Source organism: Scyliorhinus torazame, chromosome 23, assembly GCF_047496885.1.
Source record: "Scyliorhinus torazame isolate Kashiwa2021f chromosome 23, sScyTor2.1, whole genome shotgun sequence".
Classification (NCBI taxonomy): domain Eukaryota; kingdom Metazoa; phylum Chordata; class Chondrichthyes; order Carcharhiniformes; family Scyliorhinidae; genus Scyliorhinus; species Scyliorhinus torazame.
The window spans coordinates 63,716,669-63,788,757 of NC_092729.1; positions in this window are offsets into that span (position 1 = coordinate 63,716,669).

Here is a 72,089-nt window from a genome sequence, read left to right on the forward strand (position 1 = left end):
AGGCTGTATAAGGCTCTGGTCAGATCCCATTTGGAGTATTGTGAGCAGTTTTGGGCCCCGTATCTGAAGAAGGGCATGCTTCCCTTGGAAAGGGTCCACAGGAGGTTCAGTGGAACGATGCCTGGAATGAAGAGCTTGTCGTATGAGGAATGGTTGAGGACTCTGGGTCTGTACTCGTGGAGTTTCGAAGGATGAGGGGGGATCTTACTGAAACTTCCAGGATACTGCGAGTCCTGGACAGAGTGGACGTGGAGAGGATGTTTCCACTTGTAGGAAAAACTATAATCAGAGGACACAATCTCAGACTAAAGGCACGATGCTTTAAAGCAGAGCTGAGGAGGAATTTATTCAGCCAGAGGGTGGTGAATCTGTGGAACTCTTTGCCGCAGAAGGCTGTGGAGGCCAAATCACTGAGCGTCTTTAAGACAGAGATAGATAGGTTCTTGGTTAATAAGGAGGTCAGGGGTTCTGGGGAGAAGGTGAGAAGGTAGGAGAATGAGGATGAGAAACATATCAGCCATGATTGAATGAGCAGGCTCGATGGGCCTAGTGACCAAGTTCAGCTCCTTTGTCTTATGGTCTTATGGCCGTAAATGTCCAACTCGGTTTGAAATGTTGCTTTGGGTGTCAGCCTCCATTATTCTTACAGAACATAGAACATAGAACGATACAGCGCAGTACAGGCCCTTTGGCCCACGATGTTGCACCGAAACAAAAGCCATCTAACCTACACTATACCATTATCATCCATATGTTTATCCAATAAACTTTTAAATGCCCTCAATGTTGCCGAGTTCACTACTGTAGCAGGTAGGGCATTCCACGGCCTCACTACTCTTTGCGTAAAGAACCTACCTCTGACCTCTGTCCTATATCTATTACCCCTCAGTTTAAGGCTATGTCCCCTCGTGCTAGCCATTTCCATCCGCAGGAGAAGGCTCTCACTGTCCACCCTATCTAACCCACTGATCATTTTGTATGCCTCTATTAAGTCTCCTCTTAACCTTCTTCTCTCTAAGGAAAACAACCTCAAGTCCATCAGACTTTCCTCGTAAGATTTTCCCTCCATACCAGGCAACATCCTGGTAAATCTCCTCTGCACCCGTTCCAAAGCCTCCACGTCCTTCCTATAATGCGGTGACCAGAACTGTACGCAATACTCCAAATGCGGCTGTACCAGAGTTCTGTACAGCTGCAACATGACCTCCTGACTCCGGAACTCAATCCCTCTACCAATAAAGGCCAACACTCCATAGGCCTTCTTCACCACCCTATCAACCTGGGTGGCAACTTTCAGGGATCTATGTACATGGACACCTAGATCCCTCTGCTCATCCACACTTTCAAGAACTTTTCCATTAGCCAAATATTCCACATTCCTGTTATTCCTTCCAAAGTGAATCACCTCACACTTCTCTACATTAAACTCCATTTGCCACCTCTCAGCCCAGCACTGCAGCTTATCTATATCCCTCTGTAACCTGCTACTTCCTTCCACACTATCGACAACACCACCGACTTTAGTATCGTCTGCAAATTTACTCACCCACCCTTCTGCGCCTTCCTCTAGGTCGTTGATAAAAATGACAAACAGCAACGGCCCCAGAACAGGTCCTTGTGGTACTCCACTTGTGACAGAACTCCATTCTGAACATTTCCCATCAACCACCACCCTCTGTCTTCTTTCAGCTAGCCAATTTCTGATCCACATCTCTAAATCACCCTCAATCCCCAGCCTCCGTATTTTCTGCAATAGCCTACCGTGGGGAACCGTATCAAACGCTTTGCTGAAATCCATATACACCACATCAACTGCTCTACCCTCGTCTACCTGTTCAGTCACCTTCTCAAAGAACTCGATAAGGTTTGTGAGGCATGACCTACCCTTCACAAAGCCATGCTGACTATCCCTGACCATATTATTCCTATCTAGATGATTATAAATCTTGTCTCTTATAATCCCCTCCAAGACTTTACCCACTACAGACGTGAGGCTCACCGGTCTATAGTTGCCGGGGTTGTCTCTGCTCCCCATTTTGAAAAAAGGGACCACATTTGCTATCCTCCAGTCCTCTGGCACTATTCCTGTAGCCAATGATGACATAAAAATCAAAGCCAATGGTCCAGCAATCTCTTCCCTGGCCTCCCAGAGAATCCTAGGATAAATCCCATCAGGTCCCGGGGACTTATCTATTTTCAGCCTGTCCAGAATTGCCAACACCTCTTCCCTACGTACCTCAATGACATCTAATCTATTTACCTGGAGCTCAGCATTCTCCTCCACAACATTATCTTTTTCTTGAGTGAATACTGACGAAAAATATTCATTTAGTATCTCGCCTATCTCTTCAGACTCTACACACAACTTCCCATCCCTGTCCTTGACTGGTCCTACTCTTTCCCTAGTCATTCGCTTATTCCTGACATACCTATAGAAAGCTTTTGGGTTTTCCTTGATCCTCCCTGCCAAATACTTCTCATGTCCCCTCCTTGCTCGTCTTAGCTCTCTCTTTAGATCCTTCCTCGCTACCTTGTAACTATCCATCGCCCCAACTGAAACTTCACACCTCATCTTCACATAGGCCTCCTTCTTCCTCTTAACAAGAGATTCCACTTCTTTGGTAAACCACGGTTCCCTCGCTCTGCACCTTTCTCCCTGCCTGACCGGTACATACTTATCAAGAACACGCAGTAGCTGATCCTTGAACAAGCCCCACTTATCCAGTGTGCCCAACACTTGCAGTCTACTTCTCCACCTTATCCCCCCCCCAAGTCACGTCTAATGGCATCATAATTGCCCTTCCCCAGCTATAACTCTTGCCCTGCGGTGTATACTTATCCCTTTCCATCCTTAATGTAAACGTCACCGAATTGTGGTCACTGTCCCCAAAGTGCTCACCTACCTCCAAATCCAACACCTGGCCTGGTTCATTACCCAAAACCAAATCCAATGTGGCCTCGCCTCTTGTTGGCCTGTCAACAAACTGTGTCAGGAAACCCTCCTGCACGCACTGTACAAAAAACGACCCATCTAATGTACTCGAACTATATCTTTTCCAGTCAATATTTGGAAAGTTAAAGTCTCCCATAATAACTACCCTGTTACTTTCGCTCTTATCCAGGATCATCCTCGCCATTCTTTCCTCTACATCCCTAGAACTATTTGGAGGCCTATAGAAAACTCCCAACAGTGTGACCTCTCCTTTCATGTTTCTAACCTCAGCCCATACTACCTCGGAAGATGCGTCCCCATCTAGCATCCTCTCCGCCACCGTAATACTGCTCTTGACTAGCAGCGCCACACCTCCCCCTCTTTTGCCTCCTTCTCTGAGCTTACTAAAACACCTAAACCCCGGAACCTGCAACATCCATTCCTGTCCCTGCTCTATCCATGTCTCCGAAATGGCCACAACATCGAAGTCCCAGGTACCAACCCATGCTGCCAGTTCCCCTACCTTATTTCGTATACTCCTGGCATTGAAGTAGACACACTTCAAACCACCTACCTGAACACCGGCCCCCTCCTGCGACGTCAAATCTGAGCTCCTGACCTCTATACTCTCATTCTCCCTTACCCTAAAACTACAATCCAGGTTCCCATGCCCCTGCTGCATTAGTTTAAACCCCCCCAAAGAGCACTAACAAATTTCCCCCCCCAGGATATTTGCGCCCCGCAGGTTCAGATGTAGACCATCCTGTCTGTAGAGGTCCCACCTTCCCCAGAAAGAGCCCCAGTTATCCAGAAATCTGAATCCCTCCCGCCTGCACCATCCCTGTAGCCACGTGTTTAATTGCTCTCTCTCCCTATTCCTCATCTCACTATCACGTGGCACGGGCAACAACCCAGAGAAAACAACTCTGTTTGTTCTAGTTCTGAGCTTCCATCCTAGCTCCCTGAAAGCCTGCCTGACATCCTTATCCCCTTTCCTACCTATCGTTAGTGCCAATGTGGACCACGACTTGGGGCTGCTCCCCTTCCCGCTTAAGGACCCGGAAAACACGATCCGAGGCATCACGTACCCTTGCACCTGGGAGGCAACATACAAAACGTGAGTCTCTCACGCTCCCACAAAATCTCCTATCTGTGCCCCTGACTATAGAGTCCCCAATTACTAATGCTCTGCTCCTCTCCCCCCTTCCATTTTGAGCAACAGGGACAGAATCCGTGCCAGAGGCCCGTACCCCATGGCTTACCCCTGGTAAGTCGTCCCCCCCACAAGTATCCAAAGCGGTATACTTGTTTCTCAGGGGAACGACCGCAGGGGATCCCTGCACTGACTGTTTTGCACCATTTAAGTTGTGAATAACTGACAGAGTGTGATAGAGCTGGAATAGAACTTGTCTTTCCCCACAGAGAAGGCGAGGGACACAGAGAGTGATGGACACAGAGAGAAAGGGACACAGAGAGAGAGTGAGGGACACAGAGAGTGAGGGACACAGAGAGCGAGGGAAACAGAGAGAGCGAGGGGCACAGAGAGAGCGAGGGACACAGAGAGAGCGAGGGACATAGAGAGTGTGGGACACAGAGAGAGTGAGGGACACAGAGAGTGAGGAACACAGAGAGCGAGGGTCACACAGAGAGAGTGAGGGACACAGAGAGTGAGGAACACAGAGAGCGAGGGAAACAGAGAGAGCGAGGGGCACAGAGAGCGTGAGGGACACTGAGCGAGGGACACAGACAGAGCGAGGGACACAGAGAGAGCGAGGGACACACAGAAAGGGAGGGACACAGAGAGAGTGAGGGACACAGAGAACGCGAGTGACACAGAGAGAGCGAGGACACAGAGAGCGAGGGACACAGAGAGCGAGGGACACACAGAGATAGTGAGGGACACAGAGAGTGAGGGACACACAGAGAGAGTGTGGGACACAGAGAGAGTGAGTGACAGAGAGAGAGAGTGTGGGACACAGAGAGTGAGGGACACACAGACAGAGCCAGGGACAAAGAGAGAGCGAGGGACACAGAGAGCGAGGGACACACACAGAGAGCGAGGGACACACAGAGAGAGCGAGGGACACAGAGGGCGAGGGACACAGAGAGAGATTGTGGGACACAGAGAGAGTGAGGGACACAGAGAGAGTGAGTGACACACAGAGAGCGAGGAACACAGAGAGAGCGAATGACACAGAGAGCGAGGGACACAGAGAGCGAGGGACTCAGAGAGTGAGGGACACAGAGAGTGAGGGACACAGAGAGAGTGAGGGACCCAGAGGGAGCAAGGGACCCAGAGAGAGCGAGGGACGCAGAGAGCGCGAGGGACACAGTGAGTGAGGGACACATAGAGAGTGAGGGGCACAGAGAGTGAGGGACACAGAGAGCGAGGGACACACAGAGAGAGCGAGAGACACAGAGAGTGAGGGACACAGAGATTGAGGGACGCAGAGAGCGAGGGACACACAGAGAGAGCGTGTGACACAGATAAAGCCAGGGACACAGAGAACGAGGGACACGCAGAAAGGGAGGGACACAGAGAGAGTGAGGGACACAGAGAGAGCGAGGGACACACAGAAAGGGAGGGACACAGAGAGAGTGAGGGACACAGAGAGAGCGAGGGGCACACAGAAAGGGAGGGACACAGAGAGCGAGGGACACAGAGAGAGCGAATGACACAGACAAAGCCAGGGACACAGAGAGAGCGAGGGACACACAGAAAGAGAGGGACACAGAGAGAGTGAGGGACACAGAGAGAGCGAGGGACACAGAGAGAGCGAGGGGCACAGAGAGCGAGGGGCACAGAGAGCGAGGGACACACAGAGGGAGCGAGTGACACAGGCAAAGCCAGGGACACAGAGAGAGCGAGGGACACAGAGAGAGTGAGGGACACAGAGAGAGCGAGGGACACACAGAAAGGGAGGGACACAGAGAGCGAGGGACACAGAGAGAGCGAGGGACACAGACAAAGCCAGGGACACAGAGAGAGCGAGGGACACACAGAAAGAGAGAGACACGGAGAGAGTGAGGGACACAGAGAGAGCGAGGGACACAGAGAGAGCGAGGGGCACAGAGAGCGAGGGACACAGAGAGCGAGGGGCACAGAGAGCGAGGGACACAAAGAGAGAGCGAGTGACACAGAGAAAGCGAGGGGCACAGAGAGTGAGGGACACAGAGAGAGTGAGGGACACAGAGAGAGCGAGGGACACAGACCGAGGGACACAGAGAGAGCGAGGGACACAGAGAGAGTGAGGGACACACAGAAAGGGAGGGACACAGAGAGAGTGAGGGACACAGAGAGCGAGGGGCACAGAGAGCGAGGGACACAGAGAGCGAGGGACAAAGAGAGCGAGGGGCACAGAGAGAGCGAGGGGCACAGAGAGCGAGGGGCACAGAGAGCGAGGGACACACAGAGGGAGCGAGTGACACAGACAAAGCCAGGGGCACAGAGAGAGCGAGGGACACAGAGAGAGCGAGGGGCACAGAGAGCGAGGGGCACAGAGAGCGATGGACACACAGAGAGAGCGAGGGGCACAGAGAGTGAGGGAGACACAGAGAGCGTGGGACACACAGAGAGCGAGGAACACAGAGAGCCCGAGCGACAAAGAGAGCGCGATGGTCACAGAGAGCGCGAGGGACACACAGAAAGGTAGGGACACAGACAGAGCGAGGGTCACAGACCGAGGGACTCAGACAGAGCGAGGGACACAGAGAGAGCGAGGGACACAGAGTGAGCGAGGGCCACACAGAAAGGGCGGGACACAGAGAGAGTGAGGAACACAGAGAGAGCGAGGCACACAGAGAGAGCGAGGGACACAGAGAGCGAGGGACACATAGAGCGAGGGACACAGAGAGCGAGGGACACAGAGAGCGAGGGACACAGAGAGAGAGCGAGGGACACAGACAGAGCGAGGGACACAGAGAGCGATGGTACCACACAGAGAGAGCGAGGGACACAGAGAATGAGGGACACAGAGAATGCGGGACACAGAGAGAGAGAGCGAGGGACACAGAGTGGCGAGGGACACAGAGAGAGCAAGGGACACAGAGAGCGAGGGACACAGAGAGCGAGGGACACAGAGAGCGAGGTACATAGAGAGTGAGGGACACAGAGAGCGAGGGACACAGAGAGCGAGGGACACAGAGAGCGAGGGACACAGAGAGTGAGGGACACAGAGAGAGCCAGGGACACAGAGAGCGCGAGGGGCAGAGAAAGAGCGAGGGAAACAGAGAGCGAGGGACACAGAGAGCGAGGGACACAGAGAGAGCCAGGGACACAGAGAGCGCGAGGAGCAGAGAAAGAGCGAGGGAAACAGAGAGCGAGGGACACAGAGAGCACGAGTGACACAGAGAGCGTGAGGGACACAGAGAGCGCGAGCGGCACAGACACGGGAGGGACACAGAGACCGCGAGGGACAGAGAGAGAGTGGGGTCACAGAGAGAGCGAGGGTCACAGAGAGCAAGGGACACAGAGAGCGAGGGACACTTAGAGAGTGAAGGATACAGAGAGTGAGGGACACAGAGAGCGCGAGGGACACATAGAGCGCGAGGGACACAGAGAGCGAGGGACACAGAGAGTGTGGGACACAGAGAGAGCGAGGGACACAGAGAGCGAGGGACACAGAGAGCGAGGGACACAGAGAATGAGGGACACAGAGAGCGAGGGTCACACAGAGAGAGTGAGGGACACAGAGAGTGAGGAACACAGAGAGCGAGGGAAACAGAGAGAGCGAGGGGCACAGAGAGCGTGAGGGACACTGAGCGAGGGACACAGACAGAGCGAGGGACACAGAGAGAGCGAGGGACACACAGAAAGGGAGGGACACAGAGAGAGTGAGGGACACAGAGAGCGCGAGTGACACAGAGAGAGCGAGGACACAGAGAGCGAGGGACACACAGAGATAGTGAGGGACACAGAGAGTGAGGGACACACAGAGAGAGTGTGGGACACAGAGAGAGTGAGTGACAGAGAGAGAGAGTGTGGGACACAGAGAGTGAGGGACACACAGACAGAGCCAGGGACACACAGAGAGCGTGGGACACAGAGAGCGAGTGACACACACAGAGAGCGAGGAACACAGAGAGAGCGAATGACACAGAGAGCGAGGGACACACAGAAAGGGAGGGACACAGAGAGAGTGAGGGACACAGAGAGAGCGAGGGACACACAGAAAGGGAGGGACACAGAGAGTGAGGGACACAGAGAGAGCGAGGGACACACAGAAAGGGAGGGACACAGAGAGAGTGAGGGACACAGAGAGAGCGAGGGACACACAGAAAGGGAGGGACACAGAGAGAGTGAGGGACACAGAGAGAGCGAGGGGCACACAGAAAGGGAGGGACACAGAGAGCGAGGGACACAGAGAGAGCGAGGGACACAGACAAAGCCAGGGACACAGAGAGCGCGAGCGACACAGACAACGGGAGGGACACAGAGACTGCGAGGGACAGAGAGAGAGTGGGGGACACAGAGAGAGCGAGGGTCACAGAGAGAACGGGACACAGAGAGCGAGGGACACTTAGAGAGTGAAGGATACAGAGAGTGAGGGACACACTGAGAGAGTGTGGGACACAGAGAGCGAGGGTCACAGAGAGAGCATGAGGGACACAGAGAGTGAGGAACACAGAGAGCGAGGGAAACAGAGAGAGCGAGGGGCACAGAGAGCGTGAGGGACACTGAGCGAGGGACACAGACAGAGCGAGGGACATAGAGAGAGCGAGGGACACACAGAAAGGGAGGGACACAGAGAGATTGAGGGACACAGAGAGCGCGAGTGACACAGAGAGAGCGAGGACACAGAGAGCGAGGGACACACAGAGATAGTGAGGGACACAGAGAGTGAGGGACACACAGAGAGAGTGTGGGACACAGAGAGAGTGAGTGACAGAGAGAGAGAGTGTGGGACACAGAGAGTGAGGGACACACAGACAGAGCCAGGGACACACAGAGAGCGTGGGACACAGAGAGCGAGGGACACACAGAAAGGGAGGGACACAGAGAGTGAGGGACACAGAGAGAGCGAGGGACACACAGAAAGGGAGGGACACAGAGAGTGAGGGACACAGAGAGAGCGAGGGACACACAGAAAGGGAGGGACACAGAGAGAGTGAGGGACACAGAGAGTGAGGGAAACAGAGAGAGCGAGGGGCACAGAGAGAGCGAGGGACACAGAGAGAGCTGGGGACATAGAGAGTGTGGGACACAGAGAGAGCGAGGGACACAGAGAGTGTGGGACACAGAGAGAGCGAGGGACACAGAGAGTGTGGGACACAGAGAGAGCGAGGGACACAGAGAGCGAGGGACACAGAGAGTGAGGGACACAGAGAGCGAGGGTCACACAGAGAGAGTGAGGGACACAGAGAGTGAGGAACACAGAGAGCGAGGGAAACAGAGAGAGCGAGGGGCACAGAGAGCGTGAGGGACACTGAGCGAGGGACACAGACAGAGCGAGGGACACAGAGAGAGCGAGGGACACACAGAAAGGGAGGGACACAGAGAGAGTGAGGGACACAGAGAACGCGAGTGACACAGAGAGAGCGAGGACACAGAGAGCGAGGGACACAGAGAGCGAGGGACACACAGAGATAGTGAGGGACACAGAGAGTGAGGGACACACAGAGAGAGTGTGGGACACAGAGAGAGTGAGTGACAGAGAGAGAGAGTGTGGGACACAGAGAGTGAGGGACACACAGACAGAGCCAGGGACAAAGAGAGAGCGAGGGACACAGAGAGCGAGGGACACACACAGAGAGCGAGGGACACACAGAGAGAGCGAGGGACACAGAGGGCGAGGGACACACAGAGAGATTATGGGACACAGAGAGAGTGAGGGACACAGAGAGAGTGAGTGACACACAGAGAGCGAGGAACACAGAGAGAGCGAATGACACAGAGAGCGAGGGACACAGAGAGCGAGGGACACAGAGAGTGGGGGACACAGAGAGTGAGGGACACAGAGAGAGTGAGGGACCCAAAGGGAGCGAGGGACCCAGAGAGAGCGAGGGACTCAGAGAGCGCGAGGGACACAGTGAGTGAGGGACACATAGAGAGTGAGGGGCACAGAGAGTGAGGGACACAGAGAGCGAGGGACACACAGAGAGAGCGAGAGACACAGAGAGTGAGGGACACAGAGATTGAGGGACGCAGAGAGCGAGGGACACACAGAAAGGGAGGGACACAGAGAGAGTGAGGGACACAGAGAGAGCGAGGGGCACACAGAAAGGGAGGGACACAGAGAGCGAGGGACACAGAGAGAGCGAATGACACAGACAAAGCCAGGGACACAGAGAGAGCGAGGGACACACAGAAAGAGAGGGACCCAGAGAGAGCGAGGGACTCAGAGAGAGCGAGGGACACAGAGAGAGTGAGGGGCACAGAGAGTGAGGGACACAGAGAGCGAGGGACACACAGAGAGAGCGAGAGACACAGAGAGTGAGGGACACAGAGATTGAGGGACGCAGAGAGCGAGGGACACACAGAGAGAGCGTGTGACACAGACAAAGCCAGGGACACAGAGAACGAGGGACACGCAGAAAGGGAGGGACACAGAGAGAGTGAGGGACACAGAGAGAGCGAGGGACACACAGAAAAGGAGGGACACAGAGAGAGTGAGGGACACAGAGAGAGCGAGGGACACACAGAAAGGGAGGGACACAGAGAGAGTGAGGGACACAGAGAGAGCGAGGGACACACAGAAAGGGAGGGACACAGAGAGAGTGAGGGACACAGAGAGAGCGAGGGGCACACAGAAAGGGAGGGACACAGAGAGCGAGGGACACAGAGAGAGCGAGGGACACAGACAAAGCCAGGGACACAGAGAGAGCGAGGGACACACAGAAAGAGAGGGACACAGAGAGAGTGAGGGACACAGAGAGAGCGAGGGACACAGAGAGAGCGAGGGGCACAGAGAGCGAGGGGCACAGAGAGCGAGGGACACACAGAGGGAGCGAGTGACACAGACAAAGACAGGGACACAGAGAGAGCGAGTGACACAGAGAGAGTGAGGGACACAGAGAGAGCGAGGGACACACAGAAAGGGTGGGACACAGAGAGTGAGGGACACAGAGAGAGCGAGGGACACATACAAAGCCAGGGACACAGAGAGAGCGAGGGACACACAGAAAGAGAGGGACACAGAGAGAGTGAGGGACACAGAGAGAGCGAGGGACACAGAGAGAGCGAGGGGCACAGAGAGCGAGGGACACAGAGAGCGTGGGGCACAGAGAGCGAGGGACACAAAGAGAGAGCGAGTGACACAGACAAAGCCAGGGACACAGAGAGAGCGAGGGACAAAGAGAGAGCGAGGGGCACAGAGGGTGAGGGACACAGAGAGAGCGAGGGACACAGAGAGAGCGAGGGACACAGACCGAGGGACACAGAGAGAGCGAGGGACACAGAGAGAGTGAGGGACACAGAGATAGGGAGGGACACAGAGAGAGTGAGGGACACAGAGAGCGAGGGGCACAGAGAGCGTGAGGGACACTGAGCGAGGGACACAGACAGAGCGAGGGACACAGAGAGAGCGAGGGACACACAGAAAGGGAGGGACACAGAGAGAGTGAGGGACACAGAGAGCGCGAGGGACACAGAGAGAGCGAGGACACAGAGAGCGAGGGACACACAGAGATAGTGAGGGACACAGAGAGTGAGGGACACACAGAGTGAGCGTGGGACACAGAGAGAGTGAGTGACAGAGAGAGAGAGTGTGGGACACAGAGAGTGAGGGACACACAGACAGAGCCAGGGACACACAGAGAGCGTGGGACACAGAGAGCGAGGGACACACACAGAGAGCGAGGAACACAGAGAGAGCGAATGACACAGAGAGCGAGGGACACACAGAAAGGGAGGGACACAGAGAGAGTGAGGGACACAGAGAGAGCGAGGGACACACAGAAAGGGAGGGACACAGAGAGTGAGGGACACAGAGAGAGCGAGGGACACACAGAAAGGGAGGGACACAGAGAGAGTGAGGGACACAGAGAGCGCGAGGGACACACAGAAAGGGAGGGACACAGAGAGAGTGAGGGACACAGAGATAGCGAGGGGCACACAGAAAGGGAGGGACACAGAGAGCGAGGGACACAGAGAGAGCGAGGGACACAGACAAAGCCAGGGACACAGAGAGCGTGAGCGACACAGACACCGGGAGGGACACGGAGACTGCGAGGGACAGAGAGAGAGTGGGGGACACAGAGAGAGTGAGGGTCACAGAGAGCAAGGGACACACAGAGCGAGGGACACTTAGAGAGTGAAGGATACAGAGAGTGAGGGACACACTGAGAGAGTGTGGGACACAGAGAGCGAGGGTCACAGAGAGAGAGTGAGGGACACAGAGAGTGAGGAACACAGACAGAGCGAGGGACACAGAGAGAGCGAGGGACACACAGAAAGGGAGGGACACAGAGAGAGTGAGTGACACAGAGAGCGCGAGTGACACAGAGAGAGCGAGGACACAGAGAGCGAGGGACACACAGAGACAGTGAGGGACACAGAGAGTGAGGGACAGAGAGAGAGAGTGTGGGACACAGGCAGAGTGAGTGACAGAGAGAGAGAGTGTGGGACACAGAGAGTGAGGGACACACAGACAGAGCCAGGGACACACAGAGAGCGTGGGACACAGAGAGCGAGGGACACACACAGAGAGCGAGGGACACACAGAGAGAGCGAGGGACACAGAGGGCGAGGGACACACAGAGAGAGTGTGGGACACAGAGAGAGCGAGGAACACAGAGTGAGCGAATGACACAGAGAGCGAGGGACACACAGAAAGGGAGGGACACAGAGAGAGTGAGGGACACAGAGAGAGCGAGGGACACACAGAAAGGGAGGGACACAGAGAGTGAGGGACACAGAGAGAGCGAGGGACACACAGAAAGGGAGAGACACAGAGAGAGTGAGGGACACAGAGAGAGCGAGGGACACACAGAAAGGGAGGGATACAGAGAGAGTGAGGGACACAGAGAGAGCGAGGGGCACACAGAAAGGGAGGGACACAGAGAGCGAGGGACACAGAGAGAGCGAGGGACACAGACAAAGCCAGGGACACAGAGAGCGCGAGCGACACAGACACCGGTAGGGACACAGAGACCTCGAGGGACAGAGAGAGAGTGGGGGACACAGAGAGAGCGAGCGTCACAGAGAGCAAGGGACACAGAGAGCGAGGGACACTTAGAGAGTGAAGGATACAGAGAGTGAGGGACACACTGAGAGAGTGTGGGACACAGAGAGCGAGTTACACAGAGAGCGCGAGGGACACAGAGAGCGCGAGGGACACAGAGAGCGAGGGACACAGAGAGTGAGGGACACAGAGAGCGAGGGTCAAACAGAGAGAGTGAGGGACACAGAGAGCGAGGAACACAGAGAGCGAGGGAAACAGAGAGAGCGAGGGGCACAGAGAGCGTGAGGGACACTGAGCGAGGGACACAGACAGAGCAAGGGACACAGAGAGAGCGAGGGACACACAGAAAGGGAGGGACACAGAGAGACCGAGGACACAGAGAGCGAGGGACACAGAGAGCGAGGGACACACAGAGATAGTGAGGGACACAGAGAGTGAGGGACACACAGAGAGAGTGTGGGACACAGAGAGAGTGAGTGACAGAGAGAGAGAGTGTGGGACACAGAGAGCGAGGGACACAGAGAGAGCGAGGGACACACAGAGAGCGTGGGACACACAGAGAGCGAGGAACACAGAGAGCCCGAGCGACAAAGAGAGCGCGATGGTCACAGAGAGCGCGAGGGACACACAGAAAGGTAGGGACACAGACAGAGCGAGGGTCACAGACCGAGGGACTCAGACAGAGCGAGGGACACAGAGAGAGCGAGGGACACAGAGTGAGCGAGGGACACACAGAAAGGGCGGGACACATAGAGAGTGAGGAACACAGAGAGAGCGAGGCACACAGAGAGAGCGAGGGACACAGAGAGCGAGTGACACAGAGAGCGAGGGACACAGAGAGAGAGCGAGGTACACAGAGAGCGAGGGTACCACACAGAGAGAGCGAGGGACACAGAGAATGAGGGACACAGAGAGAGAGAGCGAGGGACACAGAGTGAGCGAGGGACACAGAGAGAGCAAGGGACATAGAGAGCGAGGGACACAGAGAGCGAGGGACACAGAGAGCGAGGTACATAGAGAGTGAGGGACACAGAGAGCGAGGGACACAGAGAGCGAGGGACACAGAGAGAGAGCGAGGGACACAGAGAGCGAGGGTACCACACAGAGAGAGCGAGGGACACAGGGAATGAGGGACACAGAGAATGAGGGACACAGAGAGAGAGAGCGAGGGACACAGAGTGAGCGAGGGACACAGAGAGAGCAAGGGACACAGAGAGCGAGGGACACAGAGAGCGAGGGATACAGAGAGCGAGGTACATAGAGAGTGAGGGACACAGAGAGCGAGGGACACAGAGAGCGAGGGACACAGAGAGCGAGGGACACAGAGAGAGCCAGGGACACAGAGAGCGCGAGGGGCAGAGAAAGAGCGAGGGAAACAGAGAGCGAGGGACACAGAGAGCGAGGGACACAGAGAGAGCCAGGGACACAGAGAGCGCAAGGGGCAGAGTAAGAGCGAGGGAAACAGAGAGCGAGGGACACAGAGAGCACGAGTGACACAGAGAGCGCGAGGGACAAAGAGAGCACGAGCGTCACAGACACCGGGAGGGACACAGAGACCGCGAGGGACAGAGAGAGAGTGGGGGACAGAGAGAGAGCGAGGGTCACAGAGAGCAAGGGACACAGAGAGCGAGGGACACTTAGAGAGTGAAGGATACAGAGAGTGAGGGACACACTGAGAGAGTGTGGGACACAGAGAGCGAGTGACACAGAGAGCGCGAGGGACACATAGAGCGCGAGGGACACAGAGAGCGAGGGACACAGAGAGTGTGGGACACAGAGAGAGCGAGGGACACAGAGAGCGAGGGACACCGAGAGCGAGGGACACAGAGAATGAGGGACACAGAGAGCGAGGGTCACACAGAGAGAGTGAGGGACACAGAGAGTGAGGAACACAGAGAGCGAGGGAAACAGAGAGAGCGAGGGGCACAGAGAGCGTGAGGGACACTGAGCGAGGGACACAGACAGAGCGAGGGACACAGAGAGAGCGAGGGACACACAGAAAGGGAGGGACACAGAGAGCGCGAGTGACACAGAGAGAGCGAGGACACAGAGAGCGAGGGACACACAGAGATAGTGAGGGACACAGAGAGTGAGGGACACACAGAGAGAGTGTGGGACACAGAGAGAGTGAGTGACAGAGAGAGAGAGTGTGGGACACAGAGAGTGAGGGACACACAGACAGAGCCAGGGACACACAGAGAGCGTGGGACACAGAGAGCGAGGGACACACACAGAGAGCGAGGAACACAGAGAGAGCGAATGACACAGAGAGCGAGGGACACACAGAAAGGGAGGGACACAGAGAGAGTGAGGGACACAGAGAGAGCGAGGGACACACAGAAAGGGAGGGACACAGAGAGTGAGGGACACAGAGAGAGCGAGGGACACACAGAAAGGGAGGGACACAGAGAGAGTGAGGGACACAGAGAGAGCGAGGGACACACAGAAAGGGAGGGACACAGAGAGAGTGAGGGACACAGAGAGAGCGAGGGGCACACAGAAAGGGAGGGACACAGAGAGCGAGGGACACAGAGAGAGCGAGGGACACAGACAAAGCCAGGGACACAGAGAGCGCGAGCGACACAGACACCGGGAGGGACACAGAGACTGCGAGGGACAGAGAGAGAGTGGGGGACACAGAGAGAGCAAGGGTCACAGAGAGAACGGGACACAGAGAGCGAGGGACACTTAGAGAGTGAAGGATACAGAGAGTGAGGGACACACTGAGAGAGTGTGGGACACAGAGAGCGAGGGTCACAGAGAGAGAGTGAGGGACACAGAGAGTGAGGAACACAGAGAGCGAGGGAAACAGAGAGAGCGAGGGGCACAGAGAGCGTGAGGGACACTGAGCGAGGGACACAGACAGAGCGAGGGACATAGAGAGAGCGAGAGACACACAGAAAGGGAGGGACACAGAGAGATTGAGGGACACAGAGAGCGCGAGTGACACAGAGAGAGCGAGGACACAGAGAGCGAGCGACACACAGAGATAGTGAGGGACACAGAGAGTGAGGGACACACAGAGAGAGTGTGGGACACAGAGAGAGTGAGTGACAGAGAGAGAGAGTGTGGGACACAGAGAGTGAGGGACACACAGACAGAGCCAGGGACACACAGAGAGCGTGGGACACAGAGAGCGAGGGACACACAGAAAGGGAGGGACACAGAGAGAGTGAGGGACACAGAGAGAGCGAGGGACACACAGAAAGGGAGGGACACAGAGAGTGAGGGACACAGAGAGAGCGAGGGACACACAGAAAGGGAGGGACAGAGAGAGAGTGAGGGACACAGAGAGTGAGGGAAACAGAGAGAGCGAGGGGCACAGAGCGAGCGAGGGACACAGAGAGAGCTAGGGACATAGAGAGTGTGGGACACAGAGAGAGCGAGGGACACAGAGAGTGTGGGACACAGAGAGAGCGAGGGACGCAGAGAGCGAGGGACACAGAGAGCGAGGGACACAGAGAGTGAGGGACACAGAGAGTGAGGGACACAGAGAGCGAGGGTCACACAGAGAGAGTGAGGGACACAGAGAGTGAGGAACACAGAGAGCGAGGGAAACAGAGAGAGCGAGGGGCACAGAGAGCGTGAGGGACACTGAGCGAGGGACACAGACAGAGCGAGGGACACAGAGAGAGCGAGGGACACACAGAAAGGGAGGGACACAGAGAGAGTGAGGGACACAGACAGCGCGAGTGACACAGAGAGAGCGAGGACACAGAGAGCGAGGGACACAGAGAGCGAGGGACACACAGAGATAGTGAGGGACACAGAGAGTGAGGGACACACAGAGAGAGTGTGGGACACAGAGAGAGTGAGTGACAGAGAGAGAGAGTGTGGGACACAGAGAGTGAGGGACACACAGACAGAGCCAGGGACAAAGAGAGAGCGAGGGACACAGAGAGCGAGGGACACACACAGAGAGCGAGGGACACACAGAGAGAGCGAGGGACACAGAGGGCGAGGGACACACAGAGAGATTATGGGACACAGAGAGAGTGAGGGACACAGAGAGAGTGAGTGACACACAGAGAGCGAGGAACACAGAGAAAGCGAATGACACAGAGAGCGAGGGACACAGAGAGCGAGGGACACAGAGAGAGTGAGGGACCCAAAGGGAGCGAGGGACCCAGAGAGAGCGAGGGACGCAGAGAGCGCGAGGGACACAGTGAGTGAGGGACACATAGAGAGTGAGGGGCACAGAGAATGAGGGACACAGAGAGCGAGGGACACACAGAGAGAGCGTTAGACACAGAGAGTGAGGGACACAGAGATTGAGGGACGCAGAGAGCGAGGGACACACAGAGAGAGCGTGTGACACAGACAAAGCCAGGGACACAGAGAACGAGGGACACGCAGAAAGGGAGGGACAGAGAGAGAGTGAGGGACACAGAGAGAGCGAGGGACACACAGAAAAGGAGGGACACAGAGAGAGTGAGGGACACAGAGAGAGCGAGGGACACACAGAAAGGGAGGGACACAGAGAGAGTGAGGGACACAGAGAGAGCGAGGGACACACAGAAAGGGAGGGACACAGAGAGAGTGAGGGACACAGAGAGAGCGAGGGGCACACAGAAAGGGAGGGACACAGAGAGCGAGGGACACAGAGAGAGCGAGGGACACAGACAAAGCCAGGGACACAGAGAGAGCGAGGGACACACAGAAAAGAGGGACACAGAGAGAGTGAGGGACACAGAGAGAGCGAGGGACACAGAGAGAGCGAGGGGCACAGAGAGCGAGGGGCACAGAGAGCGAGGGACACACAGAGGGAGCGAGTGACACAGCCAAAGCCAGGGACACAGAGAGAGCGAGTGACACAGAGAGAGTGAGGGACACAGAGAGAGCGAGGGACACAGAGAGAGCGAGGGGCACAGAGAGCGAGGGACACAGAGAGCGTGGGGCACAGAGAGCGAGGGACACAAAGAGAGAGCGAGTGACACAGACAAAGCCAGGGACACAGAGAGAGCGAGGGACAAAGAGAGAGCGAGGGGCACAGAGGGTGAGGGACACAGAGAGAGCGAGGTACACAGACAAAGCCAGGGACACAGAGAGAGCGAGGGACACACAGAAAGAGAGGGACACAGAGAGAGTGAGGGACACAGAGAGAGCGAGGGACACAGACAAAGCCAGGGACACAGAGAGAGCGAGGGACACACAGAAAGAGAGGGACACAGAGAGAGTGAGGGACACAGAGAGAGCGAGGGACACAGAGAGAGCGAGGGGCACAGAGAGCGAGGGACACAGAGAGCGTGGGGCACAGAGAGCGAGGGACACAAAGAGAGAGCGAGTGACACAGACAAAGCCAGGGACACAGAGAGAGCGAGGGACAAAGAGAGAGCGAGGGGCACAGAGGGTGAGGGACACAGAGAGAGCGAGGTACACAGAGAGAGCGAGGGACACAGACCGAGGGACACAGAGAGAGCGAGGGACACAGAGAGAGTGAGGGACACACAGAAAGGGAGGGACACAGAGAGAGTGAGGGACACAGAGAGCGAGGGGCACAGAGAGCGTGAGGGACACTGAGCGAGGGACACAGAGAGCGAGGGACACAGAGAGAGCGAGGGACACACAGAAAGGGAGGGACACAGAGAGAGTGAGGGACACAGAGAGCGCGAGTGACACAGAGAGAGCGAGGACACAGAGAGCGAGGGACACACAGAGATAGTGAGGGACACAGAGAGTGAGGGACACACAGAGTGAGTGTGGGACACAGAGAGAGTGAGTGACAGAGAGAGAGAGTGTGGGACACAGAGAGTGAGGGACACACAGACAGAGCCAGGGACACACAGAGAGCGTGGGACACAGAGAGCGAGGGACATACACAGAGAGCGAGGAACACAGAGAGAGTGAATGACACAGAGAGCGAGGGACACACAGAAAGGGAGGGACACAGAGAGAGTGAGGGACACAGAGAGAGCGAGGGACACACAGAAAGGGAGGGACACAGAGAGTGAGGGACACAGAGAGAGCGAGGGACACACAGAAAGGGAGGGACACAGAGAGAGTGAGGGACACAGAGAGCGCGAGGGACACACAGAAAGGGAGGGACACAGAGAGAGTGAGGGACACAGAGATAGCGAGGGGCACACAGAAAGGGAGGGACACAGAGAGCGAGGGACACAGAGAGAGCGAGGGACACAGACAAAGCCAGGGACACAGAGAGCGTGAGCGACACAGACACCGGGAGGGACACGGAGACTGCGAGGGACAGAGAGAGAGTGGGGGACACAGAGAGAGTGAGGGTCACAGAGAGCAAGGGACACAGAGAGCGAGGGACACTTAGAGAGTGAAGGATACAGAGAGTGAGGGACACACTGAGAGAGTGTGGGACACAGAGAGCGAGGGTCACAGAGAGAGAGTGAGGGACACAGAGAGTGAGGAACACAGAGAGCGAGGGAAACAGAGAGAGCGAGGGGCACAGAGAGCGTGAGGGACACTGAGCGAGGGACACAGACAGAGCGAGGGACACAGAGAGAGCGAGGGACACACAGAAAGGGAGGGACACAGAGAGAGTGAGGGACACAGAGAGCGCGAGTGACACAGAGAGAGCGAGGACACAGAGAGCGAGGGACACACAGAGATAGTGAGGGACACAGAGTGAGGGACACACAGAGAGAGTGTGGGACACAGGGAGAGTGAGTGACAGAGAGAGAGAGTGTGGGACACAGAGAGTGAGGGACACACAGACAGAGCCAGGGACACACAGAGAGCGTGGGACACAGAGAGCGAGGGACACACACAGAGAGCGAGGGACACAGAGAGAGAGCGAGGGACACAGAGGGCGAGGGACACACAGAGAGAGTGTGGGACACAGAAAGAGCGAGGAACACAGAGAGAGCGAATGACACAGAGAGCGAGGGACACACAGAAAGGGAGGGACACAGAGAGAGTGAGGGACACAGAGAGAGCGAGGGACACACAGAAAGGGAGGGACACAGAGAGTGAGGGACACAGAGAGAGCGAGGGACACACAGAAAGGGAGGGACACAGAGAGAGTGAGGGACACAGAGAGAGCGAGGGACACACAGAAAGGGAGGGACACAGAGAGAGTGAGGGACACAGAGAGAGCGAGGGGCACACAGAAAGGGAGGGACACAGAGAGCGAGGGACACAGAGAGAGCGAGGGACACAGACAAAGCCAGGGACACAGAGAGCGCGAGCGACACAGACACCGGTAGGGACACAGAGAACTCGAGGGACAGAGAGAGAGTGGGGGACACAGAGAGAGCGAGCGTCACAGAGAGCAAGGGACACAGAGAGCGAGGGACACTTAGAGAGTGAAGGATACAGAGAGTGAGGGACACACTGAGAGAGTGTGGGTCACAGAGAGCGCGTTACACAGAGAGCGCGAGGGACACAGAGAGCGCGAGGGACACAGAGAGCGAGGGACACAGAGAGTGAGGGACACAGAGAGCGAGGGTCAAACAGAGAGAGTGAGGGACACAGAGAGTGAGGAACACAGAGAGCGAGGGAAACAGAGAGAGCGAGGGGCACAGAGAGCGTGAGGGACACTGAGCGATGGACACAGACAGAGCAAGGGACACAGAGAGAGCGAGGGACACACAGAAAGGGAGGGACACAGAGAGAACGAGGACACAGAGAGCGAGGGACACAGAGAGCGAGGGACACACAGAGATAGTGAGGGACACAGAGAGTGAGGGACACACAGAGAGAGTGTGGGACACAGAGAGAGTGAGTGACAGAGAGAGAGAGTATGGGACACAGAGAGCGAGGGACACAGAGAGAGCGAGGGACACACAGAGAGCGTGGGACACACAGAGAGCGAGGAACACAGAGAGCCCGAGCGACAAAGAGAGCGCGATGGTCACAGAGAGCGCGAGGGACACACAGAAAGGTAGGGACACAGACAGAGCGAGGGTCACAGACCGAGGGACTCAGACAGAGCGAGGGACACAGAGAGAGCGAGGGACACAGAGTGAGCGAGGGACACACAGAAAGGGCGGGACACATAGAGAGTGAGGAACACAGAGAGAGCGAGGCACACAGAGAGAGCGAGGGACACAGAGAGCGAGGGACACAGAGAGCGAGGGACACAGAGAGAGAGCGAGGTACACAGAGAGCGAGGGTACCACACAGAGAGAGCGAGGGACACAGAGAATGAGGGACACAGAGAATGAGGGACACAGAGAGAGAGAGCGAGGGACACAGAGTGAGCGAGGGACACAGAGAGAGCAAGGGACACAGAGAGCGAGGGACACAGAGAGCGAGGGACACAGAGTGCGAGGTACATAGAGAGTGAGGGACACAGAGAGCGAGGGACACAGAGAGCGAGGGACACAGAGAGAGAGCGAGGGACACAGAGAGCGAGGGTACCACACAGAGAGAGCGAGGGACACAGGGAATGAGGGACACAGAGAATGAGGGACACAGAGAGAGAGAGCGAGGGACACAGAGTGAGCGAGGGACACAGAGAGAGCAAGGGACACAGAGAGCGAGGGACACAGAGAGCGAGGGATACAGAGAGCGAGGTACATAGAGAGTGAGGGACACAGAGAGCGAGGGACACAGAGAGCGAGGGACACAGAGAGCGAGGGACACAGAGAGAGCCAGGGACACAGAGAGCGCGAGGGGCAGAGAAAGAGCGAGGGAAACAGAGAGCGAGGGACACAGAGAGCGAGGGACACAGAGAGAGCCAGGGACACAGAGAGCGCAAGGGGCAGAGAAAGAGCGAGGGAAACAGAGAGCGAGGGACACAGAGAGCACGAGTGACACAGAGAGCGCGAGGGACACAGAGAGCACGAGCGACACAGACACCGGGAGGGACACAGAGACCGCGAGGGACAGAGAGAGAGTGGGGGACAGAGAGAGAGCGAGGGTCACCGAGAGCAAGGGACACAGAGAGCGAGGGACACTTAGAGAGTGAAGGATACAGAGAGTGAGGGACACACTGAGAGAGTGTGGGACACAGAGAGCGAGTGACACAGAGAGCGCGAGGGACACAGAGAGCGCAAGGGACACAGAGAGCGCGAGGGACACAGAGAGTGTGGGACACAGAGAGAGCGAGGGACACAGAGAGCGAGGGACAAAGAGAGCGGGGGACACAGAGAGTGAGGGACACAGAGAGCGAGGGTCACACAGAGAGTGTGAGGGACACAGATAGTGAGGAACACAGAGAGCGAGGGAAACTGAGAGAGCGAGGGGCACAGAGAGCGTGAGGGATACTGAGCGAGGGACACAGACAGAGCGAGAGACACAGAGAGAGCGAGGGACACACAGAAAGGGAGGGACACAGAGAGAGTGAGGGACACAGAGAGCGCGAGTGACACAGAGAGAGCGGGGACACAGAGAGCGAGGGACACAGAGACCGAGGGACACACAGAGATAGTGAGGGACACAGAGAGTGAGGGACACACAGAGAGAGTGTGGGACACAGAGAGAGTGAGTGACAGAGAGAGAGAGTGTGGGACACAGAGAGTGAGGGACACACAGACAGAGCCAGGGACACAGAGAGTGCGAGGGACACAGAGAGCGAGGGACACACACAGAGAGCGAGGGACACACAGAGAGAGCGAGGGACACAGAGGGCGAGGGACACAGAGAGAGAGTGTGGGACACAGAGAGAGTGAGGGACACAGAGAGAGTGAGTGACACACAGAGAGCGAGGAACACAGAGAGAGCGAATGACACAGAGAGCGAGGGACACAGAGAGCGAGGGACACAGAGAGTGAGGGACACAGAGAGTGAGGGACACAGAGAGAGTGAGGGACCCAGAGGGAGCGAGGGATCAGAGAGAGCGAGGGACGCAGAGAGCGCGAGGGACACAGAGAGTGAGGGACACATAGAGAGTGAGGGGCACAGAGAGTGAGGGACACAGAGAGCGAGGGACACACAGAGAGAGCGAGAGACACAGAGAGTGAGGGACACAGAGAGTGAGGGACACAGAGAGCGAGGGACACAGACAAAGCCAGGGACACAGAGAACGAGGGACACGCCGAAAGGGAGGGACATAGAGAGAGTGAGGGACACAGAGAGAGCGAGGGACACACAGAAAGGGAGGGACACAGAGAGAGTGAGGGACACAGAGAGAGAGAGGGACACACAGAAAGGGAGGGACACAGAGAGAGTGAGGGACACAGAGAGAGCGAGGGACACACAGAGAGTGAGGGACACAGAGAGCGAGGGACACAGAGAGAGCGAGGGACACAGACAAAGCCAGGGACACAGAGAGAGCGAGGGACACACAGAAAGAGAGGGACACAGAGAGAGTGAGGGACACAGAGAGAGCGAGGGACACAGAGAAAGCGAGGGGCACAGAGAGCAAGGGGCACAGAGAGCGAGGGACACACAGAAAGAGAGGGACACAGAGAGAGTGAGGGACACAGACAAAGCCAGGGACACAGAGAGAGCGAGGGACACAGAGAGAGCAAGGGACACAGAGAGCGAGGGACAGGGAGAGCGAGGGGCACAGAGAGCGAAGGACACAAAGAGAGAGCGAGTGACACAGACAAAGCCAGGGACACAGAGAGAGCGAGGGACACAGAGAGAGCGAGGGGCACAGAGAGTGAGGGACACAGAGAGATCGAGGGACACAGAGAGAGCGAGGGACACAGAGAGAGTGAGGGACACACAGAAAGGGATGGACATAGAGAGAGTGAGGGACACAGAGAGCGAGGGGCACAGAGAGAGCGAGGGGCACAGAGAGCGAGGGGCACAGAGAGCGAGGGGCACAGAGAGCGAGGGACACACAGAGAGAGCGAGTGACACAGACAAAGCCAGGGACACAGAGAGAGCGAGGGACACAGAGAGAGCGAGGGACACAGAGAGTGAGGGACACAGAGAGAGCAAGGGGCACAGAGAGCGAGGGGCACAGAGAGCGAGGGACACACAGAGAGAGCGAGTGACACAGGCAAAGCCAGGGACACAGAGAGAGTGAGGGACACAGAGAGACCGAGGGGCACAGAGAGTGAGGGACACAGAGAGAGCGAGGGCACAAAGAGAGCGAGGGGCACATTGAGTGAGGGACACAGAGAGCGAGGGACACAGAGAGAGCGAGGGACACATAGAGAGTGAGCGGCACAGAGAGAGCGAGGGACACAGAGAGCGAGGGACACAGAGAGCGAGGGACACAGAGAGCGAGGGGCACAGAGAGCGAGGGACACAAAGAGAGAGCGAGTGACACAGACAAAGCCAGGGACACAGCGAGAGCGAGGGACACAGAGAGACCGAGGGGCACAGAGAGTGAGGGACACATAGAGAGCGAGGGACACAGAGAGCGAGGAACACAGAGAGCGAGTGACACAGAGAGCGAGGGACACAGAGAGCGAGGGGCACAGAGAGCGAGGGGCGCAGAGAGCGAGGGACACACAGAGAGAGCGAGTGACACAGAGAGAGCGAGGGGCACAGAGAGTGAGGGACACAGAGAGAGCGAGGGACACAGAGAGAGCGAGGGGCACATAGAGTGAGGGACACAGAGAGCGAGGGGCACAGCGAGAGCGAGGGACACAGCGAGAGCGAGGGACACAGAGAGAGCGAGGGACACAGAGAGCGAGGGACACACAGAGAGAGCGAGAGACACAGAGAGTGAGGGACACAGAGAGAGTGAGGGACACAGAGAGCGAGGGACACACAGAGAGAGCGAGTGACACAGACAAAGCCAGCGACACAGAGAGAGCGAGGGACACAGAGAGAGCGAGGGACACAGAGAGTGAGGGACACAGAGAGAGCAAGGGGCACAGAGAGCGAGGGGCACAGAGAGTGGGGGACACAGAGAGAGCGAGGGACACAGAGAGAGCGAGGGACACTGACCGAGGGACACAGCGAGAGCGAGGGACACAGAGAGACCGAGGGGCACAGAGAGTGAGGGACACATAGAGAGCGAGGGACACAGAGAGCGAGGAGCACAGAGAGCGAGTGACACAGAGAGCGAGGGACACAGAGAGCGAGGGGCACAGAGAGCGAGGGGCGCAGAGAGCGAGGGACACACAGAGAGAGCGAGTGACACAGAGAGAGCGAGGAGCACAGAGAGTGAGGGACACAGAGAGAGCGAGGGACACAGAGAGAGCGAGGGGCACATAGAGTGAGGGACACAGAGAGCGAGGGACACAGCGAGAGCGAGGGACACAGCGAGAGCGAGGGACACAGAGAGAGCGAGGGACACAGAGAGCGAGGGACACACAGAGAGAGCGAGAGACACAGAGAGTGAGGGACACAGAGAGAGCGAGGGACACAGACAAAGCCAGGGACACAGAGAGAGCGAGGGACACACAGAAAGAGAGGGACACAGAGAGAGTGAGGGACACAGAGAGAGCGAGGGACACAGAGAGAGCGAGGGGCACAGAGAGCGAGGGACACACAGAGGGAGCGAGTGACACAGACAAAGCCAGGGACACAGAGAGAGCGAGGGACACAGAGAGAGCGAGGGACACAGAGAGCGAGGGACACAGAGAGCGAGGGGCACAGAGAGCGAGGGACACAGAGAGCGAGGGGCACAGAGAGCGAGGGACACACAGAGAGGGAGGGACACAGACCGAGGGACACAGAGAGAGCGAGGGACACAGAGAGAGTGAGGGACACACAGAAAGGGAGGGACACAGAGAGAGTGAGGGACACAGAGAGCGAGGGATCAGAGAGCGAGGGACACAGAGAGCGAGGGACAAAGAGAGCGAGGGGCACAGAGAGAGCGAGGGGCACAGAGAGCGAGGGGCACAGAGAGCGAGGGACACATAGAGAGAGCGAGTGACACAGACAAAGCGAGGGACACAGAGAGAGCGAGGGACACAGAGAGAGCAAGGGACACAGAGAGCGAGGGACACAGAGAGCGAGGGGCACAGAGAGCGAGGGACACAAAGAGAGAGCGAGTGACACAGACAAAGCCAGGGACACAGAGAGAGCGAGGGACACAGAGAGAGCGAGGGGCACAGAGAGTGAGGGACACAGAGAGAGCGAGGGACACAGAGAGAGCGAAGGACACAGACCGAGGGACACAGCGAGAGCGAGGGACACAGAGAGAGCAAGGGGCACAGAGAGTGAGGGACACAGAGAGAGCGAGGGACACAGAGAGCGAGGGGCACAGAGAGCGAGGGACACAGAGAGCGAGGGACACAGAGAGCGAGGTGCACAGAGAGCGAGGGACACACAGAGAGAGCGAGTGACACAGAGAGAGCGAGGGGCACTAGAGAGCGAGGGACACAGAGAGAGCGAGGAACACAGAGAGAGCGAGGGACACAGAGAGCGAGGGGCACAGAGAGCGAGGGACACACAGAGAGAGCGAGGGACACAGAGAGAGCGAGGGGCACAGAGAGTGAGGGACACAGAGAGAGCGAGGGACACAGAGAGAGCGAGGGGCACAGAGTGAGGGACATCAGAGCGAGGGACACAGAGAGCGAGGGACACAGAGAGAGCGAGGGACACACAGAAAGGGAGGGACACAGAGAGCGCGAGGGACACAGAGAGCACGACGGACACAGAGAGCGATGGGCAGAGAGAGATGGACACAGAGAGAAAGGGGCACTGAGAGAGAGACAGAGAGACAGGGACACAGAGAATGAGGGACACAGAGAAAGAGGGACTGAGAGAGAAGGACAGTGAGGAACGCAGCGAGAGAGAGTGGGACAGAGGGAGAGAGTGGGACACAGCGAGAGAGACAAAGAGAGGGGGACACATGGAGGGAGAGGGACACATGGAGGGAGAGGGACACAGAGAGAGCGAGGGACACAGCGAGAGCGAGGGACACAGCGAGAGCGAGGGACACAGAGAGAGCGAGGGACACAGAGAGTGAGGAACACAGAGAGAGCAAGGCACCCAGAGAGAGTGAGGGACACAGAGAGTGAGGGACACAGAGAGCGCGAGGGACACAGAGAGAGCGAGGGACACATGGAGGGAGAGGGACACATGGAGGGAGAGGGACACAGAGAGAGCAAGAGACACAGAGAGAGCGAGGGACGCAGAGAGAGCGAGGGACACATGGAGGGAGAGGGACACAGCGAGAGCGAGGGACAGGGAGAGCGAGGGGCACAGAGAGCGAAGGACACAAAGAGAGAGCGAGTGACACAGACAAAGCCAGGGACACAGAGAGAGCGAGGGACACAGAGAGAGCGAGGGGCACAGAGAGTGAGGGACACAGAGAGATCGAGGGACACAGAGAGAGCGAGGGACACAGAGAGAGTGAGGGACACACAGAAAGGGATGGACATAGAGAGAGTGAGGGACACAGAGAGCGAGGGGCACAGAGAGAGCGAGGGGCACAGAGAGCGAGGGGCACAGAGAGCGAGGGGCACAGAGAGCGAGGGACACACAGAGAGAGCGAGTGACACAGACAAAGCCAGGGACACAGAGAGAGCGAGGGACACAGAGAGAGCGAGGGACACAGAGAGTGAGGGACACAGAGAGAGCAAGGGGCACAGAGAGCGAGGGGCACAGAGAGCGAGGGACACACAGAGAGAGCGAGTGACACAGGCAAAGCCAGGGACACAGAGAGAGTGAGGGACACAGAGAGACCGAGGGGCACAGAGAGTGAGGGACACAGAGAGAGCGAGGGCACAAAGAGAGCGAGGGGCACATAGAGTGAGGGACACAGAGAGCGAGGGACACAGAGAGAGCGAGGGACACATAGAGAGTGAGCGGCACAGAGAGAGCGAGGGACACAGAGAGCGAGGGACACAGAGAGCGAGGGACACAGAGAGCGAGGGGCACAGAGAGCGAGGGACACAAAGAGAGAGCGAGTGACACAGACAAAGCCAGGGACACAGAGAGAGCGAGGGACACAGAGAGACCGAGGGGCACAGAGAGTGGGGGACACAGAGAGAGCGAGGGACACAGAGAGAGCGAGGGACACTGACCGAGGGACACAGCGAGAGCGAGGGACACAGAGAGACCGAGGGACACAGAGAGCGAGGAGCACAGAGAGCGAGTGACACAGAGAGCGAGGGACACAGAGAGCGAGGGGCACAGAGAGCGAGGGGCGCAGAGAGCGAGGGACACACAGAGAGAGCGAGTGACACAGAGAGAGCGAGGAGCACAGAGAGTGAGGGACACAGAGAGAGCGAGGGACACAGAGAGAGCGAGGGGCACATAGAGTGAGGGACACAGAGAGCGAGGGACACAGCGAGAGCGAGGGACACAGCGAGAGCGAGGGACACAGAGAGAGCGAGGGACACAGAGAGCGAGGGACACACAGAGAGAGCGAGAGACACAGAGAGTGAGGGACACAGAGAGAGCGAGGGACACAGACAAAGCCAGGGACACAGAGAGAGCGAGGGACACACAGAAAGAGAGGGACACAGAGAGAGTGAGGGACACAGAGAGAGCGAGGGACACAGAGAGAGCGAGGGGCACAGAGAGCGAGGGACACACAGAGGGAGCGAGTGACACAGACAAAGCCAGGGACACAGAGAGAGCGAGGGACACAGAGAGAGCGAGGGACACAGAGAGCGAGGGACACAGAGAGCGAGGGGCACAGAGAGCGAGGGACACAGAGAGCGAGGGACACACAGAGAGGGAGGGACACAGACCGAGGGACACAGAGAGAGCGAGGGACACAGAGAGAGTGAGGGACACACAGAAAGGGAGGGACACAGAGAGAGTGAGGGACACAGAGAGCGAGGGATCAGAGAGCGAGGGACACAGAGAGCGAGGGACAAAGAGAGCGAGGGGCACAGAGAGAGCGAGGGGCACAGAGAGCGAGGGGCACAGAGAGCGAGGGACACATAGAGAGAGCGAGTGACACAGACAAAGCGAGGGACACAGAGAGAGCGAGGGACACAGAGAGAGCAAGGGACACAGAGAGCGAGGGACACAGAGAGCGAGGGGCACAGAGAGCGAGGGGCACAAAGAGAGAGCGAGTGACACAGACAAAGCCAGGGACACAGAGAGAGCGAGGGACACAGAGAGAGCGAGGGGCACAGAGAGTTAGGGACACAGAGAGAGCGAGGGACACAGAGAGAGCGAAGGACACAGACCGAGGGACACAGCGAGAGCGAGGGACACAGAGAGAGCGAGGGGCACAGAGCGTGAGGGACACAGAGAGAGCGAGGGACACAGAGAGCGAGGGGCACAGAGAGCGAGGGACACAGAGAGCGAGGGACACAGAGAGCGAGGTGCACAGAGAGCGAGGGACACACAGAGAGAGCGAGTGACACAGAGAGAGCGAGGGGCACAGAGAGAGCGAGGGACACAGAGAGAGCGAGGAACACAGAGAGAGCGAGGGACACAGAGAGCGAGGGGCACAGAGAGCGAGGGACACACAGAGAGAGCGAGGGACACAGAGAGAGCGAGGGGCACAGAGAGTGAGGGACACAGAGAGAGCGAGGGACACAGAGAAAGCGAGGGGCACAGAGTGAGGGACATCAGAGCGAGGGACACAGAGAGCGAGGGACACAGAGAGAGCGAGGGACACACAGAAAGGGAGGGACACAGAGAGCGCGAGGGACACAGAGAGCACGACGGACACAGAGAGCGATGGGCAGAGAGAGATGGACACAGAGAGAAAGGGGCACTGAGAGAGAGACAGAGAGACAGGGACACAGAGAATGAGGGACACAGAGAAAGAGGGACACAGAGTGAGAGGGACTGAGAGAGAAGGACAGTGAGGAACGCAGCGAGAGAGAGTGGGACAGAGGGAGAGAGTGGGACACAGCGAGAGAGACAAAGAGAGGGGGACACATGGAGGGAGAGGGACACATGGAGGGAGAGGGACACAGAGAGAGCGAGGGACACAGAGAGAGCGAGGAACACAGCGAGAGCGAGGGACACAGCGAGAGCGAGGGACACAGAGAGAGCGAGGGACACAGAGAGTGAGGGACACAGAGAGAGCAAGGCACCCAGAGAGAGTGAGGGACACAGAGAGTGAGGGACACAGAGAGCGCGAGGGACACAGAGAGAGCGAGGGACACATGGAGGGAGAGGGACACATGGAGGGAGAGGGACACAGAGAGAGCAAGAGACACAGAGAGAGCGAGGGACGCAGAGAGAGCGAGGGACACATGGAGGGAGAGGGACACAGCGAGAGCGAGGGACAGGGAGAGCGAGGGGCACAGAGAGCGAAGGACACAAAGAGAGAGCGAGTGACACAGACAAAGCCAGGGACACAGAGAGAGCGAGGGACACAGAGAGAGCGAGGGGCACAGAGAGTGAGGGACACAGAGAGATCGAGGGACACAGAGAGAGCGAGGGACACAGAGAGAGTGAGGGACACACAGAAAGGGATGGACATAGAGAGAGTGAGGGACACAGAGAGCGAGGGGCACAGAGAGAGCGAGGGGCACAGAGAGCGAGGGGCACAGAGAGCGAGGGGCACAGAGAGCGAGGGACACACAGAGAGAGCGAGTGACACAGACAAAGCCAGGGACACAGAGAGAGCGAGGGACACAGAGAGAGCGAGGGACACAGAGAGTGAGGGACACAGAGAGAGCAAGGGGCACAGAGAGCGAGGGGCACAGAGAGCGAGGGACACACAGAGAGAGCGAGTGACACAGGCAAAGCCAGGGACACAGAGAGAGTGAGGGACCAGAGAGACCGAGGGGCACAGAGAGTGAGGGACACAGAGAGAGCGAGGGCACAAAGAGAGCGAGGGGCACATAGAGTGAGGGACACAGAGAGCGAGGGACACAGAGAGAGCGAGGGACACATAGAGAGTGAGCGGCACAGAGAGAGCGAGGGACACAGAGAGCGAGGGACACAGAGAGCGAGGGACACAGAGAGCGAGTGGCACAGAGAGCGAGGGACACAAAGAGAGAGCGAGTGACACAGACAAAGCCAGGGACACAGAGAGAGCGAGGGACACAGAGAGACCGAGGGGCACAGAGAGTGGGGGACACAGAGAGAGCGAGGGACACAGAGAGAGCGAGGGACACTGACCGAGGGACACAGCGAGAGCGAGGGACACAGAGAGACCGAGGGGCACAGAGAGTGAGGGACACATAGAGAGCGAGGGACACAGAGAGCGAGGAGCACAGAGAGCGAGTGACACAGAGAGCGAGGGACACAGAGAGCGAGGGGCACAGAGAGCGAGGGGCGCAGAGAGCGAGGGACACACAGAGAGAGCGAGTGACACAGAGAGAGCGAGGGGCACAGAGAGTGAGGGACACAGAGAGAGCGAGGGACACAGAGAGAGCGAGGGGCACATAGAGTGAGGGACACAGAGAGCGAGGGGCACAGCGAGAGCGAGGGACACAGCGAGAGCGAGGGACACAGAGAGAGCGAGGGACACAGAGAGCGAGGGACACACAGAGAGAGCGAGAGACACAGAGAGTGAGGGACACAGAGAGAGTGAGGGACACAGAGAGCGAGGGACACACAGAGAGAGCGAGTGACACAGACAAAGCCAGGGACACAGAGAGAGCGAGGGACACAGAGAGAGCGAGGGACACAGAGAGTGAGGGACACAGAGAGAGCAAGGGGCACAGAGAGCGAGGGGCACAGAGAGCGAGGGACACACAGAGAGAGCGAGTGACACAGGCAAAGCCAGGTTCACAGAGAGAGTGAGGGACACAGAGAGACCGAGGGGCACAGACAGTGAGGGACACAGAGAGAGCGAGGGCACAAAGAGAGTGAGGGGCACATAGAGTTAGGGACACAGAGAGCGAGGGACACAGAGAGAGCGAGGGACACATAGAGAGTGAGGGGCACAGAGAGAGCGAGGGACACAGAGAGCGAGGGACACAGAGAGCGAGGGACACAGAGAGCGAGGGGCACAGAGAGCGAGGGACACAAAGAGAGAGCGAGTGACACAGACAAAGCCAGGGACACAGAGAGAGCGAGGGACACAGAGAGACCGAGGGGCACAGAGAGTGGGGGACACAGAGAGAGCGAGGGACACAGAGAGAGCGAGGGACACTGACCGAGGGACACAGCGAGAGCGAGGGACACAGAGAGACCGAGGGGCACAGAGAGTGAGGGACACATAGAGAGCGAGGGACACAGAGAGCGAGGAGCACAGAGAGCGAGTGACACAGAGAGCGAGGGACACAGAGAGCGAGGGGCACAGAGAGCGAGGGGCGCAGAGAGCGAGGGACACACAGAGAGAGCGAGTGACACAGAGAGAGCGAGGAGCACAGAGAGTGAGGGACACAGAGAGAGCGAGGGACACAGAGAGAGCGAGGGGCACATAGAGTGAGGGACACAGAGAGCGAGGGACACAGCGAGAGCGAGGGACACAGCGAGAGCGAGGGACACAGAGAGAGCGAGGGACACAGAGAGCGAGGGACACACAGAGAGAGCGAGAGACACAGAGAGTGAGGGACACAGAGAGAGCGAGGGACACAGACAAAGCCAGGGACACAGAGAGAGCGAGGGACACACAGAAAGAGAGGGACACAGAGAGAGTGAGGGACACAGAGAGAGCGAGGGACACAGAGAGAGCGAGGGGCACAGAGAGCGAGGGACACACAGAGGGAGCGAGTGACACAGACAAAGCCAGGGACACAGAGAGAGCGAGGGACACAGAGAGAGCGAGGGACACAGAGAGCGAGGGACACAGAGAGCGAGGGGCACAGAGAGCGAGGGACACAGAGAGCGAGGGGCACAGAGAGCGAGGGACACACAGAGAGGGAGGGACACAGACCGAGGGACACAGAGAGAGCGAGGGACACAGAGAGAGTGAGGGACACACAGAAAGGGAGGGACACAGAGAGAGTGAGGGACACAGAGAGCGAGGGATCAGAGAGCGAGGGACACAGAGAGCGAGGGACAAAGAGAGCGAGGGGCACAGAGAGAGCGAGGGGCACAGAGAGCGAGGGGCACAGAGAGCGAGGGACACATAGAGAGAGCGAGTGACACAGACAAAGCGAGGGACACAGAGAGAGCGAGGGACACAGAGAGAGCAAGGGACACAGAGAGCGAGGGACACAGAGAGCGAGGGGCACAGAGAGCGAGGGACACAAAGAGAGAGCGAGTGACACAGACAAAGCCAGGGACACAGAGAGAGCGAGGGACACAGAGAGAGCGAGGGGCACAGAGAGTGAGGGACACAGAGAGAGCGAGGGACACAGAGAGAGCGAAGGACACAGACCGAGGGACACAGCGAGAGCGAGGGACACAGAGAGCGCGAGGGGCACAGAGAGTGAGGGACACAGAGAGAGCGAGGGACACAGAGAGTGAGGGACACAGAGAGAGCAAGGGGCACAGAGAGCGAGGGGCACAGAGAGCGAGGGACACACAGAGAGAGCGAGTGACACAGGCAAAGCCAGGGACACAGAGAGAGTGAGGGACCAGAGAGACCGAGGGGCACAGAGAGTGAGGGACACAGAGAGAGCGAGGGCACAAAGAGAGCGAGGGGCACATAGAGTGAGGGACACAGAGAGCGAGGGACACAGAGAGAGCGAGGGACACATAGAGAGTGAGCGGCACAGAGAGAGCGAGGGACACAGAGAGCGAGGGACACAGAGAGCGAGGGACACAGAGAGCGAGGGGCACAGAGAGCGAGGGACACAAAGAGAGAGCGAGTGACACAGACAAAGCCAGGGACACAGAGAGAGCGAGGGACACAGAGAGACCGAGGGGCACAGAGAGTGGGGGACACAGAGAGAGCGAGGGACACAGAGAGAGCGAGGGACACTGACCGAGGGACACAGCGAGAGCGAGGGACACAGAGAGACCGAGGGGCACAGAGAGTGAGGGACACATAGAGAGCGAGGGACACAGAGAGCGAGGAGCACAGAGAGCGAGTGACACAGAGAGCGAGGGACACAGAGAGCGAGGGGCACAGAGAGCGAGGGGCGCAGAGAGCGAGGGACACACAGAGAGAGCGAGTGACACAGAGAGAGCGAGGGGCACAGAGAGTGAGGGACACAGAGAGAGCGAGGGACACAGAGAGAGCGAGGGGCACATAGAGTGAGGGACACAGAGAGCGAGGGGCACAGCGAGAGCGAGGGACACAGCGAGAGCGAGGGACACAGAGAGAGCGAGGGACACAGAGAGCGAGGGACACACAGAGAGAGCGAGAGACTCAGAGAGCGAGGGACACAGAGAGCGAGGGACAAAGAGAGCGAGGGGCACAGAGAGAGCGAGGGGCACAGAGAGCGAGGGGCACAGAGAGCGAGGGACACATAGAGAGAGCGAGTGACACAGACAAAGCGAGGGACACAGAGAGAGCGAGGGACACAGAGAGAGCAAGGGACACAGAGAGCGAGGGACACAGAGAGCGAGGGGCACAGAGAGCGAGGGACACAAAGAGAGAGCGAGTGACACAGACAAAGCCAGGGACACAGAGAGAGCGAGGGACACAGAGAGAGCGAGGGACACAGAGAGTGAGGGACACAGAGAGAGCAAGGGGCACAGAGAGCGAGGGGCACAGAGAGCGAGGGACACACAGAGAGAGCGAGTGACACAGGCAAAGCCAGGTTCACAGAGAGAGTGAGGGACACAGAGAGACCGAGGGGCACAGACAGTGAGGGACACAGAGAGAGCGAGGGCACAAAGAGAGTGAGGGGCACATAGAGTTAGGGACACAGAGAGCGAGGGACACAGAGAGAGCGAGGGACACATAGAGAGTGAGGGGCACAGAGAGAGCGAGGGACACAGAGAGCGAGGGACACAGAGAGCGAGGGACACAGAGAGCGAGGGGCACAGAGAGCGAGGGACACAAAGAGAGAGCGAGTGACACAGACAAAGCCAGGGACACAGAGAGAGCGAGGGACACAGAGAGACCGAGGGGCACAGAGAGTGGGGGACACAGAGAGAGCGAGGGACACAGAGAGAGCGAGGGACACTGACCGAGGGACACAGCGAGAGCGAGGGACACAGAGAGACCGAGGGGCACAGAGAGTGAGGGACACATAGAGAGCGAGGGACACAGAGAGCGAGGAGCACAGAGAGCGAGTGACACAGAGAGCGAGGGACACAGAGAGCGAGGGGCACAGAGAGCGAGGGGCGCAGAGAGCGAGGGACACACAGAGAGAGCGAGTGACACAGAGAGAGCGAGGAGCACAGAGAGTGAGGGACACAGAGAGAGCGAGGGACACAGAGAGAGCGAGGGGCACATAGAGTGAGGGACACAGAGAGCGAGGGACACAGCGAGAGCGAGGGACACAGCGAGAGCGAGGGACACAGAGAGAGCGAGGGACACAGAGAGCGAGGGACACACAGAGAGAGCGAGAGACACAGAGAGTGAGGGACACAGAGAGAGCGAGGGACACAGACAAAGCCAGGGACACAGAGAGAGCGAGGGACACACAGAAAGAGAGGGACACAGAGAGAGTGAGGGACACAGAGAGAGCGAGGGACACAGAGAGAGCGAGGGGCACAGAGAGCGAGGGACACACAGAGGGAGCGAGTGACACAGACAAAGCCAGGGACACAGAGAGAGCGAGGGACACAGAGAGAGCGAGGGACACAGAGAGCGAGGGACACAGAGAGCGAGGGGCACAGAGAGCGAGGGACACAGAGAGCGAGGGGCACAGAGAGCGAGGGACACACAGAGAGGGAGGGACACAGACCGAGGGACACAGAGAGAGCGAGGGACACAGAGAGAGTGAGGGACACACAGAAAGGGAGGGACACAGAGAGAGTGAGGGGCACAGAGAGCGAGGGATCAGAGAGCGAGGGACACAGAGAGCGAGGGACAAAGAGAGCGAGGGGCACAGAGAGAGCGAGGGGCACAGAGAGCGAGGGGCACAGAGAGCGAGGGACACATAGAGAGAGCGAGTGACACAGACAAAGCGAGGGACACAGAGAGAGCGAGGGACACAGAGAGAGCAAGGGACACAGAGAGCGAGGGACACAGAGAGCGGGGGGCACAGAGAGCGAGGGACACAAAGAGAGAGCGAGTGACACAGACAAAGCCAGGGACACAGAGAGAGCGAGGGACACAGAGAGAGCGAGGGGCACAGAGAGTGAGGGACACAGAGAGAGCGAGGGACACAGAGAGAGCGAAGGACACAGACCGAGGGACACAGCGAGAGCGAGGGACACAGAGAGCGCGAGGGGCACAGAGAGTGAGGGACACAGAGAGAGCGAGGGACACAGAGAGCGAGGGGCACAGAGAGCGAGGGACACAGAGAGCGAGGGACACAGAGAGCGAGGTGCACAGAGAGCGAGGGACACACAGAGAGAGCGAGTGACACAGAGAGAGCGAGGGGCACAGAGAGAGAGAGGGACACAGAGAGAGCGAGGAACACAGAGAGAGCGAGGGACACAGAGAGCGAGGGGCACAGAGAGCGAGGGACACACAGAGAGAGCGAGGGACACAGAGAGAGCGAGGGGCACAGAGAGTGAGGGACACAGAGAGAGCGAGGGACACAGAGAGAGCGAGGGGCACATAGAGTGAGGGACATCAGAGCGAGGGACACAGAGAGCGAGGGACACAGAGAGAGCAAGGGACACACAGAAAGGGAGGGACACAGAGAGCGCGAGGGACACAGAGAGCACGACGGACACAGAGAGCGATGGGCAGAGAGAGATGGACACAGAGAGAAAGGGGCACTGAGAGAGAGACAGAGAGACAGGGACACAGAGAATGAGGGACACAGAGAAAGAGGGACACAGAGTGAGAGGGACTGAGAGAGGACAGTGAGGAACGCAGCGAGAGAGAGTGGGACAGAGGGAGAGAGTGGGACACAGCGAGAGAGACAAAGAGAGGGGGACACATGGAGGGAGAGGGACACATGGAGGGAGAGGGACACAGAGAGAGCGAGGGACACAGAGAGAGCGAGGGACACAGCGAGAGCGAGGGACACAGCGAGAGCGAGGGACACAGAGAGAGCGAGGGACACAGAGAGTGAGGGACACAGAGAGAGCAAGGCACCCAGAGAGAGTGAGGGACACAGAGAGTGAGGGACACAGAGAGCGCGAGGGACACAGAGAGAGCGAGGGACACATGGAGGGAGAGGGACACATGGAGGGAGAGGGACACAGAGAGAGCAAGAGACACAGAGAGAGCGAGGGACGCAGAGAGAGCGAGGGACACATGGAGGGAGAGGGACACAACGAGAGCGAGGGACACTGAGAGCGAGGGACACAGAGAGCCAGGGACACAGAGAGCGAGGGACACAGAGAGCGAGGGACACAGAGAGCGATGGACACACAGAGAGCGAGGGGCACACAGAGAGCGAGGGACACGCAGAGAGCGAGGGACACAGCGAGAGCGAGGGTCACAGAGAGCGAGGGACACAGAGAGCGAGGGGCACAGAGAGTGAGGGACACAAAGAGAGAGCGAATGACACAGAGAAAGCCAGGGACACAGAGAGAGCGAAGGACACAGAGAGAGCGAGGGACACAGAGAGCGAGGGACACAGAGAGCGAGGGACACAGAGAGCGAGGGACACAGAGAGCGTGGGTCACAGAGAGCGAGGGACACACAGAGAGAGCAAGGGACACAGACAAAGCCAGGGACACAGAGAGAGCGAGGGACACAGAGAGAGCGAGGGACACAGAGAGTGAGGGACACAGAGAGAGCGAGGGACACAGACCGAGGGAAACAGAGAGAGCGAGGGACACAGAGAGAGTGTGGGACACACAGAAAGGGAGGGACACAGAGAGAGTGAGGGACACAGAGAGCGAGGGGCACAGAGAGCGAGGGACACAGAGAGTGAGGGACAAAGAGAGCGAGGGGCACAGAGAGAGCGAGGGGCACAGAGAGCGAGGGGCACAGAGAGCGAGGGACACACAGAGAGAGCGAGTGACACAGACAAAGCCAGGGACACAGAGAGAGCGAGGGACACAGAGAGCGAAGGGCACAGAGAGCGAGGGACACAGAGAGCGAGGAACACAGAGAGCGAGGGGCACAAAGAGCGAGGGACACACAGAGAGAGCGAGTGACACAGAGATAGCGAGGGGCACAGAGAGTGAGGGACACAGAGAGAGCGAGGAACACAGAGAGAGCGAGGGGCACATAGAGTGAGGGACACAGAGAGCGAGGGACACAGAGTGCGAGGGACACAGAGAGAGCGAGGGACACACAGAAAGGGAGGGACACAGAGAGAGTGAGGGACACAGAGAGAGCGAGGGACACAGAGAGAGCGGGGACACAGAGAGAGTGAGGGACACAGAGAGAGCGAGGGGCACAGAGAGAGCGAGGGACACAGAGAGAGCGAGGAACACAGAGAGAGCGAGGGACACAGAGAGCGAGGGGCACAGAGAGCGAGGGACACACAGAGAGAGCGAGGGACACAGAGAGAGCGAGGGGCACAGAGAGTGAGGGACACAGAGAGAGCGAGGGACACAGAGAGAGCGAGGGGCACATAGAGTGAGGGACACCGAGAGCGAGGGACACAGAGAGCGAGGGACACAGAGAGAGCGAGGGACACACAGAAAGGGAGGGACACAGAGAGCGCGAGGGACACAGAGAGCACGACGGACACAGAGAGCGATGGGCAGAGAGAGAGGGACACAGAGAGAAAGGGGCATTGAGAGAGAGACAGAGAGACAGGGACACAGAGAATGAGGGACACAGAGAAAGAGGGACACAGAGTGAGAGGGACTGAGAGAGAATGACAGTGAGGAACGCAGCGAGAGAGGGTGGGACAGAGGGAGAGAGTGGGACACAGCGAGAGAGACAAAGAGAGGGGGACACATGGAGGGAGAGGGACACATGGAGGGAGAGGGACACAGAGAGAGCGAGGGACACAGCGAGAGCGAGGGACACAGCGAGAGCGAGGGACACAGAGAGAGCGAGGGACACAGAGAGTGAGGGACACAGAGAGAGCAAGGCACCCAGAGAGAGTGAGGGACACAGAGAGTGAGGGACACAGAGAGCGCGAGGGACACAGAGAGAGCGAGGGACACATGGAGGGAGAGGGACACATGGAGGGAGAGGGACACATGGAGGGAGAGGGACACAGAGAGAGCAAGAGACACAGAGAGAGCGAGGGACGCAGAGAGAGCGAGGGACACATGGAGGGAGAGGGACACAGCGAGAGCGAGGGACACAGAGAGCGAGGGACTCAGAGAGCCAGGGACACAGAGAGCGAGAGACACAGAGAGCGAGGGACACAGAGAGCGATGGACACAGCGAGAGCGAGGGACACAGCCAGAGCGAGGGTCACAGAGAGCGAGGGACACAGAGAGCGAGGGGCACAGAGAGTGAGGGACACAAAGAGAGAGCGAGTGACACAGAGAAAGCCAGGGACACAGAGAGAGCGAAGGACACAGAGAGAGCAAGGGACACAGAGAGCGAGGGACACAGAGAGCGAGGGTCACAGAGAGCGAGGGACACACAGAGAGAGCAAGGGACACAGACAAAGCCAGGGACACAGAGAGAGCGAGGGACACAGAGAGTGCGAGGGACACAGAGAGTGAGGGACACAGAGAGAGCGAGGGACACAGACCGAGGGAAACAGAGAGAGCGAGGGACACAGAGAGAGTGAGGGACACACAGAAAGGGAGGGACACAGAGAGAGTGAGGGACACAGAGAGCGAGGGGCACGGAGAGCGAGGGACACAGAGAGCGAGGGACAAAGAGAGCGAGGGGCACAGAGAGAGCGAGGGGCACAGAGAGCGAGGGGCACAGAGAGCGAGGGACACACAGAGAGAGCGAGTGACACAGACAAAGCCAGGGACAGAGAGAGCGAGGGACACAGAGAAAGCGAGGGACACAGAGAAAGCCAGGGACACAGAGAGAGCAAGGGACACAGAGAGCGAGGGGCACAGAGAGCGAGGGGCACAGAGAGCGAGGGACACACAGAGAGAGCGAGTGACACAGACAAAGCCAGGGACACAGAGAGAGCGAGGGACACATAGAGAGCGAGGGACACAGAGAAAGCCAGGGACACAGAGAGAGCCAGGGACACAGAGAGAGCGAGGGACACAGAGAAAGCCAGGGACACAGAGAGAGCAAGGGACACAGAGAGCGAGGGGCACAGAGAGCGAGGGGCACAGAGAGCGAGGGACACACAGAGAGAGCGAGTGACACAGACAAAGCCAGGGTCACAGAGAGAGCGAGGGACACACAGAGAGCGAGGGACACAGACAGAGCGAGGGACACAGAGAGCGAGGGGCACACAGAGAGAGCGAGGGACACAGAGAAAGAGGGACACAGAGAGCGAGGGGCACAGAGAGCGAGGGACACAAAGAGAGAGCGAGTGACACAGACAAAGCCAGGGACACAGAGAGAGCGAGGGACGCAGAGAGAGCGAGGGGCACAGAGAGTGAGGGACACAGACAGAGCGAGGGACACAGAGAGCGAAGGGCACAGAGAGCGAGGGACACAGAGAGCGAGGAACACAGAGAGCGAGGGGCACAAAGAGCGAGGGACACACAGAGAGAGCGAGTGACACAGAGAGAGCGAGGGGCACAGAGAGTGAGGGACACAGAGAGAGCGAGGAACACAGAGAGAGCGAGGGGCACATAGAGTGAGGGACACAGAGAGCGAGGGACACAGAGAGCGAGGGACACAGAGAGACCGAGGGACACACAGAAAGGGAGGGACACAGAGAGCGAGGGACACAGAGAGAGCGAGGGACACACAGAAAGGGAGGGACACAGAGAGAGTGAGGGACACAGAGAGAGCGAGGGACACAGACAGCGATGGACAGAGAGAGAGGGACAGAGAGAGAGAGGGGCACTGAGAGAGAGACAGAGAGACAGGGACACAGAGAATGAGGGACACAGAGAAAGAGGGACACAGGGTGAGAGGGACTGAGAGAGAAGGACGGTGAGGAACGCAGCGAGAGAGAGTGGGACAGAGGGAGAGAGTGGGACACAGCGAGAGAGACAAAGAGAGGGGGACACATGGAGGGAGAGGGACACATGGAGGGAGAGGGACACAGAGAGAGCGAGGGACACAGAGAGAGCGAGGGACACAGCGAGAGCGAGGGACACAGCGAGAGCGAGGGACACAGAAAGTGAGGGACACAGAGAGAGCAAGGGACCCAGAGAGTGAGGGACACAGAGAGTGAGGGACACAGAGAGCGAGGGACACAGACAAAGCCAGGGACACAGAGAACGAGGGACACGCCGAAAGGGAGGGACATAGATAGAGTGAGGGACACAGAGAGAGCGAGGGACACACAGAAAGGGAGGGACACAGAGAGAGTGACGGACACAGAGAGAGCGAGGGACACACAGAAAGGGAGGGACACAGAGAGAGTGAGGGACACAGAGAGAGCGAGGGACACACAGAAAGTGAGGGACACAGAGAGCGAGGGACACAGAGAGAGCGAGGGACACAGACAAAGCCAGGGACACAGAGAGAGCGAGGGACACACAGAAAGAGAGGGACACAGAGAGAGTGAGGGACACCGAGAGAGCGAGGGACACAGAGAGAGCGAGGGGCACAGAGAGCGAGGGGCACAGAGAGCGAGGGACACACAGAGGGAGCGAGTGACACAGACAAAGCCAGGGACACAGAGAGAGCGAGGGACACATAGAGAGCAAGGGACACAGAGAGCGAGGGACAGGGAGAGCGAGGGGCACAGAGAGCGAAGGACACAAAGAGAGAGCGAGTGACACAGACAAAGCCAGGGACACAGAGAGAGCGAGGGACACAGAGAGAGCGAGGGGCACAGAGAGTGAGGGACACAGAGAGATCGAGGGACACAGAGAGAGCGAGGGACACAGAGAGAGTGAGGGACACACAGAAAGGGATGGACATAGAGAGAGTGAGGGACACAGAGAGCGAGGGGCACAGAGAGAGCGAGGGGCACAGAGAGCGAGGGGCACAGAGAGCGAGGGGCACAGAGAGCGAGGGACACACAGAGAGAGCGAGTGACACAGACAAAGCCAGGGACACAGAGAGAGCGAGGGACACAGAGAGAGCGAGGGACACAGAGAGTGAGGGACACAGAGAGAGCAAGGGGCACAGAGAGCGAGGGGCTGAGAGAGCGAGGGACACACAGAGAGAGCGAGTGACACAGGCAAAGCCAGGGACACAGAGAGAGTGAGGGACACAGAGAGACCGAGGGGCACAGAGAGTGAGGGACACAGAGAGAGCGAGGGCACAAAGAGAGCGAGCGGCACATAGAGTGAGGGACACAGAGAGCGAGGGACACAGAGAGAGCGAGGGACACATAGAGAGTGAGGGACACAGAGAGAGCGAGGGACACAGAGAGCGAGGGACACAGAGAGCGAGGGACACAGAGAGCGAGGGGCACAGAGAGCGAGGGACACAAAGAGAGAGCGAGTGACACAGACAAAGCCAGGGACACAGAGAGAGCGAGGGACACAGAGAGACCGAGGGGCACAGAGAGTGGGGGACACAGAGAGAGCGAGGGACACAGAGAGAGCGAGGGACACTGACCGAGGGACACAGCGAGAGCGAGGGACACAGAGAGACCGAGGGGCACAGAGAGTGAGGGACACATAGAGAGCGAGGGACACAGAGAGCGAGGAGCACAGAGAGCGAGTGACACAGAGAGCGAGGGACACAGAGAGCGAGGGGCACAGAGAGCGAGGGGCGCAGAGAGCGAGGGACACACAGAGAGAGCGAGTGGCACAGAGAGAGCGAGGGGCACAGAGAGTGAGGGACACAGAGAGAGCGAGGGACACAGCGAGAGCGAGGGACACAGAGAGAGCGAGGGACACAGAGAGCGAGGGACACACAGAGAGAGCGAGAGACACAGAGAGTGAGGGACACAGAGAGAGTGAGGGACACAGAGAGCGAGGGACACACAGAGAGAGCGAGTGACACAGACAAAGCCAGGGACACAGAGAGAGCGAGGGACACAGAGAGAGCGAGGGACACAGAGAGTGAGGGACACAGAGAGAGCAAGGGGCACAGAGAGCGAGGGGCACAGAGAGCGAGGGACACACAGAGAGAGCGAGTGACACAGGCAAAGCCAGGGACACAGAGAGAGTGAGGGACACAGAGAGACCGAGGGGCACAGAGAGTGAGGGACACAGAGAGAGCGAGGGCACAAAGAGAGCGAGGGGCACATAGAGTGAGGGACACAGAAAGCGAGGGACACAGAGAGAGCGAGGGACACATAGAGAGTGAGGGGCACAGAGAGAGCGAGGGACACAGAGAGCGAGGGACACAGAGAGCGAGGGGCACAGAGAGCGAGGGACACAAAGAGAGAGCGAGTGACACAGACAAAGCCAGGGACACAGAGAGAGCGAGGGACACAGAGAGACCGAGGGGCACAGAGAGTGGGGGACACAGAGAGAGCGAGGGACACAGAGAGAGCGAGGGACACTGACCGAGGGACACAGCGAGAGCGAGGGACACAGAGAGACCGAGGGGCACAGAGAGCGAGGGACACATAGAGAGCGAGGGACACAGAGAGCGAGGAGCACAGAGAGCGAGTGACACAGAGAGCGAGGGACACAGAGAGCGAGGGGCACAGAGTGCGAGGGGCGCAGAGAGCGAGGGACACACAGAGAGAGCGAGTGACACAGAGAGAGCGAGGGGCACAGAGAGTGAGGGACACAGAGAGAGCGAGGGACACAGAGAGAGCGAGGGGCACATAGAGTGAGGGACACAGAGAGCGAGGGACACAGCGAGAGCGAGGGACACAGCGAGAGCGAGGGACACAGAGAGAGCGAGGGACACAGAGAGCGAGGGACACACAGAGAGAGCGAGAGACACAGAGAGTGAGGGACACAGAGAGAGTGAGGGACACAGAGAGCGAGGGACACACAGAAAGGGAGGGACACAGAGAGAGTGAGGGACACAGAGAGAGCGAGGGACACACAGAAAGGGAGGGACACACAGAGAGTGAGGGACATAGAGAGAGCGAGGGACACACAGAAAGGGAGGGACACAGAGAGAGTGAGGGACACAGAGAGAGCGAGGGACACACAGAAAGGGAGGGACACAGAGAGCGAGGGACACAGAGAGAGCGAGGGACACAGACAAAGCCAGGGACACAGAGAGAGCGAGGGACACACAGAAAGAGAGGGACACAGAGAGAGTGAGGGACACAGAGAGAGCGAGGGACACAGAGAGAGCGAGGGGCACAGAGAGCGAGGGACACACAGAGGGAGCGAGTGACACAGACAAAGCCAGGGACACAGAGAGAGCGAGGGACACAGAGAGAGCGAGGGACACAGAGAGCGAGGGACACAGAGAGCGAGGGGCACAGAGAGCGAGGGACACAGAGAGAGCGAGGGGCACAGAGAGCGAGGGGCACAAAGAGCGAGGGACACACAGAGAGGGAGGGACACAGACCGAGGGACACAGAGAGAGCGAGGGACACAGAGAGAGTGAGGGACACACAGAAAGGGAGGGACACAGAGAGAGTGAGGGACACAGAGAGCGAGGGATCAGAGAGCGAGGGACACAGAGAGCGAGGGACAAAGAGAGCGAGGAGCACAGAGAGAGCGAGGGGCACAGAGAGCGAGGGGCACAGAGAGCGAGGGACACATAGAGAGAGCGAGTGACACAGACAAAGCGAGGGACACAGAGAGAGCGAGGGACACAGAGAGAGCAAGGGACACAGAGAGCGAGGGACACAGAGAGCGAGGGGCACAGAGAGCGAGGGTCACAAAGAGAGAGCGAGTGACACAGACAAAGCCAGGGACACAGAGAGAGCGAGGGACACAGAGAGAGCGAGGGGCACAGAGAGTGAGGGACACAGAGAGAGCGAGGGACACAGAGAGAGCGAAGGACACAGACCGAGGGACACAGCGAGAGCGAGGGACACAGAGAGAGCGAGGGGCACAGAGAGTGAGGGACACAGAGAGAGCGAGGGACACAGAGAGCGAGGGGCACAGAGAGCGAGGGACACAGAGAGCGAGGGACACAGAGAGCGAGGGGCACAGAGAGCGAGGGACACACAGAGAGAGCGAGTGACACAGAGAGAGCGAGGGGCACAGAGAGAGCGAGGGACACAGAGAGAGCGAGGAACACAGAGAGAGCGAGGGACACAGAGAGCGAGGGGCACAGAGAGCGAGGGACACACAGAGAGAGCGAGGGACACAGAGAGAGCGAGGGGCACAGAGAGTGAGGGACACAGAGAGAGCGAGGGACACAGAGAGAGCGAGGGGCACATAGAGTGAGGGACATCGAGAGCGAGGGACACAGAGAGCGAGGGACACAGAGAGAGCGAGGGACACACAGAAAGGGAGGGACACAGAGAGCGCGAGGGACACAGAGAGCACGACGGACACAGAGAGCGATGGGCAGAGAGAGAGGGACACAGAGAGAAAGGGGCACTGAGAGAGAGACAGAGACACAGGGACACAGAGAATGAGGGACACAGAGAAAGAGGGACACAGAGTGAGAGGGACTGAGAGAGAAGGACAGTGAGGAACGCAGCGAGAGAGAGTGGGACAGAGGGAGAGAGTGGGACACAGCGAGAGAGACAAAGAGTGGGGGACACATGGAGGGAGAGGGACACATGGAGGGAGAGGGACACAGAGAGAGCGAGGGACACAGAGAGAGCGAGGGACACAGCGAGAGCGAGGGACACAGCGAGAGCGAGGGACACAGAGAGAGCGAGGGACACAGAGAGTGAGGGACACAGAGAGAGCAAGGCACCCAGAGAGAGTGAGTGACACAGAGAGTGAGGGACACAGAGAGCGCGAGGGACACAGAGAGAGCGAGGGACACATGGAGGGAGAGGGACACATGGAGGGAGAGGGACACAGAGAGAGCAAGAGACACAGAGAGAGCGAGGGACGCAGAGAGAGCGAGGGACACATGGAGGGAGAGGGACACAGCGAGAGCGAGGGACACAGAGAGCGAGGGACACAGAGAGCCAGGGACACAGAGAGCGAGGGACACAGAGAGCGAGGGACACAGAGAGCGATGGACACACAGAGAGCGAGGGGCACACAGAGAGCGAGGGACACGCAGAGAGCGAGGGACACAGCGAGAGCGAGGGTCACAGAGAGCGAGGGACACAGAGAGCGAGGGGCACAGAGAGTGAGGGACACAAAGAGAGAGCGAGTGACACAGAGAAAGCCAGGGACACAGAGAGAGCGAAGGACACAGAGAGAGCGAGGGACACAGAGAGCGAGGGACACAGAGAGCGAGGGACACAGAGAGCGAGGGACACAGAGAGCGTGGGTCACAGAGAGCGAGGGACACACAGAGAGAGCAAGGGACACAGACAAAGCCAGGGACACAGAGAGAGCGAGGGACACAGAGAGAGCGAGGGACACAGAGAGTGAGGGACACAGAGAGAGCGAGGGACACAGACAGAGGGAAACAGAGAGAGCGAGGGACACAGAGAGAGTGAGGGACACACAGAAAGGGAGGGACACAGAGAGAGTGAGGGACACAGAGAGCGAGGGGCACAGAGAGCGAGGGACACAGAGAGCGAGGGACAAAGAGAGCGAGGGGCACAGAGAGAGCGAGGGGCACAGAGAGCGAGGGGCACAGAGAGCGAGGGACACACAGAGAGAGCGAGTGACACAGACAAAGCCAGGGACACAGAGAGAGCGAGGGACACAGAGAAAGCGAGGGGCACAGAGAGCGAGGGGCACAGAGAGCGAGGGACACACAGAGAGAGCGAGTGACACAGACAAAGCCAGGGGCACAGAGAGAGCGAGGGACACAGAGAGAGCGAGGGACACAGACAGAGCGAGGGACACAGAGAGCGAGGGGCACACAGAGAGAGCGAGGGACACAGAGAGCGAGGGACACAGAGAGCGAGGGGCACAGAGAGCGAGGGACACAAAGAGAGAGCGAGTGACACAGACAAAGCCAGGGACACAGAGAGAGCGAGGGACGCAGAGAGAGCGAGGGGCACAGAGAGTGAGGGACACAGAGAGAGCGAGGGACACAGAGAGCGAAGGGCACAGAGAGCGAGGGACACAGAGAGCGAGGAACACAGAGAGCGAGGGGCACAAAGAGCGAGGGACACACAGAGAGAGCGAGTGACACAGAGAGAGCGAGGGGCACAGAGAGTGAGGGACACAGAGAGCGAGGGGCACAAAGACCTCGCTCTGTGTCCCTCACTCTCTCTGTGTCCCTCCCTTTCTGTGTGTCCCTCGCTCTCTCTGTGTCCCTCGCTCTCTGTGTCCCTCGCTCTCTGTGTCCCTCACTCTATGTGCCCCTCGCTCTCTCTGTGTTCCTCGCTCTCTCTGAGCGAGGAACACAGAGAGAGCGAGGGGCACATAGAGTGAGGGACACAGAGAGCGAGGGACACAGAGAGCGAGGGACACAGAGAGAGCGAGGGACACACAGAAAGGGAGGGACACAGAGAGAGTGAGGGACACAGAGCGAGCGAGGGACACAGAGAGAGCGGGGACACAGAGAGAGTGAGGGACACAGAGAGAGCGAGGGGCACAGAGAGAGCGAGGGACACAGAGAGAGCGAGGAACACAGAGAGAGCGAGGGACACAGAGAGCGAGGGGCACAGAGAGCGAGGGACACACAGAGAGAGCGAGGGACACAGAGAGAGCGAGGGGCACAGAGAGTGAGGGACACAGAGAGAGCGAGGGACACAGAGAGAGCGAGGGGCACATAGAGTGAGGGACATCGAGAGCGAGGGACACAGAGAGCGAGGGACACAGAGAGAGCGAGGGACACACAGAAAGGGAGGGACACAGAGAGCGCGAGGGACACAGAGAGAGCGAGGGGCACATAGAGTGAGGGACATCGAGAGCGAGGGACACAGAGAGCGAGGGACACAGAGAGAGCGAGGGACACACAGAAAGGGAGGGACACAGAGAGCGCGAGGGACACAGAGAGCACGACGGACACAGAGAGCGATGGGCAGAGAGAGAGGGACACAGAGAGAAAGGGGCACTGAGAGAGAGACAGAGACACAGGGACACAGAGAATGAGGGACACAGAGAAAGAGGGACACAGAGTGAGAGGGACTGAGAGAGAAGGACAGTGAGGAACGCAGCGAGAGAGAGTGGGACAGAGGGAGAGAGTGGGACACAGCGAGAGAGACAAAGAGAGGGGGACACATGGAGGGAGAGGGACACATGGAGGGAGAGGGACACAGAGAGAGCGAGGGACACAGCGAGAGCGAGGGACACAGCGAGAGCGAGGGACACAGAGAGAGCGAGGGACACAGAGAGTGAGGGACACAGAGAGAGGAAGGCACCCAGAGAGAGTGAGGGACACAGAGAGTGAGGGACACAGAGAGCGCGAGGGACACAGAGAGAGCGAGGGACACATGGAGGGAGAGGGACACATGGAGGGAGAGGGACACATGGAGGGAGAGGGACACAGAGAGAGCAAGAGACACAGAGAGAGCGAGGGACGCAGAGAGAGCGAGGGACACATGGAGGGAGAGGGACACAGCGAGAGCGAGGTACACAGAGAGCGAGGGACTCAGAGAGCCAGGGACACAGAGATCGAGGGACACAGAGAGCGAGGGACACAGAGAGCGATGGACACAGCGAGAGCGAGGGACACAGCGAGAGCGAGGGTCACAGAGAGCGAGGGACACAGAGAGCGAGGGGCACAGAGAGTGAGGGACACAAAGAGAGAGCGAGTGACACAGAGAAAGCCAGGGACACAGAGAGAGCGAAGGACACAGAGAGAGCAAGGGACACAGAGAGCGAGGGACACAGAGAGCGAGGGTCACAGAGAGCGAGGGACACACAGAGAGAGCAAGGGACACAGACAAAGCCAGGGACACAGAGAGAGCGAGGGACACAGAGAGAGCGAGGGACACAGAGAGTGAGGGACACAGAGAGAGCGAAGGACACAGACCGAGGGAAACAGAGAGAGCGAGGGACACAGAGAGAGTGAGGGACACACAGAAAGGGAGGGACACAGAGAGAGTGAGGGACACAGAGAGCGAGGGGCACAGAGAGCGAGGGACACAGAGAGCGAGGGACAAAGAGAGCGAGGGGCACAGAGAGAGCGAGGGGCACAGAGAGCGAGGGGCACAGAGAGCGAGGGACACACAGAGAGAGCGAGTGACACAGACAAAGCCAGGGACACAGAGAGAGCGAGGGGCACAGAGAGTGAGGGACACAGAGAGAGCGAGGGACACAGAGAGAGCGAAGGACACAGACCGAGGGACACAGCGAGAGCGAGGGACACAGAGATAGCGAGGGGCACAGAGAGTGAGGGACACAGAGAGAGCGAGGGACACAGAGAGCGAGGGGCACAGAGAGCGAGGGACACAGAGAGCGAGGGACACAGAGAGCGAGGGGCACAGAGAGCGAGGGACACACAGAGAGAGCGAGTGACACAGAGAGAGCGAGGGGCACAGAGAGAGCGAGGGACACAGAGAGAGCGAGGAACACAGAGAGAGCGAGGGACACAGAGAGCGAGGGGCACAGAGAGCGAGGGACACACAGAGAGAGCGAGGGACACAGAGAGAGCGAGGGGCACAGAGAGTGAGGGACACAGAGAGAGCGAGGGACACAGAGAGAGCGAGGGGCACATAGAGTGAGGGACATCGAGAGCGAGGGACACAGAGAGCGAGGGACACAGAGAGAGCGAGGGACACACAGAAAGGGAGGGACACAGAGAGCGCGAGGGACACAGAGAGCACGACGGACACAGAGAGCGATGGGCAGAGAGAGAGGGACACAGAGAGAAAGGGGCACTGAGAGAGAGACAGAGACACAGGGACACAGAGAATGAGGGACACAGAGAAAGAGGGACACAGAGTGAGAGGGACTGAGAGAGAAGGACAGTGAGGAACGCAGCGAGAGAGAGTGGGACAGAGGGAGAGAGTGGGACACAGCGAGAGAGACAAAGAGAGGGGGACACATGGAGGGAGAGGGACACATGGAGGGAGAGGGACACAGAGAGAGCGAGGGACACAGAGAGAGCGAGGGACACAGCGAGAGCGAGGGACACAGCGAGAGCGAGGGACACAGAGAGAGCGAGGGACACAGAGAGTGAGGGACACAGAGAGAGCAAGGCACCCAGAGAGAGTGAGTGACACAGAGAGTGAGGGACACAGAGAGCGCGAGGGACACAGAGAGAGCGAGGGACACATGGAGGGAGAGGGACACATGGAGGGAGAGGGACACAGAGAGAGCAAGAGACACAGAGAGTGGGGGACACAGAGAGAGCGAGGGACACAGAGAGAGCGAGGGACGCTGACCGAGGGACACAGCGAGAGCGAGGGACACAGAGAGACCGAGGGGCACAGAGAGTGAGGGACACATAGAGAGCGAGGGACACAGAGAGCGAGGAACACAGAGAGCGAGTGACACAGAGAGCGAGGGACACAGAGAGCGAGGGGCACAGAGAGCGAGGGGCGCAGAGAGCGAGGGACACACAGAGAGAGCGAGTGACACAGAGAGAGCGAGGGGCACAGAGAGTGAGGGACACAGAGAGAGCGAGGGACACAGAGAGAGCGAGGGGCACATAGAGTGAGGGACACAGAGAGCGAGGGGCACAGCGAGAGCGAGGGACACAGCGAGAGCGAGGGACACAGAGAGAGCGAGGGACACAGAGAGCGAGGGACACACAGAGAGAGCGAGAGACACAGAGAGTGAGGGACACAGAGAGAGTGAGGGACACAGAGAGCGAGGGACACACAGAGAGAGCGAGTGACACAGACAAAGCCAGGGACACAGAGAGAGCGAGGGACACAGAGAGAGCGAGGGACACAGAGAGTGAGGGACACAGAGAGAGCAAGGGGCACAGAGAGCGAGGGGCACAGAGAGCGAGGGACACACAGAGAGAGCGAGTGACACAGGCAAAGCCAGGTTCACAGAGAGAGTGAGGGACACAGAGAGACCGAGGGGCACAGACAGTGAGGGACACAGAGAGAGCGAGGGCACAAAGAGAGCGAGGGGCACATAGAGTGAGGGACACAGAGAGCGAGGGACACAGAGAGAGCGAGGGACACATAGAGAGCGAGGGACACAGAGAGCGAGGGACACAGAGAGCGAGGGACACAGAGAGCGAGGGACACAGAGAGCGAGGGGCACAGAGAGCGAGGGACACAAAGAGAAAGCGAGTGACACAGACAAAGCCAGGGACACAGAGAGAGCGAGGGACACAGAGAGACCGAGGGGCACAGAGAGTGGGGGACACAGAGAGAGCGAGGGACACAGAGAGAGCGAGGGACACTGACCGAGGGACACAGCGAGAGCGAGGGACACAGAGAGACCGAGGGGCACAGAGAGTGAGGGACACATAGAGAGCGAGGGACACAGAGAGCGAGGAGCACAGAGAGCGAGTGACACAGAGAGCGAGGGACACAGAGAGCGAGGGGCACAGAGAGCGAGGGGCGCAGAGAGCGAGGGACACACAGAGAGAGCGAGTGACACAGAGAGAGCGAGGAGCACAGAGAGTGAGGGACACAGAGAGAGCGAGGGACACAGAGAGAGCGAGGGGCACATAGAGTGAGGGACACAGAGAGCGAGGGACACAGCGAGAGCGAGGGACACAGCGAGAGCGAGGGACACAGAGAGAGCGAGGGACACAGAGAGCGAGGGACACACAGAGAGAGCGAGAGACACAGAGAGTGAGGGACTCAGAGAGAGCGAGGGACACAGACAAAGCCAGGGACACAGAGAGAGCGAGGGACACACAGAAAGAGAGGGACACAGAGAGAGTGAGGGACACAGAGAGAGCGAGAGACACAGAGAGAGCGAGGGGCACAGAGAGCGAGGGACACACAGAGGGAGCGAGTGACACAGACAAAGCCAGGGACACAGAGAGAGCGTGGGACACAGAGAGAGCGAGGGACACAGAGAGCGAGGGACACAGAGAGCGAGGGGCACAGAGAGCGAGGGACACAGAGAGCGAGGGGCACAGAGAGCGAGGGACACACAGAGAGGGAGGGACACAGACCGAGGGACACAGAGAGAGCGAGGGACACAGAGAGAGTGAGGGACACACAGAAAGGGAGGGACACAGAGAGAGTGAGGGACACAGAGAGCGAGGGATCAGAGAGCGAGGGACACAGAGAGCGAGGGACAAAGAGAGCGAGGGGCACAGAGAGAGCGAGGGGCACAGAGAGCGAGGGGCACAGAGAGCGAGGGACACATAGAGAGAGCGAGTGACACAGACAAAGCGAGGGACACAGAGAGAGCGAGGGACACAGAGAGAGCAAGGGACACAGAGAGCGAGGGACACAGAGAGCGAGGGGCACAGAGAGCGAGGGACACAAAGAGAGAGCGAGTGACACAGACAAAGCCAGGGACACAGAGAGAGCGAGGGACACAGAGAGAGCGAGGGGCACAGAGAGTGAGGGACACAGAGAGAGCGAAGGACACAGACCGAGGGACACAGCGAGAGCGAGGGACACAGAGAGAGCGAGGGGCACAGAGAGTGAGGGACACAGAGAGAGCGAGGGACACAGAGAGCGAGGGGCACAGAGAGCGAGGGACACAGAGAGCGAGGGACACAGAGAGCGAGGTGCACAGAGAGCGAGGGACACACAGAGAGAGCGAGTGACACAGAGAGAGCGAGGGGCACAGAGAGAGCGAGGGACACAGAGAGAGCGAGGAACACAGAGAGAGCGAGGGACACAGAGAGCGAGGGGCACAGAGAGCGAGGGACACACAGAGAGAGCGAGGGACACAGAGAGAGCGAGGGGCACAGAGAGTGAGGGACACAGAGAGAGCGAGGGACACAGAGAGAGCGAGGGGCACAGAGTGAGGGACATCAGAGCGAGGGACACAGAGAGCGAGGGACACAGAGAGAGCGAGGGACACACAGAAAGGGAGGGACACAGAGAGCGCGAGGGACACAGAGAGCACGACGGACACAGAGAGCGATGGGCAGAGAGAGATGGACACAGAGAGAAAGGGGCACTGAGAGAGAGAGACAGAGAGACAGGGACACAGAGAATGAGGGACACAGAGAAAGAGGGACACAGAGTGAGAGGGACTGAGAGAGAAGGACAGTGAGGAACGCAGCGAGAGAGAGTGGGACAGAGGGAGAGAGTGGGACACAGCGAGAGAGACAAAGAGAGGGGGACACATGGAGGGAGAGGGACACATGGAGGGAGAGGGACACAGAGAGAGCGAGGGACACAGAGAGAGCGAGGGACACAGCGAGAGCGAGGGACACAGCGAGAGCGAGGGACACAGAGAGAGCGAGGGACACAGAGAGTGAGGGACACAGAGAGAGCAAGGCACCCAGAGAGAGTGAGGGACACAGAGAGTGAGGGACACAGAGAGCGCGAGGGACACAGAGAGAGCGAGGGACACATGGAGGGAGAGGGACACATGGAGGGAGAGGGACACAGAGAGAGCAAGAGACACAGAGAGAGCGAGGGACGCAGAGAGAGCGAGGGACACATGGAGGGAGAGGGACACAGCGAGAGCGAGGGACAGGGAGAGCGAGGGGCACAGAGAGCGAAGGACACAAAGAGAGAGCGAGTGACACAGACAAAGCCAGGGACACAGAGAGAGCGAGGGACACAGAGAGAGCGAGGGGCACAGAGAGTGAGGGACACAGAGAGATCGAGGGACACAGAGAGAGCGAGGGACACAGAGAGAGTGAGGGACACACAGAAAGGGATGGACATAGAGAGAGTGAGGGACACAGAGAGCGAGGGGCACAGAGAGAGCGAGGGGCACAGAGAGCGAGGGGCACAGAGAGCGAGGGGCACAGAGAGCGAGGGACACACAGAGAGAGCGAGTGACACAGACAAAGCCAGGGACACAGAGAGAGCGAGGGACACAGAGAGAGCGAGGGACACAGAGAGTGAGGGACACAGAGAGAGCAAGGGGCACAGAGAGCGAGGGGCACAGAGAGCGAGGGACACACAGAGAGAGCGAGTGACACAGGCAAAGCCAGGGACACAGAGAGAGTGAGGGACACAGAGAGACCGAGGGGCACAGAGAGTGAGGGACACAGAGAGAGCGAGGGCACAAAGAGAGCGAGGGGCACATAGAGTGAGGGACACAGAGAGCGAGGGACACAGAGAGAGCGAGGGACACATAGAGAGTGAGCGGCACAGAGAGAGCGAGGGACACAGAGAGCGAGGGACACAGAGAGCGAGGGACACAGAGAGCGAGGGGCACAGAGAGCGAGGGACACAAAGAGAGAGCGAGTGACACAGACAAAGCCAGGGACACAGAGAGAGCGAGGGACACAGAGAGACCGAGGGGCACAGAGAGTGGGGGACACAGAGAGAGCGAGGGACACAGAGAGAGCGAGGGACACTGACCGAGGGACACAGCGAGAGCGAGGGACACAGAGAGACCGAGGGGCACAGAGAGTGAGGGACACATAGAGAGCGAGGGACACAGAGAGCGAGGAGCACAGAGAGCGAGTGACACAGAGAGCGAGGGACACAGAGAGCGAGGGGCACAGAGAGCGAGGGGCGCAGAGAGCGAGGGACACACAGAGAGAGCGAGTGACACAGAGAGAGCGAGGAGCACAGAGAGTGAGGGACACAGAGAGAGCGAGGGACACAGAGAGAGCGAGGGGCACATAGAGTGAGGGACACAGAGAGCGAGGGACACAGCGAGAGCGAGGGACACAGCGAGAGCGAGGGACACAGAGAGAGCGAGGGACACAGAGAGCGAGGGACACACAGAGAGAGCGAGAGACACAGAGAGTGAGGGACACAGAGAGAGCGAGGGACACAGACAAAGCCAGGGACACAGAGAGAGCGAGGGACACACTGAAAGAGAGGGACACAGAGAGAGTGAGGGACACAGAGAGAGCGAGGGACACAGAGAGAGCGAGGGGCACAGAGAGCGAGGGACACACAGAGGGAGCGAGTGACACAGACAAAGCCAGGGACACAGAGAGAGCGAGGGACACAGAGAGAGCGAGGGACACAGAGAGCGAGGGACACAGAGAGCGAGGGGCACAGAGAGCGAGGGACACAGAGAGCGAGGGGCACAGAGAGCGAGGGACACACAGAGAGGGAGGGACACAGACCGAGGGACACAGAGAGAGCGAGGGACACAGAGAGAGTGAGGGACACACAGAAAGGGAGGGACACAGAGAGAGTGAGGGACACAGAGAGCGAGGGATCAGAGAGCGAGGGACACAGAGAGCGAGGGACAAAGAGAGCGAGGGGCACAGAGAGAGCGAGGGGCACAGAGAGCGAGGGGCACAGAGAGCGAGGGACACATAGAGAGAGCGAGTGACACAGACAAAGCGAGGGACACAGAGAGAGCGAGGGACACAGAGAGAGCAAGGGACACAGAGAGCGAGGGACACAGAGAGCGAGGGGCACAGAGAGCGAGGGACACAAAGAGAGAGCGAGTGACACAGACAAAGCCAGGGACACAGAGAGAGCGAGGGACACAGAGAGAGCGAGGGGCACAGAGAGTTAGGGACACAGAGAGAGCGAGGGACACAGAGAGAGCGAAGGACACAGACCGAGGGACACAGCGAGAGCGAGGGACACAGAGAGAGCGAGGGGCACAGAGAGTGAGGGACACAGAGAGAGCGAGGGACACAGAGAGCGAGAGGCACAGAGAGCGAGGGACACAGAGAGCGAGGGACACAGAGAGCGAGGTGCACAGAGAGCGAGGGACACACAGAGAGAGCGAGTGACACAGAGAGAGCGAGGGGCACAGAGAGAGCGAGGGACACAGAGAGAGCGAGGAACACAGAGAGAGCGAGGGACACAGAGAGCGAGGGGCACAGAGAGCGAGGGACACACAGAGAGAGCGAGGGACACAGAGAGAGCGAGGGGCACAGAGAGTGAGGGACACAGAGAGAGCGAGGGACACAGAGAGAGCGAGGGGCACAGAGTGAGGGACATCAGAGCGAGGGACACAGAGAGCGAGGGACACAGAGAGAGCGAGGGACACACAGAAAGGGAGGGACACAGAGAGCGCGAGGGACACAGAGAGCACGACGGACACAGAGAGCGATGGGCAGAGAGAGATGGACACAGAGAGAAAGGGGCACTGAGAGAGAGACAGAGAGACAGGGACACAGAGAATGAGGGACACAGAGAAAGAGGGACACAGAGTGAGAGGGACTGAGAGAGAAGGACAGTGAGGAACGCAGCGAGAGAGAGTGGGACAGAGGGAGAGAGTGGGACACAGCGAGAGAGACAAAGAGAGGGGGACACATGGAGGGAGAGGGACACATGGAGGGAGAGGGACACAGAGAGAGCGAGGGACACAGAGAGAGCGAGGGACACAGCGAGAGCGAGGGACACAGCGAGAGCGAGGGACACAGAGAGAGCGAGGGACACAGAGAGTGAGGGACACAGAGAGAGCAAGGCACCCAGAGAGAGTGAGGGACACAGAGAGTGAGGGACACAGAGAGCGCGAGGGACACAGAGAGAGCGAGGGACACATGGAGGGAGAGGGACACATGGAGGGAGAGGGACACAGAGAGAGCAAGAGACACAGAGAGAGCGAGGGACGCAGAGAGAGCGAGGGACACATGGAGGGAGAGGGACACAGCGAGAGCGAGGGACAGGGAGAGCGAGGGGCACAGAGAGCGAAGGACACAAAGAGAGAGCGAGTGACACAGACAAAGCCAGGGACACAGAGAGAGCGAGGGACACAGAGAGAGCGAGGGGCACAGAGAGTGAGGGACACAGAGAGATCGAGGGACACAGAGAGAGCGAGGGACACAGAGAGAGTGAGGGACACACAGAAAGGGATGGACATAGAGAGAGTGAGGGACACAGAGAGCGAGGGGCACAGAGAGAGCGAGGGGCACAGAGAGCGAGGGGCACAGAGAGCGAGGGGCACAGAGAGCGAGGGACACACAGAGAGAGCGAGTGACACAGACAAAGCCAGGGACACAGAGAGAGCGAGGGACACAGAGAGAGCGAGGGACACAGAGAGTGAGGGACACAGAGAGAGCAAGGGGCACAGAGAGCGAGGGGCACAGAGAGCGAGGGACACAAAGAGAGAGCGAGTGACACAGACAAAGCCAGGGACACAGAGAGAGCGAGTGACACAGGCAAAGCCAGGGACACAGAGAGAGTGAGGGACACAGAGAGACCGAGGGGCACAGAGAGTGAGGGACACAGAGAGAGCGAGGGCACAAAGAGAGCGAGGGGCACATAGAGTGAGGGACACAGAGAGCGAGGGACACAGAGAGAGCGAGGGACACATAGAGAGTGAGCGGCACAGAGAGAGCGAGGGACACAGAGAGCGAGGGACACAGAGAGCGAGGGACACAGAGAGCGAGGGACACAGAGAGCGAGGGACACAAAGAGAGAGCGAGTGACACAGACAAAGCCAGGGACACAGAGAGAGCGAGGGACACAGAGAGACCGAGGGGCACAGAGAGTGGGGGACACAGAGAGAGCGAGGGACACAGAGAGAGCGAGGGACACTGACCGAGGGACACAGCGAGAGCGAGGGACACAGAGAGACCGAGGGGCACAGAGAGTGAGGGACACATAGAGAGCGAGGGACACAGAGAGCGAGGAGCACAGAGAGCGAGTGACACAGAGAGCGAGGGACACAGAGAGCGAGGGGCACAGAGAGCGAGGGGCGCAGAGAGCGAGGGACACACAGAGAGAGCGAGTGACACAGAGAGAGCGAGGGGCACAGAGAGTGAGGGACACAGAGAGAGCGAGGGACACAGAGAGAGCGAGGGGCACATAGAGTGAGGGACACAGAGAGCGAGGGGCACAGCGAGAGCGAGGGACACAGCGAGAGCGAGGGACACAGAGAGAGCGAGGGACACAGAGAGCGAGGGACACACAGAGAGAGCGAGAGACACAGAGAGTGAGGGACACAGAGAGAGTGAGGGACACAGAGAGCGAGGGACACACAGAGAGAGCGAGTGACACAGACAAAGCCAGGGACACAGAGAGAGCGAGGGACACAGAGAGAGCGAGGGACACAGAGAGTGAGGGACACAGAGAGAGCAAGGGGCACAGAGAGCGAGGGGCACAGAGAGCGAGGGACACACAGAGAGAGCGAGTGACACAGGCAAAGCCAGGTTCACAGAGAGAGTGAGGGACACAGAGAGACCGAGGGGCACAGACAGTGAGGGACACAGAGAGAGCGAGGGCACAAAGAGAGCGAGGGGCACATAGAGCGAGGGACACAGAGAGCGAGGGACACAGAGAGAGCGAGGGACACATAGAGAGTGAGGGGCACAGAGAGAGCGAGGGACACAGAGAGCGAGGGACACAGAGAGCGAGGGACACAGAGAGCGAGGGGCACAGAGAGCGAGGGACACAAAGAGAGAGCGAGTGACACAGACAAAGCCAGGGACACAGAGAGAGCGAGGGACACAGAGAGACCGAGGGGCACAGAGAGTGGGGGACACAGAGAGAGCGAGGGACACAGAGAGAGCGAGGGACACTGACCGAGGGACACAGCGAGAGCGAGGGACACAGAGAGACCGAGGGGCACAGAGAGTGAGGGACACATAGAGAGCGAGGGACACAGAGAGCGAGGAGCACAGAGAGCGAGTGACACAGAGAGCGAGGGACACAGAGAGCGAGGGGCACAGAGAGCGAGCGGCGCAGAGAGCGAGGGACACACAGAGAGAGCGAGTGACACAGAGAGAGCGAGGAGCACAGAGAGTGAGGGACACAGAGAGAGCGAGGGACACAGAGAGAGCGAGGGGCACATAGAGTGAGGGACACAGAGAGCGAGGGACACAGCGAGAGCGAGGGACACAGCGAGAGCGAGGGACACAGAGAGAGCGAGGGACACAGAGAGCGAGGGACACACAGAGAGAGCGAGAGACACAGAGAGTGAGGGACACAGAGAGAGCGAGGGACACAGACAAAGCCAGGGACACAGAGAGAGCGAGGGACACACAGAAAGAGAGGGACACAGAGAGAGTGAGGGACACAGAGAGAGCGAGGGACACAGAGAGAGCGAGGGGCACAGAGAGCGAGGGACACACAGAGGGAGCGAGTGACACAGACAAAGCCAGGGACACAGAGAGAGCGAGGGACACAGAGAGAGCGAGGGACACAGAGAGCGAGGGACACAGAGAGCGAGGGGCACAGAGAGCGAGGGACACAGAAAGCGAGGGGCACAGAGAGCGAGGGACACAGAGAGAGCGAGGGACACAGAGAGAGCGAAGGACACAGACCGAGGGACACAGCGAGAGCGAGGGACACAGAGAGAGCGAGGGGCACAGAGAGTGAGGGACACAGAGAGAGCGAGGGACACAGAGAGCGAGGGGCACAGAGAGCGAGGGACACAGAGAGCGAGGGACACAGAGAGCGAGGTGCACAGAGAGCGAGGGACACACAGAGAGAGCGAGTGACACAGAGAGAGCGAGGGGCACAGAGAGAGCGAGGGACACAGAGAGAGCGAGGAACACAGAGAGAGCGAGGGACACAGAGAGCGAGGGGCACAGAGAGCGAGGGACACACAGAGAGAGCGAGGGACACAGAGAGAGCGAGGGGCACAGAGAGTGAGGGACACAGAGAGAGCGAGGGACACAGAGAGAGCGAGGGGCACAGAGTGAGGGACATCAGAGCGAGGGACACAGAGAGCGAGGGACACAGAGAGAGCGAGGGACACACAGAAAGGGAGGGACACAGAGAGCGCGAGGGACACAGAGAGCACGACGGACACAGAGAGCGATGGGCAGAGAGAGATGGACACAGAGAGAAAGGGGCACTGAGAGAGAGAGACAGAGAGACAGGGACACAGAGAATGAGGGACACAGAGAAAGAGGGACACAGAGTGAGAGGGACTGAGAGAGAAGGACAGTGAGGAACGCAGCGAGAGAGAGTGGGACAGAGGGAGAGAGTGGGACACAGCGAGAGAGACAAAGAGAGGGGGACACATGGAGGGAGAGGGACACATGGAGGGAGAGGGACACAGAGAGAGCGAGGGACACAGAGAGAGCGAGGGACACAGCGAGAGCGAGGGACACAGCGAGAGCGAGGGACACAGAGAGAGCGAGGGACACAGAGAGTGAGGGACACAGAGAGAGCAAGGCACCCAGAGAGAGTGAGGGACACAGAGAGTGAGGGACACAGAGAGCGCGAGGGACACAGAGAGAGCGAGGGACACATGGAGGGAGAGGGACACATGGAGGGAGAGGGACACAGAGAGAGCAAGAGACACAGAGAGAGCGAGGGACGCAGAGAGAGCGAGGGACACATGGAGGGAGAGGGACACAGCGAGAGCGAGGGACAGGGAGAGCGAGGGGCACAGAGAGCGAAGGACACAAAGAGAGAGCGAGTGACACAGACAAAGCCAGGGACACAGAGAGAGCGAGGGACACAGAGAGAGCGAGGGGCACAGAGAGTGAGGGACACAGAGAGATCGAGGGACACAGAGAGAGCGAGGGACACAGAGAGAGTGAGGGACACACAGAAAGGGATGGACATAGAGAGAGTGAGGGACACAGAGAGCGAGGGGCACAGAGAGAGCGAGGGGCACAGAGAGCGAGGGGCACAGAGAGCGAGGGGCACAGAGAGCGAGGGACACACAGAGAGAGCGAGTGACACAGACAAAGCCAGGGACACAGAGAGAGCGAGGGACACAGAGAGAGCGAGGGACACAGAGAGTGAGGGACACAGAGAGAGCAAGGGGCACAGAGAGCGAGGGGCACAGAGAGCGAGGGACACACAGAGAGAGCGAGTGACACAGGCAAAGCCAGGGACACAGAGAGAGTGAGGGACACAGAGAGACCGAGGGGCACAGAGAGTGAGGGACACAGAGAGAGCGAGGGCACAAAGAGAGCGAGGGGCACATAGAGTGAGGGACACAGAGAGCGAGGGACACAGAGAGAGCGAGGGACACATAGAGAGTGAGCGGCACAGAGAGAGCGAGGGACACAGAGAGCGAGGGACACAGAGAGCGAGGGACACAGAGAGCGAGGGGCACAGAGAGCGAGGGACACAAAGAGAGAGCGAGTGACACAGACAAAGCCAGGGACACAGAGAGAGCGAGGGACACAGAGAGACCGAGGGGCACAGAGAGTGGGGGACACAGAGAGAGCGAGGGACACAGAGAGAGCGAGGGACACTGACCGAGGGACACAGCGAGAGCGAGGGACACAGAGAGACCGAGGGGCACAGAGAGTGAGGGACACATAGAGAGCGAGGGACACAGAGAGCGAGGAGCACAGAGAGCGAGTGACACAGAGAGCGAGGGACACAGAGAGCGAGGGGCACAGAGAGCGAGGGGCGCAGAGAGCGAGGGACACACAGAGAGAGCGAGTGACACAGAGAGAGCGAGGAGCACAGAGAGTGAGGGACACAGAGAGAGCGAGGGACACAGAGAGAGCGAGGGGCACATAGAGTGAGGGACACAGAGAGCGAGGGACACAGCGAGAGCGAGGGACACAGCGAGAGCGAGGGACACAGAGAGAGCGAGGGACACAGAGAGCGAGGGACACACAGAGAGAGCGAGAGACACAGAGAGTGAGGGACACAGAGAGAGCGAGGGACACAGACAAAGCCAGGGACACAGAGAGAGCGAGGGACACACTGAAAGAGAGGGACACAGAGAGAGTGAGGGACACAGAGAGAGCGAGGGACACAGAGAGAGCGAGGGGCACAGAGAGCGAGGGACACACAGAGGGAGCGAGTGACACAGACAAAGCCAGGGACACAGAGAGAGCGAGGGACACAGAGAGAGCGAGGGACACAGAGAGCGAGGGACACAGAGAGCGAGGGGCACAGAGAGCGAGGGACACAGAGAGCGAGGGGCACAGAGAGCGAGGGACACACAGAGAGGGAGGGACACAGACCGAGGGACACAGAGAGAGCGAGGGACACAGAGAGAGTGAGGGACACACAGAAAGGGAGGGACACAGAGAGAGTGAGGGACACAGAGAGCGAGGGATCAGAGAGCGAGGGACACAGAGAGCGAGGGACAAAGAGAGCGAGGGGCACAGAGAGAGCGAGGGGCACAGAGAGCGAGGGGCACAGAGAGCGAGGGACACATAGAGAGAGCGAGTGACACAGACAAAGCGAGGGACACAGAGAGAGCGAGGGACACAGAGAGAGCAAGGGACACAGAGAGCGAGGGACACAGAGAGCGAGGGGCACAGAGAGCGAGGGACACAAAGAGAGAGCGAGTGACACAGACAAAGCCAGGGACACAGAGAGAGCGAGGGACACAGAGAGAGCGAGGGGCACAGAGAGTTAGGGACACAGAGAGAGCGAGGGACACAGAGAGAGCGAAGGACACAGACCGAGGGACACAGCGAGAGCGAGGGACACAGAGAGAGCGAGGGGCACAGAGAGTGAGGGACACAGAGAGAGCGAGGGACACAGAGAGCGAGAGGCACAGAGAGCGAGGGACACAGAGAGCGAGGGACACAGAGAGCGAGGTGCACAGAGAGCGAGGGACACACAGAGAGAGCGAGTGACACAGAGAGAGCGAGGGGCACAGAGAGAGCGAGGGACACAGAGAGAGCGAGGAACACAGAGAGAGCGAGGGACACAGAGAGCGAGGGGCACAGAGAGCGAGGGACACACAGAGAGAGCGAGGGACACAGAGAGAGCGAGGGGCACAGAGAGTGAGGGACACAGAGAGAGCGAGGGACACAGAGAGAGCGAGGGGCACAGAGTGAGGGACATCAGAGCGAGGGACACAGAGAGCGAGGGACACAGAGAGAGCGAGGGACACACAGAAAGGGAGGGACACAGAGAGCGCGAGGGACACAGAGAGCACGACGGACACAGAGAGCGATGGGCAGAGAGAGATGGACACAGAGAGAAAGGGGCACTGAGAGAGAGACAGAGAGACAGGGACACAGAGAATGAGGGACACAGAGAAAGAGGGACACAGAGTGAGAGGGACTGAGAGAGAAGGACAGTGAGGAACGCAGCGAGAGAGAGTGGGACAGAGGGAGAGAGTGGGACACAGCGAGAGAGACAAAGAGAGGGGGACACATGGAGGGAGAGGGACACATGGAGGGAGAGGGACACAGAGAGAGCGAGGGACACAGAGAGAGCGAGGGACACAGCGAGAGCGAGGGACACAGCGAGAGCGAGGGACACAGAGAGAGCGAGGGACACAGAGAGTGAGGGACACAGAGAGAGCAAGGCACCCAGAGAGAGTGAGGGACACAGAGAGTGAGGGACACAGAGAGCGCGAGGGACACAGAGAGAGCGAGGGACACATGGAGGGAGAGGGACACATGGAGGGAGAGGGACACAGAGAGAGCAATAGACACAGAGAGAGCGAGGGACGCAGAGAGAGCGAGGGACACATGGAGGGAGAGGGACACAGCGAGAGCGAGGGACAGGGAGAGCGAGGGGCACAGAGAGCGAAGGACACAAAGAGAGAGCGAGTGACACAGACAAAGCCAGGGACACAGAGAGAGCGAGGGACACAGAGAGAGCGAGGGGCACAGAGAGTGAGGGACACAGAGAGATCGAGGGACACAGAGAGAGCGAGGGACACAGAGAGAGTGAGGGACACACAGAAAGGGATGGACATAGAGAGAGTGAGGGACACAGAGAGCGAGGGGCACAGAGAGAGCGAGGGGCACAGAGAGCGAGGGGCACAGAGAGCGAGGGGCACAGAGAGCGAGGGACACACAGAGAGAGCGAGTGACACAGACAAAGCCAGGGACACAGAGAGAGCGAGGGACACAGAGAGAGCGAGGGACACAGAGAGTGAGGGACACAGAGAGAGCAAGGGGCACAGAGAGCGAGGGGCACAGAGAGCGAGGGACACAAAGAGAGAGCGAGTGACACAGACAAAGCCAGGGACACAGAGAGAGCGAGTGACACAGGCAAAGCCAGGGACACAGAGAGAGTGAGGGACACAGAGAGACCGAGGGGCACAGAGAGTGAGGGACACAGAGAGAGCGAGGGCACAAAGAGAGCGAGGGGCACATAGAGTGAGGGACACAGAGAGCGAGGGACACAGAGAGAGCGAGGGACACATAGAGAGTGAGCGGCACAGAGAGAGCGAGGGACACAGAGAGCGAGGGACACAGAGAGCGAGGGACACAGAGAGCGAGGGACACAGAGAGCGAGGGACACAAAGAGAGAGCGAGTGACACAGACAAAGCCAGGGACACAGAGAGAGCGAGGGACACAGAGAGACCGAGGGGCACAGAGAGTGGGGGACACAGAGAGAGCGAGGGACACAGAGAGAGCGAGGGACACTGACCGAGGGACACAGCGAGAGCGAGGGACACAGAGAGACCGAGGGGCACAGAGAGTGAGGGACACATAGAGAGCGAGGGACACAGAGAGCGAGGAGCACAGAGAGCGAGTGACACAGAGAGCGAGGGACACAGAGAGCGAGGGGCACAGAGAGCGAGGGGCGCAGAGAGCGAGGGACACACAGAGAGAGCGAGTGACACAGAGAGAGCGAGGGGCACAGAGAGTGAGGGACACAGAGAGAGCGAGGGACACAGAGAGAGCGAGGGGCACATAGAGTGAGGGACACAGAGAGCGAGGGGCACAGCGAGAGCGAGGGACACAGCGAGAGCGAGGGACACAGAGAGAGCGAGGGACACAGAGAGCGAGGGACACACAGAGAGAGCGAGAGACACAGAGAGTGAGGGACACAGAGAGAGTGAGGGACACAGAGAGCGAGGGACACACAGAGAGAGCGAGTGACACAGACAAAGCCAGGGACACAGAGAGAGCGAGGGACACAGAGAGAGCGAGGGACACAGAGAGTGAGGGACACAGAGAGAGCAAGGGGCACAGAGAGCGAGGGGCACAGAGAGCGAGGGACACACAGAGAGAGCGAGTGACACAGGCAAAGCCAGGTTCACAGAGAGAGTGAGGGACACAGAGAGACCGAGGGGCACAGACAGTGAGGGACACAGAGAGAGCGAGGGCACAAAGAGAGCGAGGGGCACATAGAGTGAGGGACACAGAGAGCGAGGGACACAGAGAGAGCGAGGGACACATAGAGAGTGAGGGGCACAGAGAGAGCGAGGGACACAGAGAGCGAGGGACACAGAGAGCGAGGGACACAGAGAGCGAGGGGCACAGAGAGCGAGGGACACAAAGAGAGAGCGAGTGACACAGACAAAGCCAGGGACACAGAGAGAGCGAGGGACACAGAGAGACCGAGGGGCACAGAGAGTGGGGGACACAGAGAGAGCGAGGGACACAGAGAGAGCGAGGGACACTGACCGAGGGACACAGCGAGAGCGAGGGACACAGAGAGACCGAGGGGCACAGAGAGTGAGGGACACATAGAGAGCGAGGGACACAGAGAGCGAGGAGCACAGAGAGCGAGTGACACAGAGAGCGAGGGACACAGAGAGCGAGGGGCACAGAGAGCGAGCGGCGCAGAGAGCGAGGGACACACAGAGAGAGCGAGTGACACAGAGAGAGCGAGGAGCACAGAGAGTGAGGGACACAGAGAGAGCGAGGGACACAGAGAGAGCGAGGGGCACATAGAGTGAGGGACACAGAGAGCGAGGGACACAGCGAGAGCGAGGGACACAGCGAGAGCGAGGGACACAGAGAGAGCGAGGGACACAGAGAGCGAGGGACACACAGAGAGAGCGAGAGACACAGAGAGTGAGGGACACAGAGAGAGCGAGGGACACAGACAAAGCCAGGGACACAGAGAGAGCGAGGGACACACAGAAAGAGAGGGACACAGAGAGAGTGAGGGACACAGAGAGAGCGAGGGACACAGAGAGAGCGAGGGGCACAGAGAGCGAGGGACACACAGAGGGAGCGAGTGACACAGACAAAGCCAGGGACACAGAGAGAGCGAGGGACACAGAGAGAGCGAGGGACACAGAGAGCGAGGGACACAGAGAGCGAGGGGCACAGAGAGCGAGGGACACAGAAAGCGAGGGGCACAGAGAGCGAGGGACACACAGAGAGGGAGGGACACAGACCGAGGGACACAGAGAGAGCGAGGGACACAGAGAGAGTGAGGGACACACAGAAAGGGAGGGACACAGAGAGAGTGAGGGACACAGAGAGCGAGGGATCAGAGAGCGAGGGACACAGAGAGCGAGGGACAAAGAGAGCGAGGGGCACAGAGAGAGCGAGGGGCACAGAGAGCGAGGGGCACAGAGAGCGAGGGACACATAGAGAGAGCGAGTGACACAGACAAAGCGAGGGACACAGAGAGAGCGAGGGACACAGAGAGAGCAAGGGACACAGAGAGCGAGGGACACAGAGAGCGAGGGGCACAGAGAGCGAGGGACACAAAGAGAGAGCGAGTGACACAGACAAAGCCAGGGACACAGAGAGAGCGAGGGACACAGAGAGAGCGAGGGGCACAGAGAGTGAGGGACACAGAGAGAGCGAGGGACACAGAGAGAGCGAAGGACACAGACCGAGGGACACAGCGAGAGCGAGGGACACAGAGAGCGCGAGGGGCACAGAGAGTGAGGGACACAGAGAGAGCGAGGGACACAGAGAGCGAGGGGCACAGAGAGCGAGGGACACAGAGAGCGAGGGACACAGAGAGCGAGGTGCACAGAGAGCGAGGGACACACAGAGAGAGCGAGTGACACAGAGAGAGCGAGGGGCACAGAGAGAGCGAGGGACACAGAGAGAGCGAGGAACACAGAGAGAGCGAGGGACACAGAGAGCGAGGGGCACAGAGAGCGAGGGACACACAGAGAGAGCGAGGGACACAGAGAGAGCGAGGGGCACAGAGAGTGAGGGACACAGAGAGAGCGAGGGACACAGAGAGAGCGAGGGGCACATAGAGTGAGGGACATCAGAGCGAGGGACACAGAGAGCGAGGGACACAGAGAGAGCGAGGGACACACAGAAAGGGAGGGACACAGAGAGCGCGAGGGACACAGAGAGCACGACGGACACAGAGAGCGATGGGCAGAGAGAGATGGACACAGAGAGAAAGGGGCACTGAGAGAGAGACAGAGAGACAGGGACACAGAGAATGAGGGACACAGAGAAAGAGGGACACAGAGTGAGAGGGACTGAGAGAGGACAGTGAGGAACGCAGCGAGAGAGAGTGGGACAGAGGGAGAGAGTGGGACACAGCGAGAGAGACAAAGAGAGGGGGACACATGGAGGGAGAGGGACACATGGAGGGAGAGGGACACAGAGAGAGCGAGGGACACAGAGAGAGCGAGGGACACAGCGAGAGCGAGGGACACAGCGAGAGCGAGGGACACAGAGAGAGCGAGGGACACAGAGAGTGAGGGACACAGAGAGAGCAAGGCACCCAGAGAGAGTGAGGGACACAGAGAGTGAGGGACACAGAGAGCGCGAGGGACACAGAGAGAGCGAGGGACACATGGAGGGAGAGGGACACATGGAGGGAGAGGGACACAGAGAGAGCAAGAGACACAGAGAGAGCGAGGGACGCAGAGAGAGCGAGGGACACATGGAGGGAGAGGGACACAGCGAGAGCGAGGGACACTGAGAGCGAGGGACACAGAGAGCCAGGGACACAGAGAGCGAGGGACACAGAGAGCGAGGGACACAGAGAGCGATGGACACACAGAGAGCGAGGGGCACACAGAGAGCGAGGGACACGCAGAGAGCGAGGGACACAGCGAGAGCGAGGGTCACAGAGAGCGAGGGACACAGAGAGCGAGGGGCACAGAGAGTGAGGGACACAAAGAGAGAGCGAATGACACAGAGAAAGCCAGGGACACAGAGAGAGCGAAGGACACAGAGAGAGCGAGGGACACAGAGAGCGAGGGACACAGAGAGCGAGGGACACAGAGAGCGAGGGACACAGAGAGCGTGGGTCACAGAGAGCGAGGGACACACAGAGAGAGCAAGGGACACAGACAAAGCCAGGGACACAGAGAGAGCGAGGGACACAGAGAGAGCGAGGGACACAGAGAGTGAGGGACACAGAGAGAGCGAGGGACACAGACCGAGGGAAACAGAGAGAGCGAGGGACACAGAGAGAGTGTGGGACACACAGAAAGGGAGGGACACAGAGAGAGTGAGGGACACAGAGAGCGAGGGGCACAGAGAGCGAGGGACACAGAGAGTGAGGGACAAAGAGAGCGAGGGGCACAGAGAGAGCGAGGGGCACAGAGAGCGAGGGACACACAGAGAGAGCGAGTGACACAGACAAAGCCTGGGACACAGAGAGAGCGAGGGACACAGAGAGCGAAGGGCACAGAGAGCGAGGGACACAGAGAGCGAGGAACACAGAGAGCGAGGGGCACAAAGAGCGAGGGACACACAGAGAGAGCGAGTGACACAGAGATAGCGAGGGGCACAGAGAGTGAGGGACACAGAGAGAGCGAGGAACACAGAGAGAGCGAGGGGCACATAGAGTGAGGGACACAGAGAGCGAGGGACACAGAGAGCGAGGGACACAGAGAGAGCGAGGGACACACAGAAAGGGAGGGACACAGAGAGAGTGAGGGACACAGAGAGAGCGAGGGACACAGAGAGAGCGGGGACACAGAGAGAGTGAGGGACACAGAGAGAGCGAGGGGCACAGAGAGAGCGAGGGACACAGAGAGAGCGAGGATCACAGAGAGAGCGAGGGACACAGAGAGCGAGGGGCACAGAGAGCGAGGGACACACAGAGAGAGTGAGGGACACAGAGAGAGCGAGGGGCACAGAGAGTGAGGGACACAGAGAGAGCGAGGGACACAGAGAGAGCGAGGGGCACATAGAGTGAGGGACATCGAGAGCGAGGGACACAGAGAGCGAGGGACACAGAGAGAGCGAGGGACACACAGAAAGGGAGGGACACAGAGAGCGCGAGGGACACAGAGAGCACGACGGACACAGAGAGCGATGGGCAGAGAGAGAGGGACACAGAGAGAAAGGGGCATTGAGAGAGAGACAGAGAGACAGGGACACAGAGAATGAGGGACACAGAGAAAGAGGGACACAGAGTGAGAGGGACTGAGAGAGAATGACAGTGAGGAACGCAGCGAGAGAGGGTGGGACAGAGGGAGAGAGTGGGACACAGCGAGAGAGACAAAGAGAGGGGGACACATGGAGGGAGAGGGACACATGGAGGGAGAGGGACACAGAGAGAGCGAGGGACACAGCGAGAGCGAGGGACACAGCGAGAGCGAGGGACACAGAGAGAGCGAGGGACACAGAGAGTGAGGGACACAGAGAGAGCAAGGCACCCAGAGAGAGTGAGGGACACAGAGAGTGAGGGACACAGAGAGCGCGAGTGACACAGAGAGAGCGAGGGACACATGGAGGGAGAGGGACACATTGAGGGAGAGGGACACATGGAGGGAGAGGGACACAGAGAGAGCAAGAGACACAGAGAGAGCGAGGGACGCAGAGAGAGCGAGGGACACATGGAGGGAGAGGGACACAGCGAGAGCGAGGGACACAGAGAGCGAGGGACTCAGAGAGCCAGGGACACAGAGAGCGAGGGACACAGAGAGCGAGGGACACAGAGAGCGATGGACACAGCGAGAGCGAGGGACACAGCGAGAGCGAGGGTCACAGAGAGCGAGGGACACAGAGAGCGAGGGGCACAGAGAGTGAGGGACACAAAGAGAGAGCGAGTGACACAGAGAAAGCCAGGGACACAGAGAGAGCGAAGGACACAGAGAGAGCAAGGGACACAGAGAGCGAGGGACACAGAGAGCGAGGGTCACAGAGAGCGAGGGACACACAGAGAGAGCAAGGGACACAGACAAAGCCAGGGACACAGAGAGAGCGAGGGACACAGAGAGAGCGAGGGACACAGAGAGTGAGGGACACAGAGAGAGCGAGGGACACAGACCGAGGGAAACAGAGAGAGCGAGGGACACAGAGAGAGTGAGGGACACACAGAAAGGGAGGGACACAGAGAGAGTGAGGGACACAGAGAGCGAGGGGCACAGAGAGCGAGGGACACAGAGAGCGAGGGACAAAGAGAGCGAGGGGCACAGAGAGAGCGAGGGGCACAGAGAGCGAGGGGCACAGAGAGCGAGGGACACACAGAGAGAGCGAGTGACACAGACAAAGCCAGGGACAGAGAGAGCGAGGGACACAGAGAAAGCGAGGGACACAGAGAAAGCCAGGGACACAGAGAGAGCAAGGGACACAGAGAGCGAGGGGCACAGAGAGCGAGGGGCACAGAGAGCGAGGGACACACAGAGAGAGCGAGTGACACAGACAAAGCCAGGGACACAGAGAGAGCGAGGGACACAGAGAGAGCGAGGGACACAGAGAAAGCCAGGGACACAGAGAGAGCCAGGGACACAGAGAGAGCGAGGGACACAGAGAAAGCCAGGGACACAGAGAGAGCAAGGGACATAGAGAGCGAGGGGCACAGAGAGCGAGGGGCACAGAGAGCGAGGGACACACAGAGAGAGCGAGTGACACAGACAAAGCCAGGGTCACAGAGAGAGCGAGGGACACACAGAGAGCGAGGGACACAGACAGAGCGAGGGACACAGAGAGCGAGGGGCACACAGAGAGAGCGAGGGACACAGAGAAAGAGGGACACAGAGAGCGAGGGGCACAGAGAGCGAGGGACACAAAGAGAGAGCGAGTGACACAGACAAAGCCAGGGACACAGAGAGAGCGAGGGACGCAGAGAGAGCGAGGGGCACAGAGAGTGAGGGACACAGACAGAGCGAGGGACACAGAGAGCGAAGGGCACAGAGAGCGAGGGACACAGAGAGCGAGGAACACAGAGAGCGAGGGGCACAAAGAGCGAGGGACACACAGAGAGAGCGAGTGACACAGAGAGAGCGAGGGGCACAGAGAGTGAGGGACACAGAGAGAGCGAGGAACACAGAGAGAGCGAGGGGCACATAGAGTGAGGGACACAGAGAGCGAGGGACACAGAGAGCGAGGGACACAGAGAGACCGAGGGACACACAGAAAGGGAGGGACACAGAGAGCGAGGGACACAGAGAGAGCGAGGGACACACAGAAAGGGAGGGACACAGAGAGAGTGAGGGACACAGAGAGAGCGAGGGACACAGACAGCGATGGACAGAGAGAGAGGGACACAGAGAGAGAGGGGCACTGAGAGAGAGACAGAGAGACAGGGACACAGAGAATGAGGGACACAGAGAAAGAGGGACACAGGGTGAGAGGGACTGAGAGAGAAGGACGGTGAGGAACGCAGCGAGAGAGAGTGGGACAGAGGGAGAGAGTGGGACACAGCGAGAGAGACAAAGAGAGGGGGACACATGGAGGGAGAGGGACACATGGAGGGAGAGGGACACAGAGAGAGCGAGGGACACAGAGAGAGCGAGGGACACAGCGAGAGCGAGGGACACAGCGAGAGCGAGGGACACAGAGAGTGAGGGACACAGAGAGAGCAAGGGACCCAGAGAGTGAGGGACACAGAGAGTGAGGGACACAGAGAGCGAGGGACACAGACAAAGCCAGGGACACAGAGAACGAGGGACACGCCGAAAGGGAGGGACATAGATAGAGTGAGGGACACAGAGAGAGCGAGGGACACACAGAAAGGGAGGGACACAGAGAGAGTGACGGACACAGAGAGAGCGAGGGACACACAGAAAGGGAGGGACACAGAGAGAGTGAGGGACACAGAGAGAGCGAGGGACACACAGAAAGTGAGGGACACAGAGAGCGAGGGACACAGAGAGAGCGAGGGACACAGACAAAGCCAGGGACACAGAGAGAGCGAGGGACACACAGAAAGAGAGGGACACAGAGAGAGTGAGGGACACCGAGAGAGCGAGGGACACAGAGAGAGCGAGGGGCACAGAGAGCGAGGGGCACAGAGAGCGAGGGACACACAGAGGGAGCGAGTGACACAGACAAAGCCAGGGACACAGAGAGAGCGAGGGACACATAGAGAGCAAGGGACACAGAGAGCGAGGGACAGGGAGAGCGAGGGGCACAGAGAGCGAAGGACACAAAGAGAGAGCGAGTGACACAGACAAAGCCAGGGACACAGAGAGAGCGAGGGACACAGAGAGAGCGAGGGGCACAGAGAGTGAGGGACACAGAGAGATCGAGGGACACAGAGAGAGCGAGGGACACAGAGAGAGTGAGGGACACACAGAAAGGGATGGACATAGAGAGAGTGAGGGACACAGAGAGCGAGGGGCACAGAGAGAGCGAGGGGCACAGAAAGCGAGGGGCACAGAGAGCGAGGGGCACAGAGAGCGAGGGACACACAGAGAGAGCGAGTGACACAGGCAAAGCCAGGGACACAGAGAGAGTGAGGGACACAGAGAGACCGAGGGGCACAGAGAGTGAGGGACACAGAGAGAGCGAGGGCACAAAGAGAGCGAGCGGCACATAGAGTGAGGGACACAGAGAGCGAGGGACACAGAGAGAGCGAGGGACACATAGAGAGTGAGGGGCACAGAGAGAGCGAGGGACACAGAGAGCGAGGGACACAGAGAGCGAGGGACACAGAGAGCGAGGGGCACAGAGAGCGAGGGACACAAAGAGAGAGCGAGTGACACAGACAAAGCCAGGGACACAGAGAGAGCGAGGGACACAGAGAGACCGAGGGGCACAGAGAGTGGGGGACACAGAGAGAGCGAGGGACACAGAGAGAGCGAGGGACACTGACCGAGGGACACAGCGAGAGCGAGGGACACAGAGAGACCGAGGGGCACAGAGAGTGAGGGACACATAGAGAGCGAGGGACACAGAGAGCGAGGA